Source organism: Mixophyes fleayi, chromosome 3 (assembly GCF_038048845.1).
Source record: "Mixophyes fleayi isolate aMixFle1 chromosome 3, aMixFle1.hap1, whole genome shotgun sequence".
NCBI classification, from domain to species: domain Eukaryota; kingdom Metazoa; phylum Chordata; class Amphibia; order Anura; family Limnodynastidae; genus Mixophyes; species Mixophyes fleayi.
In genome coordinates, this window is record NC_134404.1 from 302,292,125 (window position 1) to 302,364,213 (window position 72,089).

The 72,089-nt window shown below is 38.8% G+C and overlaps 2 protein-coding genes across 2 annotated transcripts; one reads left to right on the forward strand and one right to left on the reverse strand.

Annotated features, from left to right (window-relative positions):
• Window positions 1–8,255: 8,255 nt before the first annotated feature.
• MRPL14 (mitochondrial ribosomal protein L14) lies at window positions 8,256–21,841 on the reverse strand. The gene is made up of 3 exons (XM_075200732.1): window positions 21,659–21,841; window positions 10,111–10,192; window positions 8,256–9,007 (listed from the first exon to the last, which is right to left on the reverse strand). Exons 2-3 carry the CDS (start codon window positions 10,182–10,184, stop codon window positions 8,641–8,643), a joined length of 441 nt encoding a protein of 146 aa, XP_075056833.1. The 5' UTR covers window positions 10,185–10,192; window positions 21,659–21,841; the 3' UTR covers window positions 8,256–8,640.
• Window positions 21,842–22,380: 539 nt separating this feature from the next.
• On the forward strand, window positions 22,381–59,450 carry ACTR2 (actin related protein 2). Its single transcript, XM_075203913.1, has 9 exons — window positions 22,381–22,577; window positions 35,731–35,841; window positions 45,435–45,650; window positions 46,935–47,007; window positions 48,504–48,640; window positions 53,845–53,994; window positions 54,566–54,711; window positions 56,005–56,137; window positions 57,553–59,450. Exons 1-9 carry the CDS (start codon window positions 22,530–22,532, stop codon window positions 57,721–57,723), a joined length of 1,185 nt encoding a protein of 394 aa, XP_075060014.1. The 5' UTR covers window positions 22,381–22,529; the 3' UTR covers window positions 57,724–59,450.
• Window positions 59,451–72,089: the final 12,639 nt, after the last annotated feature.

Below are 72,089 nucleotides of genomic sequence, written 5' to 3' on the forward strand. Positions count from 1 at the left end.
ATCCACTAGTTCCTTGTGCAGAATTTTCATGTATAGCCTCAATCTGATAATGCACAGTGCTTTTTAATCTAGCCTTTCCCATAGATTTCATACCTGCAGAAAGTAAACATTTCCTTGCAAAGAAAAATAACATCTCATATTCACCATAAAAAATTCATGATACAGGTATCAATAATATCCATTCAGCTAAAGTTTGATGATTTAACCAATTTCCCACCTCTCAGAAAGGCCCTGATTAACAGCGTAGATCTGTCAAACCAAGCACAGTGCATCCGATCACTTTGATATGCTGACTGTGCTAGAAGAGGAAGTTTGAAAATTGATTTTCTTCACTAAGTGACCTGAAGCCCTTCTTGTCTTTGCGCAATAAGCTATTGCATTTTGTTTTTGGGAATAGTGGCATTACATGTAAGACACTTGGCATGGATAAGGAAAATTTTGAGCGGAGTTCACCCATGTGCAAGCACATGAGGGAGGCAAATTTAAATACTAAAAAGAAAATATTCATCAAACCTTTCCACCACTGTTGTGTACCAGCATGCTGCAAAGTTGTTTCCAATGTTTAATTCCACTTATACATGTTAATAGATATTCTCTACCATGAGACATCATCAACATCATCCCCATTTATTGATATAGCGCCACTAATTCCGCAGCGCTGTACAGAGAACTCACTCACATCAGTCCCTGCCCCATTAGAACTTACAGTCTAAAATCCCTAACACACACACACACACAGACAGAGAGACACGCAGACAGACACCGACTAGGGTCAATTTGTTAGCAGCCAATTAATCTACCAGTATGTTTTTGGAGTGTGGGAGGAAACCAGAGCACCCGGAGGAAACCCACGCAAACACGGGGAGAACATACAAACTCCTCACAGATAAGGCCATGGACGGGAGTTGAACCCATGACCCCAGTGATGTAAGGCAGAAGTGCTAACCACTATGCCACTGTGCTGCCCCCACTGAATACAACAAGCGCAACAGATTGATGGTGGAAAACTATCTGCAGAATTACTTTGTGCCTTTTAAAAGCTGGTGGAAAATCTAGTCACCCAGACCTCACATTGAGTTGTCAGATTTGTTTGTGATAACTTAGGACACTTATTTATCTTACATTAAAATGTGTGACAATACGTCATTACAGATTGGTGTCTCTTTCATTAAAGGTACTCACTTAAAAAAATTACTAAAATTGAAAGATACATGTACAAAATGATACACTTCAAAGGCCACATCCCTGTTATACATTGTGGGCCTCATTTAAATTTAAGAGAAAATCCAGTTAAATTGTGTGAATCTGCACCTGCACAAAGCGTGTCTTTTGCATGCAGGGGAATTACTAGTTTTGTCTGTAGCACACGAATACTGGGCAGCTTTATTTTTATACTGCAATTTAGAGTTACGGTAAGCTAAATCTGTCCGACAATTTAAATGCATGTGCAAAATGGTACCATCTAGCTGCTTCGAACTCTAAGGCCCTGTATGCGTATTTATGTGTAGTTACCACTAGAGGTCTTCAGCAGGCAACTTAGATCACATGACCAAGTAACGTTGAAAATTCCATTTAATTCATTACAGATGCTTTTGAGTTATTAAAGCTGTTTTCACCCAAGAAACTTGGAAATTGGTGACGCACAATAAACAATATTAGCAAGGCATGTGCTACAGACAAAAGGTTATGTCAATTAGTTTATGCAACTTTTACGTAAGACATTAATTTATGGTTAACTGAATATTAATGCAACCATTTGCTCCATGACTAAGTTGGATTGTACTATATTTGGGTTACACAAGTCGCTTCTAGATATGCCGCATTACACTGTCTGACATCCGTGCAATATGGAACAGCTGTCTTTAAAGAAATTTATAAAACTTTTAGATTTCAACTCATTGAATGTATTTTACAAAACGCACCCTAAATGATTTGGTTTTGCACTGCTGCACCTCTATAGTCCACCCACAACAACGTGAATGCTTACTCTCCTTCCCTGGGAATGATCTTTACAAGGTAATAGTGCTCCCCCCAATGTGAAGAGAGAAATTCTAAAGAGATACACTGTGCAAAAGTGTAAACACACCAAAGGCAAAGTCCCTTTAGTATAACCCATTTTATATAGTGCAGTGTGGGGACATGGGGATTGCCTTTATTAATGGTGGAAAATAAAATTTGAGGTTTTGTGTTTTTTTTGTATTTCTCAGAGTGCACCAGGAATGTTCTTATACACTGATGAGCAAGATGGAGGAAATCTCCACTGTGTACAAAGAAATTGGCTTTAAGTAGTTTTAGGGTAAACACTGCATCAAACTTTTCTTATAACCCCTTTCATGAAAATATTTGTTTTTCTACTAAAAGAGTGCTCCGTTTAGTCTAATGTATGGCAAACTTAATTAGACATAAGGAAATTGGTTTGGTCGATTCTAGAAAACTTACCTCTGGCCCCAGCACCAGTCCTGATTTCACAGGGTTGGCTCTGTTTAACCAGGCAGCATCCCCTAATCCTTTTATATATATAATTTTTTTCACATGCAGGATAACTGATAACCATCAAAGCCTGTGTAGTATTGAGCTAATTAATGTACCTGAAATAACTAAAGTGTTTAACTCTACATGATAGCTAAACTCAGTGGTTGCACTACGTTTTTTTCCTGTGCAGTAAAATGACTCCTCATTTTAAAGGGATATTTATATCCCAATAGTATGGTATTATACTGCCAAATTCATATGATGTTAAGTTGGCTAGGTGGCCAGTGGGCATTATAGGGGGTGGAACCAAAACCTGGGGATAACAATCAAGAGGCAAGATAGTCAGTAAGTCCAAAAACATACTGGTAGGTTAACTGGCTTCTGACAGAAATGGACCCTAATTGTGTGTCTGTGTAGTAGGGAGTGTAGACTGTAAGCTCCAACGGGGCAGGGACTGCTGTGAATAGTGTGATAGAATACTCATCCTCTGCAGCAAAGTAAAATGCTTTTGAGTCCTATTGGGGAGAAAGGCACTATAGAAATAAAGAATTATTATTATTATTATTATTATTATTAAGCGCCGGCCCATAGAAAGTGAGCACAGCACTCGTTTTAAGGGGCAGAAGGATATACGGTTTTTTGCCCTGGACTAGGACACAAAAAGAAAACCTGGTCTCTGGTTGAAACTATACCCTATGCTGAGAGCACTATGTATTACATCTAGGGTCAATGAAAATAATCAACTTTCCCAATCATACAAACACATGATTAGAAAGTGCAGAAGGAAGCCAGAAATAGAGCACTGTACAGTATTTTAGTAAATGTTGCAGGAAGACATACAAACCTTGCAAATGATTGTTTCATAGATACTCATAAAGTTAATAAGATTTCTGACATGTGGGGGCAAATGTATCGAACTGCGAGTTTCCAGTGGGTTTGAAAAGTGGAGATGTTGCCTATAGCAACCAATCAGATTCTAGTTATTTATTTAGTACACTTTACAAAATGATAGCTAGTATCTGATTGGTTGCTATAGGCATCATCTCCACTTTTCAAACCCGCCGGAAACTCGCAGTTTGATACATTTACCCCGTAGACTTATGAAAACTTATTCTGTGATACGGAATGATTTTAAATTGAACAATCCATAAAGGAAAGCAGCTGAATGGATCTGGAACATGTATTCCGAATGTGTTGAACTGGATACATGCTTGATCTCTGATTAAAGCCTAAGGTGTAGTAATTAGGATTTACCAATGGTTATACAGGTGTAATAAAATGCAACAATCTGAAATCAAACATAAGGGGATCAGATTCACATATAAATAATATTATTGCATAATTATAGTTAGGATTTGATCCAATGGTACCAGTACACACACTTTGATAATGAAACAGTGTCTGTTTATAGTAGGGATGTGCACCGGCCACTTTTGGTGTCTCGTGTTTTGGATACGGATTTGCTTGAGGTTTTGGGTTCGGATTTGTTTCGCAAAACACCTGACGAAAGGTTTTGGTTCGGATTTAAGGTTTTGGATTCGGATTTATTTTGAAAAAAACATAAAAAGTGTTAAAATCAAGTTTTTTTTGGTTTATTTTCACTCCTACGCTATTATTAACCTCAATAACATTCATTAACAATCATTTCCACTAATTCCCAGTCTATTCTGAACACCTCACACCTCACAATATTGTTTTTAGTCCAAAACGTTTCACCGAGGTAGCTTTCTGGACTGCATAGTGCAGTGGTCCCAGTACACAATTTGGTACCGGGGCCACAATATATCACCCTCAACTGGACTCAATTCCACCAAAAAAGTATCTGGACTGCGTAGTGGAGTGGTCCCCACAATATAATAAAAAAAAACCTCAACTGGTCTGAATTCCACCAAACAGGTATCTGGACTGCGTAGTGGAGTGGCCCCGGTACCCAATTTGATACCGGGGCCACAATATAATAAAAAAGCCCTCAACTGGTCTGAATTCCACCAAAAAAGTATCTGGACTGCGTAGTGGAGTGGTCCCCACAATATAATAAAAAAACCCTCAACTGGTCTGAATTCCACCAAACAAGTATCTGGACTGCGTAGTGGAGTGGCCCCCATACCCAATTTGATACCGGGGCCACAATATAATAAAAAAAAACCTCAACTGGTCTGAATTCCAGGGAACAGATGGCAGACACCGGATGGACGTCTAAAACCAACATAGCAGTTAAGGGCGCAGTTCCTCTTTTTTGTGACTGCACAAACAATTAACGTAGTAATAGAAATTACAGGTTTTTTTTGTTTTAAATATAGAAAGAAAGAAGTTAGTACTAGAAATGGCAGTTATTTAGTTTCTTTTAAATATAGAAAGAAAGAAGGTAGTAATAGAAATGGCAGTTATTCGAATCCCCAGGAGAGTCTAAGTGGGGTGAGCCACAGAGAGATTATTTCCCTCAGTTTCTCTAACAGGTTGTCAGTGTTGTGCCTCTTCTTAAAACCTGTGATACATAACTACACACACTCGGCAAAGCTTTTACAAATTATCTGTGGCACAGGAGAGTACCACTGGACTGTACTTTAATAGCAGTACCCGTTATTTTTGGGTACAGCAACAGTGAATGATCGTAGTTAGATTTTTAAATAGCAGTACAAGCTAGATTTTTTAAAATTTTGTAATATTTTTTTCCAATTATTTTTGGAAATTTTTTTTTTTTTTTTTTTAAAATAAATTTTTTATAATTTTTTTTATAAAAATAAATTAGTTTTTTTTGAACTTTTGGATAACTTGGAAATAACAATGCCCTTAGCAGAACAGACCACAGGACACAGGAAATACAGAAAGAAAGAAGGTAGCAATAGAAATGGCAGTTCCTCTTTTTTGGAACTGTACAAACAGTGATGAAAATGAAGGTGGAGCTGGTGGCATGTCACGGTCCTCTTCAGAGGACAATCTCCTGACCAGCAGGTCTTTGCACCGCTGTAGACTTTTGTCCGCCGGAAACAGAGACACAACATACGCTTTAAACCGAGGATCGAGAACAGTGGGCAGAATGTATTCCTCTGACTTTAAAAGACTGACCACCCTCGGATCCTGGCAAAGCGTACGAAGGGCTTCATCCACAAGAGCTACATGCTTGGTGGAATCGCAATGGTGTACCAGCTCCTCCCTCACTGTCTCCAGCTGCTTCTGCAAAAGCCTGATCAGGGGAATCACCTGACTCAAGCTGGCAGTGTCGGAACTGACTTCTCGTGTGGCAAGTTCAAATGGCTGCAGAACCTTGCACAACACGGAAATCATTCTCCAGTGCGCTTGACTCAGGTGCATCCCCACTCCTTTTCCTATGTCGTAGGTGGCTGTGTAGGCTTGAATGGTCTTTTATTGCTCCTCCATCCTCTGCAGCATATAGAGGATGGAGTTCTAGCACGTCACTACCTCTTGTTAATTTAGATTGCAAGGCTTGTAAATACTTTGAATATAAAAAAAGCAGCCTGCATAGACTGTAGAACTAGAAATTCAAATATACAAAGAAATAGACAAAGGCAGTTTGGTATCTGTCTGCATCAGATCCCCTCTCCACTAGGAGTAAAATAGAAAACTATTCAGCCGTTATATAATCTAGAATATAAATAGAAATTGAGAAAGGCAATTTGGTATCTGTCTGCATCATAATCATCAACATCCTCCTCAGCGCCAGCTACATCAATATCCTCCTCCCGGTGTACAACATTCACACCTTCATTAGCCAAATCTGTAACTGGACTGTGGGTGATCCTTCCAGCATATGCAGAGGGCGTGCTGCAAATGGTGGAAGGAGCCACCTCTTCCCGTACAGTGATGGGAAGGTCAGGCTTCTCAACCACCAACACCCTTGGACTCGCCTTGGGGATTTGTGATAATTTCTCTTTAGAAGGCAGAGTTGTTTGCTGTGTTGTTGCTGACAGCATAACACTCTTAAATTTTTTGTAGGGGGGGGGGGAGGAGGGCTTAGTTCCTTGGGTGAAGCTGAACCACTAGTCATGAACACGGGCCAGGGCATAATCCGTTCCTTGCCACTGCGTGTCGTAAATGACATATTGGCAACTTTATGTTTCTCCTCAGATGATTTTAAGTTTCTCTTTTTGCTACTTTTACTGAACTTGGGCTTTTTGGATTTTACATGCCCTGTACTAGGAGATTGGGCATCGGGCTTGCCAGACGACATTGATGGCATTTCATCGTCTATGTCATGACTAGTGGCAGCAGCTTCAGCATTAGGAGGAAGTGGGTCTTGATCTTTCCCTACTTTATCTTCCAGATTTTTGTTCTGCATTATATGTAGCACAAGAGAGTGTACCCCGAAGACACACACACTCGGCACAGCCTTTAAAAATGATATGCGGCACAGGAGAGTACCACTGGACTTATACTGCTGAATCAGTGAACTTTGTAATATAGCAGTACCACTGAACTTATACTGCTGAATAAGTGAACTTTGTAATATTGCAGTACCACTGGACTTATACTGCTGAATCAGTGAACTTTGTAATATAGCAGTACCACTGGAATTATACTGCAGAATCAGTGAACTTTGTAATATTGCAGTACCAATGGACTTATACTGCAGGATTGTTTTTGGCAAATTTTTTTTTTTATAATTACTTTTTTTTTTTTTTATAATTTTTTTTTAACTTGGGAATAATGGGTAAATTACAATGCCCTTAGAAGGACAGAGCACAGGACACAGCACCACTGGACTGAACAGGACACAGCACAGGACCCAGCAGCACCACTGAACTCAGAAGGACAGAGCACAGGACACAGCACCACTGGACTGAGCAGAACACAGCACAGCACAGCACAGAACTGAACAGCACAGCACAGCACGAGATATAGCAGGACAGAGGACCACCTAATACAACCTCCCTCTACCCTGATCAATGCCCGAGTGAAGATGGCGGCAACTAGCGGGGAATTTATAGGATCCGAGTATCGCGAGATTCGACAGCGGGATTATGACTCAGAGCCTCGGTTTTAGTTTTGCAATTGGCGGGAATACCCGGATCTGTCTCGGATCCGGCTCGGATCGGCAACGTTCGGGTGGGCTCGGATTTCAGATATCCGAGCCCGCTCATCTCTAGTTTATAGTAGGATCATAATATATGTGTTGTAGAAAAAAATGAACATACTACTTCCTTTGCTGGGCATAATTAAATAATGAATTATTAAGTAGTTCCGAGGAATAGAGACCTCATGCAAAAAAATAACATAGATAAAATAGTCAACTATATCAAGTTATCTAGAATTTGGGCAGAATGGTGGCATTCCTTGCAAAATATGAGTAATTGCAGCTGTTTGACTATTTTTATTTTGAAAGCGAGACAGAGAGGGTGCATTTTTTAAGGAGTGTTCCTTGACATGAGGAAGGGCATAGGACCATATCCACTACATAAAATGACGCATTTTTGAAGAGCATTTCTAGGAGCACTTTGCCCAATGTATTAAAATCCTTCAAACACAAAAACACATTGTAAACAGTCATAAAGACAGTCATAGGGGCATATTCAATTGTCGGCGGAAACGCCGAAAATCTCGCGTTATTACGGTAACAGTGCACGGAAAAAACGTTATTACGGTATTTTTCTCGCTGGATTTCAGCTCGCACCTCCCTGAGCCGCCAGCTGAAATCCAGCTAACTATTACCGTAATAACGGTAATAGTTTTAACGCGGCGGGAAAAATAAAGAATTGAATATGCCCCATATAGTCCACACACTCTCATTATTAATGTAAGAAATAAATTAGGCTAAACCGAAAAAAAAATGTTTATTTGTTTTTATTTAAAGAGGTGCAACTAAAGTGGTAGGCGGATAGATTTGGGTTGGTAGTGGTAGGCGGTTAGACACAAGCTTGTGCGCCTGTTTTCACATTTATGCCCAGCCCCACAAACCTAAGTGAGTACCCAAGAGAGAGGGAACCTTGATATGTGCCGCAGACAGTTGAGGCAACTTGGTGCAAAGTTATGGTGTTTTGCGCTGAGGATCCTTGAGTATTATAAAAGAGGTCCAGAGATGGGTGACAAAAAATAGACTTGGAAACCAATGGTCTACAATGAAGCATCAGACATTAGTTTGTATTTACTGAAATAAAGGCCTATAGATTTATACATGTTTTATTGAAGGGAACAGATACCTACAAGTCATTATCATACTAATGTCTGTGCTATAGCCAGCACCTTGGAGTACTTTCCGCCTTCCTTTCTCAGGCTGGAAGAAATTGGGGTTTTTATTCTGGTACCCACTGGATTCCCATTGTCCTCTATAAGTACCACATTGTTGGAGTCAAATCGTGCTGTCATGTTGGGCCCAGGCATCCTATGACCCACGATGAGGGCTTTCTTCTTCTGCCCCTTGATGGCCAAGAGGATTTCGTCTCCGACCTTCCCTACACCTGACTTGTTGTATACATGGATACAGCGGGGGGGCTTGTGATACGGTGTATTCCCCAGTGCACTGTTATCCACCACTCGAACTCGAGTCAATTTCTGGATAGCTCCAAGTGATGCAGACCGGCTGGGAAACAGAAAACACCCCATGTCACTGAGTGGGGAGACAGAGCCTAATGTCTGTGCATTATAAAGAGGGGGATAGGCCAGTGTCCTTATGTCTGTGTAATAGCAGTAGAGGACAAGGATGTCTGTGTATAAGGAGGAGTGGAGACGGCAGTGCCCTGATGTCTGTGTATTAGGAGGAGAGGAAACGGCAGTGCCCTGATGTCTGTGTATAAGGAGGGGAGAAAGCAGTGCCCCGATATCTGTATATTAGGAGGGAGAGAGCTGAATATCCTGATGTCTAGGTATAAGGAAGAGGGGAGAAGGCAAAGTCCTGATATCTGTATATTAGTAGGGGAGAGCACAATGTCCTGATGTCTATGTTTTATGAAGCAAGGAGAGGCGAGTACCCTGATGTCTGTGTATTAGGAAGAGTGGAGAAGTCTGTGCTCTGATATCAGTATCAGTATATTAGGAGGGAGAGAGCACAATGTCCTGATGTCTATGTATTAGGAAGCGGGGAGAGGTCAGTACCCTGATGTCTATGTATTAGGAAGCAGGGAGAGGTCAGTACCCTGATGTCTGTGTATTAGGAAGAGTGGAGAAGTCTGTGCTCTGATATCAGTATCAGTGTATTAGGAGGGAGAGAGCACAATGTCCTGATGTCTATGTATTAGGAAGCAAGGAGAGGTGAGTACCCTGATGTCTGTGTATTAGGAGGAGTGGATAAGTCTGTGCTCTGATATCAGTATCAGTGTATTAGGAGGGAGAGAGCACAATGTCCTGATGTCTATGTATTAGGAAGCAAGGAGAGGTGAGTACCCTGATGTCTGTGTATTAGGAGGAGTGGAGAAGTCTGTGCTCTGATATCAGTATCAGTGTATTAGGAGGGAGAGAGCACAATGTCCTGATGTCTATGTATTAGGAAGCGGGGAGAGGTCAGTACCCTGATGTCTGTGTATTAGGAAGAGGGGAGAAGGCAGTATCCTGATGTCCATATATAAGATGTCTGTGTATTAGGAGGAAGGGAGAAGTCAGTGCCCTGGTGGCTGTGTATTAAGAAGAGGTGAGAGGTTTGGTGTATTTATTAATAAGTAAATGTGCTGCAGAAGGCTTTTTACTTACCAGAAGGTCTGTTTGTGGACAGCCTGCCAGGACTGGGAAATTAGAAGTCTCACTGCTCTGTCTAACAGGGCCATACTTCGCTCTGCAGAAAGACACACAAAATGATTATCAGTGAACAGCTGGACCTTAAGGTTATACCTAGAAATACAGATGGAGGTTGGGGATGGAGGCAAGGGCTGAAAGTCAAAACAAGTTGCCATATACTTCCTCTACTGCTCCCATTAGAGCCCAATGTATATTTCTGTGTGGCTACATTTACCTATTCCAGGCATCCAGCACTGACTGCGTAATGAAAACAACTCAGCTCACCTGATCAGTTTCTCTGTAGCTAAAAAGACTGACAGGAAAGCATAGTGACACCATAATAATGTCATCCAATAAGTATAGCTGGAGGCACCATTTTTTGTAGAAAGACATTAATTACACTTTTAAATCCAGATAATACATCTGAGATCACCAGATTCCACATTCCCATAGACGGCCTCAATACTGATCCAGCTGACACGCAGTCAGCCCTTCTTGTGAGGGGCAGGGCCACTGCTAGAGCCTCAGCAATGCAGTGGTCCTGCCCCATACCCAACAGACATGCTGCTGGGCTCTATGACATCATGCTTAAGAGCACACTGCTAATATTTACCAAAACCCTACTGGGGTTTTCAGGGCATCAGGTTATTTTTATGATTTATTATGTTTTTGTGTTCTGGGGGGAAGTTGAGGGTTTTCTTTTGGAAGCATACTGAAGAGGTAGCTTCTTTTTTTTTAATAAAAATTATGAAAAATCACAAAAAACACACATTTTATTATCATGTAGTTACGTTTACATATTTAGAGCAAAGCCTGAAAATGACCTAGGAATGCATGTCTTCTGCTCCTAAATTTAGTCGCAAATAAAACACATACTTTACTCAATGTCTGGGGCAGTTACAAGGGGAAAAACAGAGGTATTCTTTTTTTTTTTTTTTTTTAAATCGTATGGTTCTATTTTTCCTATTTTCCTAGCCAGGAGATATCTGTAGGGTTATCAGAGAATCAAATATGCCTACCATATTTTTATCACTAATCTATCTAATGCAAACTACTGATTAATCTACAAGTAACTAAAATAGTAGTTACAGTGGAAAAAAAACTCAGTAAGTATAAATTAGTAAAGCCTTATACAGTATAGCCGGTTTCTCTTTCCTATGCAATGACCCAGGCATGGCTACTAAGAGCAAGTCCCTGGAGATTATTTATTTTAGCCAAGAAATAAACAGTTCCTGCCCAGCTGGGGTATGTAGAAGGCAGGTTGTGCAGGAGCACTATCCCCAATTCTCAATCTGCGCTGTGACTGCATCATCATATTGCAGTAACTCGCCATAAGGTGAAGTTTAACAAAGTAGCACGAATAAGTTCCACCGCAGACAGTTGTAGCCACGCCCCACACCTTTATGGTGTGGTCTTAATGACATATGATACAGCTTGAAAAAGATCAAATTTCAGCTGCTGTGACATCACTGGTCCGGGTGATGTGTATGAATCCACCAATCCCTACAATGCATTTCAGCAAAGCAAGCACCACCTCCTAATATGAAGAGCATTATATACATATGTAAAGTAACAGATATGCTCTATGCAGAGTAGGTTGGTGGATTCATACAAAACGTATTTCCAGAGCTTAATACAATCCACTAGAATTTCTCCATTGTCTAAGGGTTGTGGATTCTGCTCCCTGTATATAATGATTAAATTAATAAAAGCTGGAGTGTTCGATTAAACAGGATTCCCTTTCTCTATAGTATACATTCCAGCACAGACTCACAATCTCACTGCAAGAACTCTGTAGAGTCTCTTATGCCTGTTTGTGCACCACATGGGTTGGCTGTGAGAATGGATGTCACCTATAGAGAAGGTCTATACACCGTAAGTACTATTTATACAACATGGCCTTGTAACAAGAGTATGATATAATAAGCATAGGACTTACCCGGCCTCATGTTTTTAGATCAAGAACCTACCAATGCAACAAAAATGGGCAGCACTGTGGCACAGTGGTAAGCATTGCCACATTACAGAGCTGGGGACATTTATTTTATTCTAACCAGGGCCATATCTGTGCAGGGTTTGTAGGTTCTGCATGTTTGTGTGGGTTTCCTCTGGGTGTCCCAGTTTCCTCCCAGTATAAAATAAGCATACTGATATGATTGATATGTGTGTGTAAACATTCTCTGTACAGCACTGCATAATATGTATCATTTTATAAATAAACAATAATAAAACAGCTGCTAGTTGGCTAAGTAAACAACAGTTAGATATTTAAAATTTATGTATAAAGGTAAAATACAATATTAGTGTAAACGTTCAACTACAGCACTGTGAAAAAGTAAAGTTTAATACAGTATTTATTCCCTAGTCCACTACAGAAAGCTAAAGCCACATACCACCACGGAGCAATGGAAGAAGGTGGCCTGGTCAGATGAATTACGTTTTGTTTTACATCATGTGGACGGCCAGGTGCGTGAGTGTCGTTTACCTGGGGAAGAAGGCAAGCCGGTGGTGGCAGTGTGATAATCTGGCCAATGTTCATCCTGGAAACCTGGCCTATATATATATTTTAAAGAAATGAATTCCTACAAAGAGTAAGCCCTGTGCAGTGATGCATATACAAACCAATAAATTAATAATTTGAAGGTGTGATAATAATTTATTTTAGGCTCCCTTTTAAAGGAGCTGGCATCGAGGTATTCTGCATTCTTCACACAGGGAATTTTATAAGACATGAGTTATTTATTAACCAGCTATACCATCTACAAAATTTCTTATGTACACAGATCAGACACACAGATTGTATGAGAGTGAGTGGTTAGCACAGTAATTCTGCTCTGATAACCACTTAGTATACACATACGTTTCCCCCCATCTTTACACAAATGTTTTCCCTATGAATATTGTCTTTCTTATATCTGCACATGTCTCCTCCTAAATGTTTGATAGCCACAGCAGTGGCATACATCTGTGTACACAACAAATAAGACATATTTTATACAAGTGAATCCCTCTAATACATAATGCATGTGTGTGTTAGGGAATTTAGACTGTAAGCTCCAATGGGGCAGGAACAGATGTGAGTGAGATCTCTGTACAGCGCTGCGGAATTAATGACGCTATATAGACGATTATGAGGTATAATATAAACAATATATATATATATATATATATATATATATATATATATATATATATATGACAAATAAATATGAAGTAGGCGCCTTCTTTGTATGGATGTATTCAAAAATATGCGTACCAGAATGCCGCTAATAGAAGACACTTCAAAGATATAGATGGTTCTTCCAGATGTCCTTTCAGAGATATCTTGGGAGATCAGGTGTTCACAGAGAATAAGGGAGAAAAACACAACATTGTGTGATATTCCTTCATAAGACACTATAATAAATATGCGTACCAAACAGATATAACTTTATATATTATATCTTTTTCGTACACATATTTATTCTCTGTGAGCACCTGATCTCCCAAGATATCTCCGAAAGGACATCTAGAAGAACCATCTATATCTTTGAAGTGCCTTTTATTATCAGCATTCTGGTACGCATATTTTTGAATACATCCATACAAAGAAGGAGCCTACTTCATATTTATTTGTCATACCCATTTTTTATTCCGGACTGACCTACCAGTTCTTTGAAGTGGTACCACCACACGTACATATGGGACTTTCTTTCATTGCATTTGTTTATATCAGATATACAGTGAAGCGCCAATAGGTTTCATATCTATACTGTTTACAATATATATATATATATATATATAAATATACACACATACATACATACATACACACACATGGACAAAAAGCGGGGATACTCTGCACTCAACCAAACACATAATTCATGCTGTACGAATTATTAGTTCCACGTATTGCGATATATGTTAAGCTGACCAACTCACGACAAAGTCTTCCCTTTATGGTCAGTCCTAACATGATCAAATGCTATGCTTTTTAATCTGGGCTAAAGGCTTATCTGCACTTATCTTTAAAGGCAAGTCTTTCCCAAGAACTAGCAGCCATGGGAGACCTGGGACTCACCTGACACAAGTTGGAATTAATTAATGTAAAGAATGGGGTGCAAGAGTCATGGTACATACATTGTATAAACAAAAACATTGGATAGACAAAAAGCAGGGATACCCTGCACTCAACCGGACACATATTTAATGCTGTACTAACTAGTTTCCTTTATTGAAACAGGGAATGTTAGTTCCACATATTGCAATACATGTTAAGCTGACTAACTCACGCCAAAGTCATTTGTTTATACAGTGTAAGCATAGCATTTGATCATGTTAGGACTGATCAGATCACTTTGGCGTGAGTTGGTCAGCTTAACATATATTGCAATATGTGGAACGAACATTCCCTGTTTTAATATAGAAAAGTAGTTAGTGCAGCATTAAATATGTATCTGGTTGAGTGCAGAGTATCCCTGCTTTTTGTCTATACAATGTGGGCAACCCCCTCTTGCACCTCAGTCTGTACTTAGAGAGTGCAGAGGATCTATGTCTGTTTTTGTTTATATTTATTTTCAAACAGATCCAGTTTAGTGTCAAAATAACATTAAATCTCTACTTTTTTCAGGTGCATCTTTTATTAACCCATTGATGACCAGTGGTACCACTGACCACTTTGAGTTTTCATGTATTCTGAAAGGTATTTCTTCAAATATTAAGGCTGCCATGGAGTATTTCAAGGAAATGTAATTATTGGTGAGTACAATTTGCTTATTTCCTTTTTCCTACTTTACGGCCCCTTACTGATGGGATGCAGCCCAGCAATACCTTGGGGTGTATTGTGAAAATAATAAAACGGTCACAACAATTTAGATTCTGCATATAAAAGTATTTATTGTTCAACAGTTTGAAGGATCTTATTTACAAATTGTGTGTCTGCAGTTCCCGGCACATCTAGGAGATCATGTCTGGACAAGGTATGTAGCCTGCAGCTCTGCATAAGTCAATTGCTGAAGCCTGAGCTCTATGTGTGTACGAGGTCACCACTGCCCTTGTTCAATGTGCCTTCAATATCTATGGATCCACATTGCTAGTGTGTCTTTTGTCCTCGGTGTGGACCTTCAGGGATTACAAATAGATCATCAGTTTTCCTAAATTTCTCTGTCCTTGAAATATACACAGAGATCTATTCTGTATATGTTGAAGAATGGTTCTTTAAAGCACAATCGGTGAAGTTCTCCCACTCTCCTGACAGATATGATTGCCACCATAATTAAACAATTTGAGTTGACTCTTCTGCAGAGGTTGAATGGGTTCCCATACTAGATAATTCTAGGAGCAAATTAAGGTCCCATGGTCCAACAAAGGATTTAATGAAGGAGCAGATTATTATGGCTGCTTGGATAAATGTTGCTACTAAATCCTCTACCACCAATCCTTTGTCCAAAAACGCATTGAGTGCTGAAATCCGCACCTTTAATGTACTGCATTTCCGTCTTCAATCCCTTCTTGGGGCCTATTTGCATCCACATGTTTAATTATGGTGACCCTGTAAGTTACAAATGTACTCCAAACTCTGTACTACACTCTTCCCAAATTTTCCCTTCTTGATTGTATTAATACTCCTGCTACCTTGTCTGAGATTACCTAGATCGTTCAATTTCCAGGCCCTCAAGGAAGGAGTTTAAGGGTTTGGTTGACAATATATGGCACTTCTTGTAGCAGATCTGGACAATGAGGCAGCAGCAATGGTTGTTCTAGGCAAATTTGACACTTGCTTACAAGATATTTGTGTATAACCTCTTTTCTTTTTTTGACCATACCCACGCTACTACTTCTGTTTGTAGATGAACTGTCCATCCTCTGGAGGGTGAATCCATGGTCATCACTCTCTATTTGGGCTACGACAGTGAAATTTCCAGTGTTGGTCTTAACTACCAATTAAGAAATTTCCTGGTCTTGCTTGTAATTGTGCATCTTGTAGGTCTATCGATGTCAGAAAGTCCCCTTTCCTGATGGTATTTAGAATGTATTTGTTTTGCAATGTGTCCTCTCTATGTGTAATACAATCTATAATTAAGGCTTCTTTATAATCAATGTTAGTTAGAATTTCTAAACTAACTAACTCTGTTATAGGCAGGGCCACCTTAACTACTTTATGGGCCCCCGGGCAATGCAGTGTACCGTGCCCCTAAAAAAATAAATATATATATATATATATATATATATATATATATATATATATATAGTGTTTGTGTGTAAAAAAAATATATATGTATGTAAAAAAAACCATGATTATATATATATATATATATATATATATATATATATATATATATATATATATATATATATATATATATATATATAATCACTTTTTTTTTTACATATATATATATATATATATATATATATATATATATATATATATATATATATATATATATATATATATATATATATATATATATATGGGCCCCCTTAACTTACCTTAAGTCTGATCCTCTTCTTTTTTCCGCGCCGCTGAGTCTCTTCTGCCCTCTTCCGTGCTGTGGTTGCAGTGAATGCTGGCCAAGCATTGACTGCGAGCACAGCACAGAAGAGGGGACCAGGGAGGGAGCCGGATCACCGCTGATGTGACCGCAAGGTAAGTATTTTAAAAAAAATGGAAGAGACGGCCCTGGTTATAGGTGGAAGAAAAACAAGAAAACCAAAAACAAAACGAAAACAGCCCTAGCTAGTGGCTTACCTAAAGCAGGTGTTTTTAGGCTTCTTTGGGGCGGGTTCCGGATCCATGAAGCAGACTGTGTGCTTAAACTCAGCGATGCTGTGCATCCGAAAATAAGTGGACTGATGTAGTTCCACAAATGTTACTGCCATTATACTGCTGACCTGTGACACTGGATGTCACATCAGCCTCTTAAGTCACACTGCCCATGACGCACAGGGCCGGATTAAGGGAATGGAGGCCCCTGGGCTAAGGGCGCCTCCATTCCCCCGTGAGGCCCCCATTGTGAGCCGCCCGCCGCCCCCCCGTGAGAGCCCCCCCCCAAAGCGCTTACCTGTCAGTCCAGTCCTCCATCCCCAGCGCACTGTAAGCTCCTTACTGAGGAGATCTCGCGAGAGTTCACTCGCGAGATCTCCTCAGTAAGCAGAGTACTGAGTGCCGGGGACGGAGGACTGGACTGACAGTGCTCAGCAGCATTGATCGGGCTGGGGGCGCCCCCGCCCCCGGACCGATCAATAATGCCGCTGCGGACTTTAAAGGGCCCCCTGGATGCCCGAGGCCCCTGGGCTATAGCCCAGTTAGACCTCGGGTTAATCCGGCCCTGATGACGCAGCATCACAGTGTGCTCTTGGTGGCAGAACCCATCCACCGCTTCCACTCCATAGATGGTGGGATTGTGGTACAGGGAGCCACCCCTGTCCTGGTGGTGTGTGAAATCATGTGACCATGAGACCCTCCTGTTTGACCTGGAAAGCAAAGGTAAGTCGCCAAGAGAAAAAACACTTCCTACACTACCCCTACCTTACTCAGCTATGAAGAGACAGGAAAAAGAAAAGCTAGGAGTGACATTATATATCTTCCGGGGTGGCAACCTTTTTCCTGTCTCTAGTCAGCTAAATAAGCGATAACCTATCAGTAATGGCTGCCATGTAGTAGAAAAGGACATAAAGTCAAGATCCATAGAGTTAAAGCACTTTGCAATTTGTTCCATACACTGAAACTGTACCTAATGTCAGAACAGACTTTAATGCCGTTACTGATTAAGCATATTGGACTGTAACATGGCATGTAATGTTATTCTTCCACATTGGGAAATGCGTGAAGGGTACGGCATTAGTGCTATTGTTCTTTAGGTGCTGAAAGACAAAATGTCACAAACAGCTAATACATCCCATACACTATGTTGCAGGTGTCAGTTAGTTGCACAAAGATTTCATCACATTCTCCGATAACTGCACTTGTACAGTATTCTCCTTTCCTTTACAGGAACTGAACACATTTGAAGTTTGATCTGAGGTTTGCTAATTTACATTAAACAATAAATGTGATTTATGAACAGCAAGGAAGAGTTTCTAATCAAATGCTTTGCATAACCATTTGTGGTCTTGCGGGCCAGATGGCAATGCACATTGTGGCAACAGTAAAAATGCCACTTTAGTGTCTTACCTACTCTAACTTTTGGAACATTCTCGCAAATAATTATAATGTTTACATTTTTTCCCAAAAACACTGCTCATCGAAGCCTTATTCATGTCTGTAATAAGTCATTGGAGAAGAGTGTGTCACATTTGTACTTTTTAATGCATTTGTTACATTGGTAGAATTGCACTTGTAAATGCTCCTTCCCTATAAAGTGTGCCTAGTTGACCCAAAGGAGTCAAGTATAGGATAACAGATAATGAGCAGCTCTTCAAACTACATGTGTAAATCAAGTTGTTTAGATTGAGGAAAGAGGCTCTGCAACCTGCTGCTGAACTGTACATAGCCCCAAAATATGCAAATTCCACCCCTTAATCTCATTTAAATATCTAATTTCTGCTCTTAGCCAGCATTCAGCAAGGAACAATCAGCTACACCAATAGAAGGAGCAAGATTTTGCACCCCTGCATCTTGACACCGTCATCAGCTATATATAGCGCCACTAATTGCGCAGCGCTGTACAGAGAACTCACTCACATCAGTCCCTGCTCCATGAGGGAGAGGGAGAGAGAAACACACACACACACTAGGGTCACTTTGATAGCAGCCAATTAACCTACTAGTATGTGCTAATCATGACGCGCTAGTACAAATACATGGGTAAGACAGCACAAAAATAAGAGCAAAATGTCACAAAATGACATTAACGTTTTACAGCTTTATAAATGACACTTAACGACCTTCTGGTTCTGAGACGTAATCTCATTAGAATTAGTATTGTACTCCTAGCTGGGTAGGATTTACATCTTAAATGGTGTTAACAATGTCCTATTAAAGGGATAGTCCAGTTGAAATAATAAGTTCCCACCCACCACTTGATTTTTATATTTTACTTGTCCGACAGTGTAGAACTGTAGATTGAGCGCTTAACCCCCTGCTTGGTAATGAATTTGTTGGGTTTGCAGCCAGGTCTGGATTTATGCCCTACTAAGTATCTTTTTCTGGGTCACTCCACGCCCTAATCTCTGTAGATTTTCATCAGCCAAAACCCATTCCATAAAATAAATACATGGAAAAAATTTGACTCTAAAGCTGGGTACACACTACAGAATTTTCCACCAACTTTTTATGCCGATCGATTTTACATGCGATCGATGGTCCGATCGCTCGGTCCATGGACTGCATACACACTAGCCTTGTTTTAGACGGTAAAGGGAAGAGCGGACGTCCCTTTAGCGACTGTTTACAGCCAGGTTGTCGTGAGCAATGATTGTAATTTTGTACTCACTGTCGTGGATCAGTCGGAAACTTATACACACTACACAACGAAAGGAGATTGGAACGAAAATATTCAACGGTACGACCAACCAAATGAGGCTACAATCGTCTATTTGGGCAGATTTTCGACCATCGTGTCACTACACACACTGACCCGACTTTCAAACGAGTGGTCATATGTCGGCTGGTTGAGCCGATTATTGGACAAAAACCCTGTAGTGTGTACCCAGCTTTACTGAGTGAATGGCTTAAAGATTATAATATGTAAATAATACATAATTAAGGTCCATGTGTTTGCACACTGCTCAAAACACTGCTGGATCAACGGACAGGGAAGCACAAATAGAAAAAAAAGGGACTATGGTAGGAGGCGGGTGTGGTAAAGGGGTGGTGGGTACATTAATTTTTTAACTAACTAGAGAACCCCTTTAAAGGAAGAAGTAAAGCCACATTTGAAGTTTCATATGTAGCAATTGTGTTATGCAAAGACTGTTCAAGCATGCACTGATGACCAGTGACTATTTATGCATGCTGGTGATATAGTAGTGCAAGTGCCAATGTGCACTGACAGCCAATCACTGGTAATGCAAATCCCTATTGATCAAATGAAGGAGCACCCAACCCCAACCGAGTCAAACAACTGTAAACCCAATTAGTAAATACAAAAGTGGTTTCTCATGCCACTCAGTCAATTACAGAGCTAGGCCATCAATGAAAAGCTGAGCGGAGTGAGAAACAACTTCCCATAAATGATGCGCTTTGTTTCCCAGCAAGGGCACCAAATCACAATTGCGGATTGAGATCATGCGGTTTAGAAATTGCAAATCAAAAAGCACGAAAACCTACCTGTTTTGTCAAACTGCCCTTTAGTAAATACTGGCCCTAGCAAAGGCAGCCTGTAATAACATTGCAGTTCGGTGTGCAAGGATTGTGACAATACACTGAAACTTTCAATCAGTTATTACCGATTGGAAGTGTCTGATACCCAAAGCAACCAAACGAAATAATATTGCACCACAGAAGACCAGAAACACCCGTTTCTTCTAAACTGAAGGTCACAGGAAAAGATTTAGGCTTAGGCTTAATATATTTAATAAAAGCCATTTGTTTGAAAGAGGACATATCCTTTAATATACACTGCTCCGCTAAGTAGTAAATACAAGTGTCCTCATCCTACTTGAAGCCAGGGCACTGATCATGTGACGGTTCAATCAGCTGAAAGAGTCCACTTCAATACAGCTATACTGAAGATGGCTGGATGGACTGCAATATGCAATGTGAGCTACAGTTCCACTGATGGTTACCAGGGCAAGTGGGTGTTTCATTATATTAGGGGGATAGTCCAAATGTGGGCTACATGTTTCACAAAGCTCAAGTAGATAGATAGTCATTATGATATTGGACCATGTATTTATACCTTCAAGGTTCATATGTGAAAATTTCAATGTTTGGCTTTAGTTGTTCTTTAAATTGGTCATTTCATCAAATGTGAAACTGTTTAAAAAGTATTTTTTTGTCACTGATCTTTTGTGTTTTATTAATAAATCAATTACATTGTAACTATCAATGTAACCTCCTGGCTTAACTGACATAGGGGGGGATATATGAAGGTCAGTATAAGTCTAGTGCTTCACTGAATTACCACATCAGTATGCTACAGATATCATTCCTGCTCTCATCTGTAGGTTTTGGACATTTGTGAAGTCCTGCAATCTTACAATATAGCATCAGGCACAATTATTGTTTCTGCAAATAGATTAGAGTTCAGCTTCCTTTTGAGTTTTCAGCTTTATTAACAGAGAGTAGACAAAAATACATATTATATTAATAATAATAGCTAAATAAGGCTTAAGAATTGATTATGCTGATACTTTTATTTGCCTAGCAGCTGTGTGTGAAGTACATGCATTCATCTGCCCAGCAGCATAGTATACCTAGAAGTAATATTCTACTATTTTAGCATTTATGTATTACACATCATTCGTGTTATGAAGTGACAGGTAACAACGCTATTTGATGCTTTCTCTATCAGAAACGCTTCCTCGCTTGTCTGATTACACGTGTGAAACCTTGTAACAAAACGAAGAACTGGGAGGAAATATCTACACATAATCTTACTTTTGACGCTCTGATTCTGTTCAGCTTCTAAGATGGTAGCTGTGAATTGTCACCTTGTGTTCTTACTAAGACACAAAAATCCCAACGATTTGTCTCCAGTTTCACTCCATTAACTTTACTGCAGCATTGTACAATCACGTTGAAGAATACACAATTGGCTCCAACAAAATGTCTCCTGCAAAGAACTGTCACCCTCCTCAAACAACATCACTTCCTCGTTATAACTGTCAGTCCTTAGTGAGAGGAGCACATGACAGGTCCACTTGCTGCCATATTTGATTCTGGAAAGATATTTTTTGCTTCCCGGAACCAGCCCAGAAACTGCCTGATATCCAATTAACCCCCCTGGTTTATGGATATATATTACAGTATAGATTGTCTCACTATAGACATAGCAACGATAAAGACATACACGGTTACATTCGATCATATTGTGTTGTGGTAGCACATTAAACCGAAGTGCACGCAGTACCAGATTTACGAGTCTCTATAGAGAATATGCTTATGGTTGATGGTTATTTTATTGTATGATATGGGAATGTGTTTGTTATACAGTCATCGGCATTTATTAATACGATACATAAACGCCAACAAGAAAGATGGAGTCGCCTGTGCCAGGTCTGTATGAATGAGCAGCCGGTTCCCTCCCTGCTCTCCAACCACTGTTTCCGCTCGCCCACTCTTTCTCTGCAAGTATCCTCTGCGACGTACTGATTGGCTGGTTGGGCGAAGGCTGCAGGTGACGCGTCAGATCACGTGTCCGCACCTACCGGAGGAGAAGAAGAAGTAGTAGTGGTGTCGGGCGGGGGACACACTTCCGGTCTAGTCACTGATTGAGAGCTTGGCGGCTCTGGCGGAGGGAGGCACCGACATGGACAGCCAAGGCAGGAAGGTGGTGGTGTGCGACAACGGGACAGGGGTGAGTCCTGCAGCCCGGCTACATACTGGGCGTTGGTTGTCACCACCCCCACAGGCTCATACATACATAGACAGTGGCCGTCTGTAGCACACCCTGTGCCAGCATCGCCGACATACCCGGCTGCTGCCCCTGGGATTGCTGTCACCATTGTGATCCTAGATCCTTCCGCCTACACCACACAGGGCTTTTATCTGGGATGTGCCCCAGTGTCAGTGGAACACTGTTCTCACTCAAACCGGGGTTTCTATCTTTCTATCTATTGAGATAGATATTAGTGCATCTCTACTTGTCATACATATGTGCCCTTTGCTCTCATACATATTGCTTGATATGACTGTGGTTGTCTACCTTTACCTCTCATGCAGAACATTTTAAACATGTGCGTCCTTAGCTCACATACAAGTATTTTCATACCTGCTTTACCCACCTCTCACACATGACATTGCATTAGTGTCTGAAATGTCTCTTTATGCACTAAAGGGCTCTGGCAGGGTAAGGGTTACCGTCTTCCTGCTTGTCCCCGCCTGCTGGGGTGGAAGGGGAGCTGCAGGCCCCAGCCTGATCAAAGGATATGTACACTTTAACATGTTGAGGTGGCAGGGATATCCTTCATGTTTTATTATGTATCCCAGCAATAAAAGAGTTTGGAGAATAAAATATACAGATTGTCAGTTTGAATGACATCTCATCTTAAGCCACATAGGTATTCTTTTGCACTGTCAGTTTCAATGCATGATCCTTAATTCATGAGATCATTGTGTGTGTTAATTAATTATTATAGATGTTGGTTATATTGCAGCGTGTGGTGAGCAGGCATATAGTGCTTAGCTGTGGGTTTATGTCCTACAATGACAGGAAGGGGCTAGATAGGGTTCTTTAGATAACCGCACACTACATGCTTTGTAACTTGATTCCAAGCTACTTTCTAAGTTTTCAAAATGTAGAAACCCTGATGCTTATTTTATTGCTTTGCTCAACAAAGCTTTATAGGTAATCAGTGTTTAATGCAAACTATTTAAACCAGTCTCTTATAGTGCATAATTTGTGATGGTTGCTAACTTTTCATTCGATCACAAATAAACCCTAGTATTGCATACATAATATAGTACAACCTATATGGCTGAGATGATAAGGCAGGACCTGCCCTTTTCTTATCAGGTATTCCTGGGCAGGGTGTATTTAAATTAGAGGAAAGGTGTCCATTTTGTGTTTCTGTCAAGTAGGGAAGTTGCTAATAAATTTGCTGTTATGACTGTAACTACATAAACCTGAGGCAATAATTTTGTTCCTTGTTTTTATCTACTTTTATTATGAGGGTCAAACTCCTTTTGTGTAAAGTATTTTTTATTTTTCTAACTTTGTCCTAGTGTAACACTTTTTTTTTATGATTTCTTAAGCGAGTTGATAACTTTTTCTCAAGACTCCCACTTTTGTTCGTATACGAAATTTTGTCTATGCAAGCTTATTTTTTTTTTATTTTTTTTATAGTAAAGACTTCCCTTTTAAGACCTATGCCAACTCTTGTTCCTTGTCTTCAGTTAGAGGAAGCACTAGTGACTAAGAGGAACTAAACTTGTCAAAAAAAAAAAAGCCTTTTGAAAGTTTAAGCAACTTATTCTGACATTCATATAATATTTACATAAGGTGCCTTAAATTATTTATCATTTTGTCTAATGTATATGGAAGCCTAGGCAACAGTAAATGTGTGTGTATAAATACTCCTGTATTTTAGCAGCATGCTTTCTCACAGTTGTCTTTTAACAGAAGCACATTCACATTTATTAGAAATGTTATGGTCGGATCCCCAGACAAAAAAAATGTTCAAACACAATGGTAGAGAAAAATGGAACACATATGCCTTTTCCATGGATAATAGTATCAATACAGTTCATTACTAATCTACCTGCCAGTGAGAGTACATAAGTGTTTGTTACATTTGTCTACTGACTTAAAAATGTTTTGGGTTTTCTAAGTTTTTACCTACTTAATTATTTAACTTCTTACTGTAACTGCTAGAACTGGATTCCTTCCAAACACATTTTGCTTTATTGTTTCTTTAAATTATAAATTGTATTCTACTAATGTGTTATTGCCCTCTTTTATGTATTATTGATATAATTTGACATGACACCCTTTTTCCAAACTAGAAAGAGCAAATATCTGTTTTGTGCCAGCATTTTTTTTTTTTAGCTCTGTTGTGATTAAACAATGGTAAATAGATGTTAGGATTTATGTTGGTTTTTAAGTGCATTTTATGTTTAAAGAGAAACTATCCTTAATTTCATGCTTTATTGTCAAAATTATTATTTTTTTTTCTGTGTTACCGGTGCAGGTTTGCTGTGTCCTTGCGAGAGACTTGCACAGCAATCAAGCTATTGATCTTACCCCATTCACTCAAGGGATTTGCTGCATACTGTGAACTATAGACAGTGTGAACTGTTAATAAAGGATCGTGCAGCTACCTGTTTTACAGCACTGTACCAGCAGGTTTTTATTGAAAGGGTATTTATTGCATCAAGAGCATGGACCATACCTTGTGTGTTTATAGATAACCAACTGCACAAAGAACTTAGCTTTGGTTGGAATTAGGTTACAGATGTTAAATAAGAAAATGTCACTTGCTTTCCTTCCTCTGATCCATTGGGTCACGAGAAGCCTCTAATGGGCTGACGTTTCACTGTTTGACAACGCTGTTGGCAAGTTCAGTAAAACCAGGGAGGGCAGGTAAGGGACATTTTCTTCTTTAACATCGCTTGTCTAATGCTTACCAAAGCTAATATTTTTAGTTGGGGTGATTTTTCCTTTTTAAAATTATTCAGTAGTGAAAAACAAAGTGCACTGCTTAAAATCTGTGTCCTCCTTACAGCGCTGCTTCAGTTCATTGATGCTTGAGGGCGTAGCATGTCAGTGGTGTTGAGGTCTGGACTTTGAGTCGGCCATTTGAAAGCATTGATTCTTATCATTTTTTTTTTTTTATTTTTTTTTAGCCATTTAGTTGTAGATTAGAATCCATGTACATTATACAATGTCAGTTTTTTTTAGTTGGCAGACAAATAGTCTCACATTTCCCTCTAGATTACTGTGGTATAAAAGGAGTTGGTGGTGGACTCGGTGCTTGCAAAGCATCCAGGGTCCTGTGGCCGCTAAACGAACCCGAATCGTTACCCCTCCAACACCAGCCTTGGTTTTAGCCAAGTATGGTGTTGTACATTAAAACCAAACAACTTCACTTTGGTCTTGTTCTGTCCAAAGGACAGAAGTCTTGGTTTGCTAAGGTTTATATTTGCAAATCTAAGCCATAATGTGATTTGTGTGTGTTTTGGCAAGAAGTTGCTTCCTGGTGGTTACCATTCCATTAAAGCCATACTTGTTCAGTCTTCTGATACTAAAGTCATGAACGTCAACATTTACAATGTTGATAGACCTATACGTATCTGGATGCAGGTGTTGGGTTTTGTGATTTCGCAAAGCATCATGCAGTCTGAACCATGGGATAATCTGCTGGGACCATCCACTCCCAGGAAGAACAGCAATTATCTTCAATGTTCTCCTTTTGTGAATATTTCTTGTTGTAAAGTGATGGACTTCAAATTGTGTAAAACTTTGTAACCTGTTGAGCAGCAACAACTGCCCTTCTGAGATCATCAGTGAAATCTTTCTAATTGGCACAAACCTTAATGCTCCAGACTAAACTGCCAAAAGTTTGCCTTTCATACAAGGATGGTAACGTCCTGATGATCACATGAGCTTGATTAACAGCCCCTGGCTCAAATGTTATTACCTGTAACTTAAAGATAAATACAAACTTCTTCACAGTGAACTTCATTTGTGCATACTTAATTTAACTTTAGAAGGTTTCTACTAATAACCTTCATAGGCCTCAATAGAACAGTGTCATCTACTGGTTAAATGATCAAAGTGCTTGTTCAGTATTGCCAAGCTATACATTTTGTTTCATGCAGACCCTAACACTTAGTACTGAAAGGTTTGATACTAAACGTGTTTTAAAAAATAAAATAAATGGCCCTTTAAGATGCCTGAACAGTCGGTAATAGCTTCAACCTATTGTCTGTACTGTGGATAAAAGTAGAGTGTGCTTTTGTTTTTTTTAACTGATGGAAAAGGTTGACTCATCTTTCCTGTCCTGAACTTCAGCAGATTTGCAATTTCCCTAAGGATTTGTTGTACTGCTTGGTTTAGTAGTTGATGGTCCCTTGCCAGCATAGAGTATGTAACCCGTTCTGGTTCAGTTTGGGATAAAGTCCATATTTTCCAAATAGCCTGCAAACCACAAGTATTTTACTGCTGTAAGATGTGCACATCTGGCCACACAGATCTGATGTCTGCTGAGCTAGACTGATTTCACTTTCTCCTGCACATGTGTAGTGCATAAAACCTACCATGCTAGTGGAAACTATTTTTTTCACCTCAATATGTACTTTAGATATTCTTTTGTGAGGATTTCAGTCTAGGCTTCTCAGCATTCATTATGTTCTGAACATAGAATTATTGGAGCTCAGCCTAAGGATCATTGAGTTCTACTCAAAGTAGACCTTCAGTGCACAGGATTGCTACCGGAAATGACCCATGGAAATCTGCATACATTATTATTTTTATGTAGCTTAGTTTTTTTTTGTTATGTTTTTCCATCCTGGTCTGCCATTATGTTCCAGTGACACTCTAGTGCATTGATTATGTATTCTACACAGTGATCACTTTATATTTATGCCGGGCTATATCAGAGCTGCGTTCATTGCTTACTCAACACTGTTCAGCTTGGGTAGATGCCATGTCTCTTGGGTGCACTTAGCATTCTCTTTAATGGTAGGAATAATCTTTTCTGCTTGTGAACGCCAATATTTTACTTTATTTAAGTAGATTAATGTTTCTGCTTCTCTTACTTTAGACAGGGTTGTAAACGGTGAGTAAATGAGAAGCAACATTTTTACCCAGCAATATAATTGATATACGTTGCCATGACTATAATACACACAAGTTTTGAATTATTTTTGTGTCCTTTTTATAAGCTGTTGTGTAATAGTCACTTTTGTGCAAAAGATAATTATTGCCTTTTACTCTTATCATTGCAACTGTAAACCAATTTACACAGCTTGTGAAACGAGCAGTTATGATTTATCCCTTAGTTAAAGTTGGTGTCACATTGGAGCAATTTTTTAAGTTTGTAAAAAGCTGTGTACATATATTACTAAATATTGTGTTCTGCTCTTTGGTGGTGCAGTAACATCTGAGGCCCTTGTCACACTGGCATTTTACTACTCTTTCCGCAGGTGTAAAGTTCTTTTTAGTGTGACATCATTGAATGTGAAATACAGTGTTCCCTGTCACACTAGTGCCCCAGCTGTCCGAAAACCACGGGGTATATTTACTAAAATGCGGGTTTGAAAAAGTAGAGATTTTGCCTGTAGCAACCAATCAGATTCTAGCTGTCATTTATTTAGTGCACTCTACAAAATGACAGCTAGACTCAGGTTGTTATAGGCAACATTTCCACTTTTTCAAACCCACAGTTTAGCAAATATACCCCTTATGGCTTTCTACAAAGGACATTAAAAGGAGTTTTGAAGCTTTCTCCTGCTGCACACAGTGTACAATTTATTAAACACAGCATTCTAAAAGCTTAGAAAACCTTGAGAACTAAGTGTAAAAACATTCCTGATTAATCTTCCTAAACTCTTTCTGGATGTTTGTAAGTGGCAAATGTGAAGCTAGCCACGGACTTAACTTTGCTGTACTATCACACAGTAGTAATTGACTTGTGTCCATATGTGCAAAAATACTCTGTCCACTAATAGCCTTTAACCACTAAAGCCTTTCACATGGTTAGTGTCTGAGTTTAGATATGGGACCTTTTGTACAGATCCACCTGAGGACACCGGAAAGCAGGAATGCAAGGAAGAAGACCAATAAATCTTTGTGCCTTTGTCATTTTGTAAACGTGCCCCTTGGTGAACAGGTTATTCTCCTCCAGATATTGTAGCCAGTTACTTAGCGCACCTATTCATTCATCTCAAACACAAAAACCAGGCAGTCTTGCACAGTGACGCAAATTGAAAACTAGTTAACTTCCTCTAGAGGTAAGTATGATATGCAATTTAGAAGGGAAAACATCTATTTGAGGGTTTATTTTTCATTTACATATCCAGGAAGACTATTTTTGCGTTGTGGTTTATTTTGTATTTTCCTTTAAAGCCACATATACAGTTATTTTACACTGTACACAGTTGTTTAGAAAAAGGTGGCTGATTAAGACGGCAGCAAGCTTCCATTATTGCTGTTTCTGATCTTCCAAACAATGTCCATTCCCTTCAGTATCCACATTGCATTAGGGATCAGTCATCCCCATGATTAGAGAAGAAAATACCGCTGCACTAGGTATCGCTACCAGTTTAATAATATCTATAACTTCTAAGATTGAAAATTGTATCTTTACTGGTGGGTGCACTCCTACACCATCATTAATGTAGAGACAAAAAGGAGAAGGATAGGGAAGAATTGTGTAATTGGAGGCACTCAGCGATCATAGTTACTAAAATAGCTATGTCTTTATTAATATACATTAAAATAATCCCTCCTAGTTCAGATAGCGAAATATTAAAATAATTGTGACTATAAATGTGAGTTAAAATAGCAAAATTTGCTATTTTAACTCACATTTATAGTCACAATTATTTTAATATTTTGCTATCTGAACTAGGAGGGATTATTTTAATGTATATTAATAAAGACATAGCTATTTTAGTAACTATGATCGCTGAGTGCCTCCAATTACACAATTCTTCCCTATCCTTCTCCTTTTTATCCCCATGATTAGGTCAGTTGACTCTGGTCACTGGAATATCGAAGAGTCGCCAAGACATAAATATTTGTACATAGCTGTTTAGAATTTATACAAAAATGTGGTGGAAAAGTAGTGAATCTATATCTGGAGGCACACCAGTTTTAGGTTCCTTTTTATTAAAATATATATATATATATATATATATATATATATATATATATATATATATCAGGATCTCCATAGAGTTTAGAGGTCATGTTCTTTTAAGCTGATGGTTATGACAGATGAAGAGCACAGGTCTGGGGGTAAATCTTTTATAACCTGAATAGTCTGTAGTGTGTACCCAGCCTTATGCAGAGCAGCAGAATAGACCAGTACTTGGTCTTCCTGGGGACCACAACTGCTGCACCTCCCCCATTGTGAGCCATTTTGCTTCACTGTCATATAGCTTGGTAATTTCCTCTTCTTTCAAACCCCTTCTTCCTCTTTATGTTCAGACTTCTCAATTCTCAATCAAAACGTCTTTTTCAGTCACATTACTGTTGTATCTTTTTGCAGTCAGTGATGAGATGTTTAGTAAAAATACCTCTTCCTTGAAGAGGAGACGGGACAAAAAAAAGCTAAATTTGAGTTGTGGTGTGTCAGAGGGTGGGTATGTCTGCCTGTGGATGGTTTAAGTCACTTATGTTTTAAATTAGGAGGTAGAGTGGGGTTTGGGGCTTTTCTGTCTGCTCGGGTTCTATTTTACTAAAATATACATTCATTCTAGCATTAAAAGTGCAACAATATGGCTTAAAGTTAAGCTGGGTACTTACTACAGTAATTTCATGCATGTCATCGTGCAGATCACACGATAAACAGCGTTTGGTCAGATATTGCATTATTGTGTACTCTCCCACGATCATATTTTATCGTACCCAACACATTGTCATTTGATTTTTATTTGTTTAACTTCCTAAAGATCACAATCGGCAATGGCACGATGAGCAGGCAAATGTGGATGTGTGTATGTACTCACGACCAGCAGTGTAGGTGGATATCTGTAGTGTGCTTTGATGCAATCTTTTCAGCAGATGTTTGAGAGATGAAGAGCACAGATCTAAAGGTAAATTGTTTAGGTGTGTACATAAATCTGTATGCTGATCTGGACTTTGTCGTTTGTAAAATCGTTGCAGAAATCGCATCTGTAGTGTGTACCCAGCTTCAGTCTTTCCTCTAGACATCACTGCATCAGACTTTAGACTAAGTTTATTACACTTTAGCCGTGTACTTTCTTTGCACCGAATGGTGCAGCATCGTCAACAAAACGTTTTATAGTTCGGCACTCCACAATCAATGTATGCTTGGCAAATAGTTCCCACAAAGGAGGGCTTCTCTGTAAAGCTTCTATGTATAGTTTAGTGCCCCTGCCGTTCTGCTAGCTGGTTTACTGTTTTAAGATTAAGAACTACACACAACTATGATTTTTTTTTTTAAGTCTCAAGTTATGAACTAACAGCTATATGGGTTGTTTACAAAAAATAAAACCATACATCCTTTCCCTTCCTTTCTGAATAATAAAATACTTTTTGCGCTGGTGTTTGTTTTTCTTCAGATTAGTGTTTAATTTTGCAGCTTTGATTTTACACCAGCAAGCATTTAAACTCTTGTAAAAATTGATAACCAGCACAAATACATCTCATATGCTTGTTAGTCAGCCCACACCTTTCTGTTCTGTTTACTTTTACCTGAGAGCTTATATTTCAGTACTTTGACCTGTGAAAGATGATATCATAACTTTCTGTACAAACTGACTGAGGTGTTCTATTAAAGCGAACTAAAGGTGTTCTCTGCAGATGTTTAGGAAACTGGCATAGAAAAATTAAATGTATCGTATAAAAACCATCAACGGACCCACAGAGAAGCGTAGATGAAACCTGCTGTTCTAGGCACAGTAGTTGGTAGTAAGATGATCATGTTTGGGACATGTTACCTTTTAGCTTGTGTTATGTGACCTCAGTATTTTGCAAATGCAAAAGAAATTGCAGTTTTCCATGAAACAAAATGTTACTGTAATAAGAACAGTGATACCATGAAAGTAGTATTAGTGTTTGTCAGTGTAGCAGTACAGCCCCGTCGCAGGTCTCTAATTACCTAGCTGAGACATGTTCAGATAAGACTTGTGGAATGTATGTATACCCTCCCTTGTGACCTCACATAGCCGCGTCTCCTCTGCATTGTTTTCCATATAAAACCTGTACATTAGTTTACTAGTACCTGGGTGTATGTGTTTCTCTGATACGACGAGAAACTTGTGTTACAACACAAAGACTTATTCTTTTTATAGTGTATGACCATTTAATATAATGGGAAATGACTGTATCAATACGAGGACAACGCATTCAAACTACTAAAATGTGTATTTCATGTATGGCTTATTGATCCGTGTAATTCACACTTTCTGTCCATATGAGTGAATTGGGAAGTGGATCACAGAGCTGAAGAGAGCGCAATAATGTTACTTGTTACTGCCATACATTTGTCGTGCAAGGAGTGGTCAAATAGCGGATAACAATAACACAAGTTGTCCATGCTAATGGTCATTTTAAAATTATATCCCTAGACAGGACACAGTTAAACATAGCTTCTTCCATTGTAGAGAAGGGTTTTCTACGTTTTCACCACATACTCCTGTGTGATGGTAAAAGAATTTGTTTACACCAGATACCCCTAAATGAAGCAAATTTATACCAACCACTGTTTATGCATTGAAATACTAAATGATTAGTTTTTGTATGTTTTATTCTTTGCTAGTAAACTGATAGTTATAATTAACAGACTGGATTATGCTTTGAACCTGTCTAGGTACCTCTTGGAGTATACGTACCACAGTTTGAGTGTTGAGATCTAAATTTCTTTTTCTATTTTTAACCTGATCGTCCAATCTGAGTAAATCTGAGCTCTAAATGGATGCTTTATTGTATACAAGACAACAGGAGACTACAAGTTTTAGTTGTATGTGGGTTTCTTGTTTTTTTTTGTTTGTTTTTTGTCCTGGCTTGGAACCATATATAATTGTGAGAGTTGTCTGGGCTTACCAATGATTTTCAGAGATCTTCATTGCAGTGGCTCAGTGCTTTATTTCCACCCTTACTGATCACTACACCCATTAACTTTTTGCATACTTGCATTTTCCCCATTGCCAGAATATTACAACCTTTGTTATCTATAATGTCTGATATAAAATCACTTGAAGTGTTTTTACTATACTAATTCATAGTTGTGCAAAGTGTATCCACATCTTTTTATATCCTTCCCTTTAACTATATTTTTAAATAATCTTTTCAAGGATTTGCTTTGAATGTAACTTGATCTTCATGATGAAGCTCTTATTCAGGCAGATTTTAAATCAATAAAACACTTTAGCTGTACATAGTTGAATGTGTGACCCTTGAACAGGTCTATGCATGCACCAGGGTTGTTTTCAGGTGTATTTTAGCTTACCCTTTTAGGGGTGAATACTTACAAACAAAAAGACAATAGTTGATTGTGTAATTAAGAAAAAGCTTTATAGTTTATTTCACATTGGTGTATGTTGTGGTTATCAGTGGTAAGAACTCCAATATACATATATTTTATACCATAATGGAAAAACATAAAATGTAAAACAAATGCCAGAAGGTGGTGATTTAGAAATTTTAATTTGACTTAGAAATGTAATTTCTAATTACATTCGAAGCAAATCCTTGAAAAGATTCTTTAAAAACACAGTTAAAGGGAAGGATATAAAAAGATGTGGATACACTTTGCACAACTATGAATTAGTATAGTAAAAACACTTCCCAAGTAGGGCACATGTTTATGGAGGTCACCAAGAAGCCTGTAGCAACATTGACTGACAGTTGGTTTTCTGTGGCAGAAATTGTCCATGGAACAACAAAAGCCTGGGCAGGTCACAAATCTGCGCTTTATGGAACAATGAGACGAAGAAAACAGTCATCGGGTGTAAAAACACGTGGGTTTTTGCAGAGTGAAGGAAGGTTGCACTTTTTGACAAGTCAATAACTTTGTTTCTAAAATATATCCTTTTTTTATTTTATTTTTTATTTCTACTGGCAGTATTCAAAAGCCGCAACACTACTGGCAATCCATTCCAACTAGTTCTCTTAAAGTAGATGTTTCAGAAGTCTCATTTAAAAGTAAAACATGAACCTTTATTTTATGTTTAATTTTTTAGTAAATGTTTCCTACATTGTCATTGGATCTTGGAAGCCCTGTCCACATGCCAGTATTAATAATGTGACCACACGTAGTAAACAGTAACTTGTACTGATGTGGATAATAATTGAGGACTTCTTACCTGGAGATTTGATGCGTTATTATCATTAATGGCTCATGTTGTGGGAGCTAGGCTTATTGTCACATGTACTGAATGATTTAATGCTTGTCATGAAAAGCTCCATCACCCACTCCATGCTATCCAGGGCAGGCATTTCCTGCTGCCCACACCTCCTGACCACATTGTAATAAATGTCATGATGCGGCTGGGGGTCCATATAATTACAATACTAATGCTTGTGCCCACATTGTACGATTTTTGTTTTGCTATTGCTGCATCATATTGACACAATTTAGTGGAGGTGTATGTGTGCATCCAGGAGAGAGATGTCATTGTACCAGCACTTAGGACGTATGTGTGTGTGTTGTGTGCTACTGCGAGAGGCAAACTGAACAATACAAGGCACACTGCCAGTTGATAAAGAACAGTCCGCATGATCTTAGATTGAAAATGTGCAATCTGCTTTTTTTTTTTTTTTTTTTTGTGTTACTTTGCATGACTCAATAGGAAGTTAACCCACACATTTCTATATATGGTATGTAAGCTGCTACATGCAGTTTGTGCTCTCTCTCTGCACTCTATATAAACGGATCATCTACCTCCCTTTTAAAATAGAATACTCTATTAATAAAAAAAACAAAAACTGGTTCACTTCTTGGATCAGGTAATGTGCTTTGAAATGTGATTTAGGGCAGGTACTTTCTGTACATTTTTAGACAAAGACAAATAGTGTCATTTAGATTTAATTTTTTAACATTTTATCTTGTATAGAATCCAATTGGTACATCTTGCATGTTTTCTTCTGGTGAAAAAAATGTATCACAACAACCCCCTGTTAAGGCCTGTTTAATCTATATTAGTGTATAACACACTAAGACCCCCTGGTGGCATAGCACATTAAATCTTGTGCACCGCACTAGCAGCAGGCTGATGTCCTCTTGGAAAGGTAAATGTTAATAGATGTCAGATTAACTCTCCGTGATCTTAGTGGCTTCATCCAGTGTTTGACATCTCCCTTATACCTTACTAATAAAGGACCTGGACATTGCTCTTCATATACAAACCACTAAACTGTTATGCCACAGGCAATGTATCACAGAGCAGTAAATGGGGGAGTGATATATCCATATTTATTTTAAATTGTTAGTGGCGTGTTGGTGTTGATGCAGTGTCTGTATTAGTGTGTCTGTGTGTTGGGTAGCGATCACTTACCATACAGGAAGTGACTCATTTGCAGAGTGCTCTCTGGCTGGATATACTGAGGCCATCAGCCCCTTGTGCTAATGTAATGTAATCAGTATCATTTCCTGACCAGTTCTCATTGGTTCTAGCTCCCATTTTGGTTTCATTCAGCAAAGCCTCACTTGCTACATTTCAGGTATATTAATATAGATGTGGCGCAACTATATTTTTCAGTTGTTTATAGTGAAGATGACTACATGCACATTTGTATTTCTAAGTAAAAGTGCGGCCCACAAATCAGTCGGGTGGGGCTGAAGTTCCTGCAGTCTGTGCTCATTAGAGATGGGCGTGAGAAAAATAGGTGACTCTTATAAGGACGTTCAAAGGAGGTGTACAAACATATATTGGTTTATTATATTACAAGGAATCTCTATGTTTGAAATACTTCCAAATAATTGGATCTGGGTTAAATAGTTGCTTTCTGCTCCAGCCCCTGTATACTTGCAATGATAATGATCATCTCTCTTCATACTGTCCTTGGACCTGCATTTTCAGTGTATCTTAATGCTTTGCGGGTGTTAAAATGAGTAGTTTAGTGTCCGTGTTTTTCAGAACGGTAACTGTACCCACCAGAAGCTTTACTGTTTAAAGAGTGATTCACAAATAATGCAATTGCAGGAAAATGTTAATGTATTGTACATGCGTTCTCGCTCATTGGTAGGGTGTCACTTTTTAATGCTTATTTTTTTTTATAGTTGCCCTATGCTTCCATTTGCATGATTGTCATTACAATACCTTGTGCAAGTATTGAGTAGTATTGAAAATAAATATTTGTGTTTTTGTCTGTATTTTAGTTTGTGAAATGTGGATATGCCGGCTCCAACTTCCCAGAGCATATCTTCCCGGCTCTGGTCGGACGACCTGTTATCCGTTCTACGGCCAAAGTGGGGAACATCGAAATCAAGGTAAATGAATAATGCAGACTTGCAGCGATTGATATTGAGCCGTGGCTGGTAATTATGTACAGAAAGTCTTGGCTCGCAGTTATAAAAGATCATCCTTGGTTCTAATATATGTATGTAATAGAAACACATTTATGTCTTCCCTTTCTGCTGTTCCTTAACTTTTTTAACTTTTTTTTTTCTTGTGTACATTATGTGGATCTGCTGTGCAGTTCAGAAAGCTAACGTCACATGTAATTGAATACAGAAAGTTGGAGATAATGCAGTTTTGTTGTTGTAGAATACACTTTCAGATCCCAATCAGTGGGTGCCTGGTTGTTTCTAACAACAATGAAATCCCTAAAGCAGTAAAGTATGCATCCTTAATACCTGTCCTTGCATGATACAGTTACAGTTCACTGTGCAAAACCCTTCCTAAAAGCTTATTTAATACAATGCCTTCAAGGTCTGTGAAATAATTGAATAAATATTAATGAAGTAATGCAGTTGATTTGGGTTTTGTGAACGCATTTGATACTGTTCCACATAACCTATTGGTAAAATGCACCGAGACTAGGGGGAAAGTGTGTACGTGGGTAGGTACCTGTCTGAAAAATGGGAAGCAGAAGTTGGGCTAAACTTACTATCGGGGTGGTTTAGAGGGTCAGTTTCCTTTTCCTTGTTGTTATTCATCTTGTAGAAGGTCTAGGAATGTAGGTGTCCATATGGCAGGTAACACTAATATTTATAAGCATATTAAAACAGAAAATAACATTGTCACTATAGAAACTCTTGGGCCACCCAATTTGAACAATTAAATGATCTGAAAGGTTCCACGTAGAAAGGTGGATGGTACTGATGTAATAAATGTGTTTCTTATACAGGAAACTGGATGGACACGGGGAGTTCTTAGATGGGAATTGACTTGGGTGTGCTAGTAGACCGTAAGCTGAGTACCAGCACTCAGTGTGAGGTGCTCGGTACATGAGAAGAAAATGTAATTTTGCCATTGTATAAATTATCACAGCATTGAATATGGGCGTACAGTTTTGGGTCACTAAGACACAGGAGAACGTGAAAAGGTACAGAGGCAGGCTTCCTGATTAACAAAGGATTCAGTTTCTGACCTAAATAATGTCTACAAATATATTCTAGGACAAGTCCTTTATCTGTCCGCCAAGATTTTTCACGAATTACTGTACAGGCAACAAGGGGGCACCTGCTGCGACTGAAGGGAAATGTTTTCACTTCCATTTATAAAAGCTGATTGTTCATGGTAAGGGTAGTTAGCCTGTGACATTCACATGCAGGGAGGTAGTAATTCCAGAGTTGCTGGATACAAAGTTGCTACAAATTGATAGTTATGATGAACAAATTAAGCAGGAGGGGTAATTGATCCAGGGAATTAATCTGATCGCCACATACAGGGTCAGGAAGGAAATGTTTTGTTTTTATTTTTTCCCATGTGAGGTAACATTGGCAGCTACATCTGGGGATTAAAACACGTTGTGGGTAGCGTTTTTTTGTTTTCTCCATAACTATGGAAACCTGTATTAGAGTGGTAAATGTAAATTTTGTCGTCATCAATGGTATACTTTTTTTGCTTCTAGCACAAGACTGAGATTAAGATCCATTATTAGATAATCCTGGCTCGTTAACTATGCTCTTATCTTAGTCACCTCTGCCTTTTCTCTCCCTTCTTTCTACTGAAATCTCCAAGTAGAATAAGAAAAAAATGGTAAGTTAGGTACTTGAGACCTTTGGCTTCTAATGCTTGATGAGATTGCTGGACTTTGTTTGTGCATCTTTCTTACTGATGCATAGTCTGACATCTAACCATAATTCAGGAATTGTTTTGGTTTCCATCAGATCCTAGTAGCTTCTGCATGTTTTGTCAAGTGATATATAGCATGTCTATGTAATACTTGCACTATAAACATATGTGGTGCCCTGACCATGAAGAAATACTACGTATTATGCAAATTATTTTTTTTAAAAATTATTCTTATAGCCAATCTGTTATATAGAAAACACCTTTTAACTAGGAATTTCTAAAGACGAAGGCTTGGGTAGTACTTTTCTAAATAGGGCATATGGCAGTTATAACATGGATTTTTCATAATCTCATATTTACAGCATGCCAAATTAACAGGATGTTTTTGTGTTGAAAAATGAAAGGTTCTTTCTGAAGATAAAACACATTACTGCACACGTTAGTGGTAAGTGCATGCATCATCAATGTTATCCCAGGTGGAGTGTCGCACTAGGCTGTCGAGATCTGTGAAGTACTGGCTAATAGACCATGCAAAGTAGGAGTTGGATACAGTCACTCCACACTAGTGATTGGAGAAAAACAGTTTCCGGAGATGTGCACACTTTCATAATTGTGGAGAACATGTTTTTATAATGGTGATATCTGTGCGCTGCTGCCTTGGCAACTTCAGACTCTTGAGGTGTTGTAGAACTAAAAGTCCCAGTGTTCTGAACAGTATTGTAAAGAGAATTCCAGCTGTCATGGCCATATGGGCCCCTTGTCCATTGTGCATATGAGTGTCAAAGTTTCTGCTTAGTGGTTCCATTCATTAGTTATCCAGAAAGTAGATAAGTTAAAATAAACACATACTGACTGCTTTTAACCCACTAAAACCAGTGGAGAGGAAAGAAAATTCTGATAAAGGAAAAACAAATATGCCGCTGGGTCCAAACCTCAGAACTGTCGGATAACTGATTAGATTGGTCTAATCTGTGGTCACAGGAATTACAGCAGGTAAGTAGGTGCCAAAGCAGGTTCCTTAAGCAGTGATGTTAGCTCAGGAAGTCCTGAAAAGGACAGTTACATACACTAGTTTAAGGTACTAGTGATCTCCAGAAGTACAGATGGTATCATGATACATGGTCAAACAGTACTCGTTTTTATACAGTTTTATACACAGCCTGGCATGGGTTAAATCAGCCACTTTTTCTGACCAGGCCCTAAGAAGTCTGAAATATTTAATTCAGAAGTAAACATCAGGATATGAGATGTTCTTTAAATTTGGATTTTAAATGCAATTTATATTTTACAAAATTTACACTAATCTGTGGGTTCCCACATCACGTGCTGTTTACATTGTTCTGTCAGGTTCTAACAAACAGGACAAAAGGCCACTTGGGAAAGAAAAGTAACATCCTGCTGTGAAAGAGGACTAATTACTCATAATGAGGATTTCTTCTATACACGTTACAAAACCAAATTGTGACATATGTCTCAGAAGTTACAATGTCAAATTTCCTCCAACATTTATGCCTATTGTATCAGAAATCAGTACATTTTTTTTACAGAAATATAATACCATAACAAAAATCAATATATTTGCAATAATATAAATTGGCGCCTATGCCACAAATTGAAATACATTTCTACAATAAATTATTTCTACGTGATCCAGCCACAGAATCTATACTGGGAAATAGGATTTGGGAGTGCTCGTAGACTTAGCAATAGTGCTCAATGTCAAGCAGCATCTGCAAGGGCCAGTAAAGTATCGGTATGCATAAAATGGGGAATAGATGCAAAGACAGGCAGTGTAATTTTGACATTATATAAATCATTAAGACATTTTGAATATGAAGTGCAGTTCTGGGCACCACTTTATATAAAAAAAAAAAAAAATACATTTTGGAATTAGAAAGGGTACAGAGAAGGCGACAAAATTGATAAAGCATATGGAGTCGTTAAGCTATGAGAAATGACTGGCCAGTTTAGGCATGTGTACGGAAACTGTCTAGGATATCATTAATAAGGGTCAATACAGAGAACTTTCATGATAACTTTTTACCCCAAGGACTATAACCTTAAGGGGTGACCGCGTGTCCTGTGTAGAGGAGAGGAAGTTTTACCAACATCAAAGGAAGGCGTTCTTTACAGTAAGGGTAGTCAAGTTATGGAATTCACTGTCATGGGAGGTTGTGATTGCAGACTCAATTGATATGTTTAAGAAAGGTTTAGGGAGAAATAGGACTGCAATATTGGGCAAGGAGGAATTTTACAAGATTGAAATTGATCCAGATAAAGCAACCGCCAATCTGTTTCAAATATAAGTGAGGGATTGCAGGAGATCCAAATAGGTTGAACTTGATGGACTGGTATCATAATTTGTTTTGTTTGTTTTCCCAACCCCATCAACTGTTACTATGTGAATGTTGGAGCACATGTAGATTCTGAGGGGATTTTGTGATAAGTGGTTTTCTTCCTTTTGATGTAGTTTTAAGTTACTACTAAGATGAAGGATAGTTTTTGAAGGGTTGATGTCCACGCTTGGTGTATCGGGTTGCCTATCACTGATCAAAACGCGCAGGGTTTATACTTCATTCTTGAAAGCTGCTTATTGTTCCTGTTGACACCTGTTATAACCTAAAATAAACATGGTGGTCTTATTCTAATTGTTTTACAGCAGGACTGAAATGAGGGCTTGCCCCCTGGACATTACCGTGAAAATATGATAGTGTCCTGTAAGAATTTAGGTAACTTGGCTTTACCTTGAAATAGCACATTTCTTTCTTCATTCCAGACTAGCAATTTCATGTCGCTGCATTCCTGTAGCACCGGGTTTGGCTAGTTCTGGAATGTAAACAGTTGTATTCTTTTACACAATGTATGTTGTATGGAAAAACCTAGAACTTAAAGGATGAGTCAAACTATGTGGCATTGTTTTCCAGTAATCCAGATTTCATAAACCAGTGTTATAAATGTAGCTCCAATTCTGTCCTCAAGAATGCAGACTGGTAAATGTTTTCTCAGTTATACTGAGGTCCGGAGTGTTGCACCATTTTTGAATGTATATTGCAATTTAGGTAGTGGTCATTTTAAGTCCTCTGCCCAGCACAATAAGTCCTGTCTCCATATGAACATTTCAAAACCTCTGTCTTTACAGGATCCACAGTTGACCACTGTAATCATGGTCTTAACTGCTTGATGTTCCAGCATTTGTTTACATTTTGGCACAAAGAAATACTCTGCAGAAGTGTCGCCTCACCTCTCCCTGTCAAAATAAAGCAGCACACAACAGACACACTTCTCCGGATTCATGTGCAGGCTGTGATCAAATCTATGGTCATTATGTACTAATGTATGTAAAGCTGCAATGCTCTTTTTGGATCCGAATAACGGCAGTTGTTATGTTTGGTTATTACATACAACACAGTTCTGTCCAAAATGCGAAACAGAGTTGGGTATTGAATATGGTGCATGGAGGAAGGGCGAGAGCGACACACGTATGTTATTGATCTCCTTACCAGCTTACTCGTCGTCTGTTATGACTCTTCATCCGGGCATGCCCTCCCAGCATAGAGCTGCGCAGAGCGACAGAGGATACATTACAAATATGGTGTATATTTATTGCTCTTTCCTCTATTTTCCTTGGTACATAGATCCCTATGTATCTGTTCTTTTATCCCAGGAGGGTTAGAGAGCTCAGAGGTGAGATCAAGGGGAAGGAGCGCTACATTTATTTGTTTCCCCATAGTTTGTTTTTGGGGATTCTTATAAAGGTTGATTTGTGATAAACATCGCTATTTTTTTCTGTGTGTGTTATTTACAGGTCGATTTTTCTAATCGCCTAATCCATCAAAGACTAATTGACCTATAAACTTCCCAGCTCCCCATCACAGGGGGATCTGTGATGGATTGGTTCAGTAATCTGCTGTGGAGATCACTAAATGCTTTCACTTCTTTAAGACACCCAAGATTGCTTCACAACCAGTAGGATGGGGGAGGGGGGGGCGTCTTTTTCAAGCTTTTCACATTCATTTTAATGGCACATTCATTTCAATTAGTTTTTATATCTATTATGCATATCCTGCTGAAATGAAGACCATTGAATAAAATGGGGTAAGCTCCAGTAAACTAACTTTAAAAAATAAATATGCATAGCACTCCCTTCTAAATTCTCAACTAGCCCCAATGGCAAACAATTGGGCTCCAAGTTTACCTATTCCTTTGACTTCAGTTTTCTACAAATATCACATGCTGGAAACCCTATTGAGGTTTTTTTTTTGGTTTTTTTTTATTTTATTCAAAATTGGATGGATTTGGAAGAAAATTGCTGTTTGATCGATTACATAGCTGGGATAAAGCATTCCCTTTTGGTCTTTTGTAAAAAGAATATACCTTTACAAGCCCCCACCGTTATTATGTGCAGGCTGCAGAATTACCTTAAGCAAGATCCTGTAAATATTTAAGCTCTGGAACATGCTTCTATGCAGCTATACACTAGAGGAAGAGCTTCTAGTGTTGGGTTGGTCATTTGAAAGGAATTACCCACCAGTAATCAAATTGTCATATTGTAGTTGCACCATAGTTTGACCTGTACCTCTCCAGCCACAACTTGAGCCTGGTTATCTGGCCTCCCTGCAGCGATCAGGGCTATCTTCTGCAGTGGGTCCCTACCCACTGATGTTGGGTTTTAGCACTAGTAAAAACAGGAGTGAAAGCCCATGTCACACACAATTATTTTTCAAAATACTCTCGCATTTACTAGCTATTTGTGTTCATTGTTAGGTCACTGTTGGCTTCCCCAATGCATATAACTTTTTGTCAACAGAATAGATCAAGATGCGTTCAGAAAAACGTTATGCACACTAGTGCTAGTAAAACACATCTGGATATGGTGTCCTTGAAAACAATGGTTTTCATTCTCAGAAGTGTTTACATGCGCTGTACTAGAGTTAAAAATACTTGTAAAATGCATGAATACAACACAAGTGGGCACAAGGCCTTAGAATGTAGAACACTGTGAATTCCAGGATGTTACATATAAGACTCCATCGAATGCATGAAATAATTCTTACCTCTTCAAAATGTACACTTTAATCCTACTGAAGTATTAATGTACAGAACTGAAATCTATCTGGATTAATACCATAGATTGTAAGCTTGCGAGCAGGGCCTTCTTACTTCTACATATGTATGTATTACCCAGTATTGTTTTGACTGTTCCCAATTGTAAAGTGCTATAGATTTTGCTCGCACTTTATAGATAAATGTTGATGATGAATCATACCTTCATTATAGCCTTTCAACCCTGTTACTCAGATACTGGCTAACCTGTGGGGGCCCAAACATAGTAACCATGTGGTTCTATCAGTTGGTGGTGAAAGGAGGGATTTACGTGTTCTACAGCCCAAACAGTAGGTTATGATCTCATGCCCACTCAAATGTGTTACTAGGTTTTTGGAGCTTACTGTAAATTTCCCCTGGAAATAGAACAAGCTATGTTCTGAAAACTTGAAAACAAAAAAACGCTCCTGCAACCATAGTAAATATGCAGATATGGTGACACTAGAGATAGTGGATTCTATTGTCAGACCAGTTTACATGCATTTTTGTTAGTACTGAAAACACATGTAAAACGCCAGTGGGTGTAACAATCACTAACCTGCCTCATGGACTGTGTGATGCCCTGTGCTCATTCTGTGAGATTGGAATTACTAGAAAGCGAATCATACAAGGAAATTACTGTAATCCGGCGGGCTGCCTGTTGGTGTTTCCTGTAGGAGTACACGCCAACACATCCACACAGCTGCTTATGTCTTCTAGTGTGTAATAAATAGGCCATTTTGGGGAGTGTGCTTTTGTGAATTCTCCAAATAGAGCATACTATGTGCATGACTTAATTTCTTGAAGTGTTCCTTAATATTACGTTTTAATCTATAATACATGTTTATGAATGTGCATGGTGTTGGGATGTTGTAGCTCTTCCCCACTAACCTGTTGTGCAGGACTCTTACACTGGTAACCAATCCTCTTCTCGGTGTAATCATTCAGGCATAACCAGCAGTGACTGTTCAGCCACTTAAGGTTTAAATTTAAGCATCTCCCCTGATTTTTTTTATTTTTTATTTTTTTTAAAACTTCATTAATATAGTGTCACTCACAAAACATAGTTTATTTGTGGTGTATCCATTTCATGAAAATTAGTTTGGAGATGTAAGGATAGCTCAATACTATGACTGCTATGTGGTCAGTGAGTGAACATTTTAGTCTAATGCAAGTTTAAATTTAAACTACCTGCATTGTCCACATCAATAGGTAACTATTTATGGTACATCAATGTCTACAAAACATAGTTCTTGGGCAGTTCACACACCAACTGGATTTTTGACAAAATATATTTCACATAAAAGATGGGAATGTAGAATGGATAAGGGCAGGGACTGATGTGAGTTCTCTGTACATCGCTGCGGAATCGGTGGTGCTATTTAAATTGATGATGATGGATATCCTGCATTACCCCTAGGATAGACTACATGAGCTGTGCAGAAGTTTGTACATGCAAAATTTATCAACAGCTACAATGTTGTAGCAATTCAATATGTATTGTAATCAATAGCAACAGCTATTAACTCCGCCCAGTTAGTGCGAGGCAGCACCTATGAAATGCGCAGCCACTTTCGGGCACAGTAGGAATTTCTCTGGTTTAATTCTATAAGCCCCTCGAGGAATCTACCATAGCTGTTGTAAGAAGCCGTTTAAGCGATCACTGTGGAGGTACTGGAGGACTGTTAGCTGAGAGATGTACGTGCATTGGCACCTTAGGTGATATCTGGTAATTAGAACGATCACCATGTTTGTGGCTCTAAAGGAATGGTGATCAGTAGGATCATTATTAGGCATTTTAGTACGGTTGAAAAGATGACCAAGCATATTTTACCAACGGCCCCCACCCCCAGAAGTGGCATGACTACTTTTATTTAAGTACAGAACTGTAGAACCCTATCTTGTAGCTCGGTCTGTCATTGAACACTGCTGCGTGGCTGAACGGCGGTCGAGCGCAGTGTGTGTGTGGCTAGCTTAAGTATCTTGACTTAACCTCTAAAACACAAATTGCATTTTCTAGTAAGCGTTTAGTAACATTCAATAAAACATGCAAAATCTAGACCTGAAACTACTTGAGAAGATGGATTTCTCCAAGTACAGCAGGCTTGCATATGTATACACTCGCCAATTATTGTGGTTAAGTGCGGTCTGCCTGTAACGACACACAATGTTGGTAAGTACACTTGAGATGTAATGTAACTTGCACTGCTATGAGCTGTATAGTAAATACTATATCAAACATCTTAGTATTTGAGAGGATATGAAATGTTTATATATTTGACAGTTACAAGGTGTTTCTAAATCTACTGATTCTCTTAAAGTGGGTATGTAATAACACTTTTTTGTATACATTTTCAGCACCATAATAGAGCTGCTGTAAGTTCGCTAATTCACCTGCTCTTTTGGCAGGAGTGTCTCTAGGTCGGCTCCCCTCTTTCTGCTCTGTGATATTGCATGTCTCAGAACTGGGTCTTGCTCAACTTACAGTTGAGACATTTTTCTGTGCACTTTATTAATACTCGTATATCCAGAGAACACTGCTCACTGATGACTGAAAACGGTTGGTTACAAGACTGACTTTCATGAATTATTATCAGTGTACTTTTTCATGTCTAAGGTTTTTCTATTTTGATGCAATTGTACATAAGCTTTTTTCTCTTTCTCTGGTTTACTGTGTATATTATAGGTGTATCTCAGTGCAGTAACTACATAATGTTCTATTACTCACTATACATGTCTGAGCGCTGTCTGTACATTTCAGGACCTTATGGTTGGTGATGAAGCCAGCGAGTTGCGTTCGATGCTGGAAGTGAACTATCCCATGGAGAATGGCATAGTGCGGAATTGGGACGATATGAAGCACTTGTGGGACTACACATTTGGGCCTGAGAAACTGAATATCGACACCAGAGACTGTAAAATCCTTCTAACAGAGCCCCCTATGAACCCAACCAAGAACAGAGAGAAAATTGTTGAGGTAAATTGGTTTCATGTTGGATGACGGCAATGTTATAATCCATGTACACCACTATATCAGATGTTGAAAAATCTCTTACTTAATATTGACTTTAACGTAAAGTATAATTTCTTACCAGCAGACTGTAGTAGTATTGTCATTGACAAGGGAATCCATGTGCTGTAGTGCCAACATCTCTCATGGTAGACTTCCCTCTTGCCCCATCTGCAAGTATTATAACCCATATTACATAACCTGTGTTTGATTGTGTTAGTCCTTGTATAGTATTATATTCATGGATAGTCATAGTGACTTGCAGCATTATCATTTCAGACAGTGGGAGTCTCTGGTGCTTTCCAATTGAGATGTTAAGTATAAAGTACCGAATATAAGTACCACCTTTGTTTTAATCAATGGTTTGAAATATGGTGAGATCACCAGTTTGATGTCACACTCAATTGTTGCTCTGACTATTACACTCAGAAGTGCTGTTGGACCATAAGCAACATAACTATGATGGCTAAACTTGAACTTTTTTCATTTATTTTTTTTAGTCTGTTTTATATAATTTTAAAACTGAAGAATTATTACAATACCAGGTACATTCTAATGCACTGCTCTCTAAAACGAAGGCAGTGAAATGACAAAAATACATGAGCAGTGTGAATATTTACATAAACGGCAATTACTGTTGGTGATATCAGAAAGTGAAAGATAGAAAATTTACACTTTTAACAATACCTACAGCTTCTCTGCCTTACTGTTCCTCAATCTTGAGCCATAACTTACCCTAGTCGCCATAAATTCATGGAGTGTCCTAATAAGTAGATCATCACTACCTGCAGCTGGGCCAGTCTGGCTTCTCATGCAAGAGCGGTCTCGGAAGAATAATTCTGTTGTCCATCGCAGCTTTGTGACAGCTCCCGTATCTCGCATGTAAAAGAAAAAATAGACAAAAATCTAAAAGAGAGCAAACAATCCAATAAGATGATAATAAAACATACTGATTTTCATCTTTGTGTTAAAGGTCTGCTCATGTATTATACCTAATTAACTCTCCCACTCCTATTGGATTAAGGTTATTAGTGAGGACTTCTGCCTTTTTATATGGTTGTGATTGAACTCTTCTTTAAATTATATTTTATTGTCCTGTGTGACCTATGTTAGAATATGTACTTGTATGTTTAAGAATTTTCTTAGTGTACTGCTCCTCCTTTAGGACTATATTAGGACTTCCTATATGCTAAATGTTATACTGTCTAATATTTTTTTTTTTATTTACTTTCAATCTATTTTTGTTTACAGGTTATGTTTGAGACATACCAATTTTCAGGTGTTTATGTTGCTATCCAGGCTGTTCTTACATTGTATGCACAAGGTGGGTAATCAGTCAAAAGAAATGAGAGCGGTACACCTCCTATTTGACACAAATCTGTACTAAGCAGAGCTAAATAATGCCTCTGAATCAAGACGTGTCTATGCTTGCTTAGAAATGTCCAACATTTTATCTATCCCTCGACGTTTGTAAGACCTTGCGTGTTCAAAAAGGGGGTAGGAAGAGGGCTTCTCTGTCCTTATCAATTTGGAATGGAAAAGGAACACCAGTACACAACAGTCTAAAGTTTTAAAGAGTAACTGGCTTGCAGGCTGGACTGGGGGCCCGGGGTATCTGGTCCCATAGGGGGCTACCTTGGGCTAGGTCACTGGGCCACCTGCATTTTTTTTTCCTTTTAAAATAGACCACTGAGTCGAGTCTTGTCCCCCGGGCTAAAATTTGCCAGCCCTCTCCTGCTTGCAGTCACCTCGGTATCACACTTAGAAATGCTGAACTTTTGTTTAGGCTTTTGACCCACCCCAACAAGTGTTGGGTAATTGTAAACTGTTGGTTTTGTTTTTTGCTTTGTTTTTTAATTTACTTGGAATATTGTATTTTCTCTTCATTCTTTAAATATAAATGTATGGCTATAGCAGTCCTTTAAAAGCCATTCACTGTTAAAGTGCATAATTTATATGTATAATAAAGGGGGGTTACTCTGCACACCCAAATTTGTGAATTGTATGAAAAGGTGCATCTCCACTGTGACTGACTATATATAATAGAATGCAGGAGCAGACTTTAGACACTTAACCTGTTGTAGGCAATAAACCTAATTTACAATATTTCAAGATATGTTGAAGCTATGTGAAGAAATTGTTGGCATTTTCACTTGTCACTATGGTACATGGGAGCATGACAGTATGTAATTACCTCTCGTCCTACGCAGTTAACTAGTCCTTTTCAAGAAATAAGTGCACAGGAAATCTATCCAGTTTCCATGGTAACTGCAATTTACTCCATTACCCCACTGATAGTATATTTAGTCACAAAGTGTACAGCACATATCACACTTGATTGGGCAGCTTGATAGTGGAGCCTTGGCCTTTCATAATGTCCTGTCTCTAACACTGTTCACATCACGGAGTGGATTGTTACCTTCGTTCCATGATATACCAGCTGCAAATGTGTCTGATGAACCAGCTGTGCCCTTATTTCTCTTTATAAAGGAATGTAAAAATACAGAGTATAATAATGAGCCCTGGACAGATCAGGAATAAGGCAATTGATGTATATGATTTGTAGGGAACATTTATCAATATCCTCATTTGCTTGTTTTGTTTTTTGTTTCTTTATTTCATTTTAATAATGCACGCACTGTTACTGTATGCTAAACTGCCTGGATGATGTAGTTGTTTCTATATTGAACAACTTTATCATGTTTGTTCTTTATTGAAACATAAGTCACAGTCCTGTGTAATGTGTAACCAAGTAATGTGTGCCTTGCTCAGGCTAACGTGACCTTTAACTCTTTCTTTTATATACCTGTTTCTGTTTAGGTTTGTTGACTGGCGTAGTGGTGGACTCTGGTGATGGGGTTACTCATATTTGCCCAGTTTACGAAGGTTTCTCTCTGCCTCACCTCACCAGGAGACTAGATATCGCTGGCAGGGATATCACCCGCTACCTTATTAAGGTAAGATCTAAATAGGGAGGGTACTCAATAACCAAAAAATTCCTTTCCTTGTGTGTGTATAATATATATATTTTATCTTATTTGCTTTTTAAATAGAACTGCTCTATTGTTGTTACCGCTTGTAGAGTTCACAACCAGGTAGGTCTGCGTGTCGGAATCACTGCGCCCAATTAGACAGATGCTCAGACAAACTGTATTGACACCTTTTAAAATCTTTAGATAGTATGCTGAGGAAACAAACTGCTGTATATCTGTAATAGTAGTGGGGAGGATAAAGTTAAGAGGGGAGCAGGTGTATAATTGTAGGTGCACCCTCTGCCTGGGCTGCATACCGAGAAATAGAAGAAATGCCAGAGCTTGAAGGTAGTTGTTTCTGTAGTACTGCAGGAGAACCACAGGTAACCTACATCTGCTCTCTAGGGCTGACATTGAAGGAGCTGCTTATTGCACACCAGGCATTAATAAATGGATCATATAACTTCAATCAGTCACATGTTCACTGTACTGGTAACATACCGCAAATGCATTACAGCCATTAAACTGTACTAGCTAACGTTTGATTCATTTTCCCAGATATTTTCTGTGCCATCCATTTAGAGTTTGTCCTGAGTTGGACCTAGTATACAGTACGGTTGAAGTTCTCCTGTTTCCATAGTTTATGGGATAAGAGAAATGTGTCTATACCCATGTATTGTCAGCACAGTAGCTTAGTGGTTAGCACTTCAGCCTCACAGCACTGGGGTCATGAGTTCAATTCCCGACCATGGCTTATCTGTGTGGAGTTGTATGTTCTCCCCATGTTTGCGTGGGTTTCCTCCCACACTCCAAAACATACTAGTAGGTTAATTGGCTGCTATGAAATTGACCCTAGTGTCTCGCTCTCGCTCCAATGAGGCAGGGACTGATGTGAGTGAGTTCTCTATACAGTGCTGCGGAATTCATGGAGCTATATCTGATAGCTGATTGTAGAAAAGTCAATGAGCACCATAATGCTTTGTCACATTGTGTAATTAGTGTCCCACAGCACGTAGCACTTACTTTTACTATCTTATGAAAGTGTTCAGTAGATACAGGCACATTTACAGAGGAAAAGGTCCTAACCAAACTCTCAAAACTGAAAGGCGCAGGTCAGAGGTAGGTCTAAGAGTGCAAGAGGAAGAGTATTTTGAAATTAGGTTGAGATGTATGAAGGGGTGGTTGTGTTGAGGCCTTTGTAGGTAAGGGTGATTAATTTGCATTGGATTCTGGAGGACACGGAGCTAGTGCAGGGTGCAAAGTGGGGTAACAGATGTGCAGCATTGAGAGAGGAAGAACAGTCTTGCTGCAGCATTTATGACTGATTGACCTGGAGTTACATAGGTGTGTGGGGAATACCAGATAGCAGGAGGTTGCAGTGGTCAAGACTAAAATTGAGAGAATAGATAAGAGTTTTGGTAACATGTTTGGAAAGAAAAGGGTGTATTCTGAAAATATTTCTAAGGTGGAGCCGACAGAACTGGGAGAGAGTCTGGGTGAAAGGAATAGTACAGAGATTGGGTCGAGTGTGACCCCAGGGCAGTGGGCTTGGGGCCTGAGGAAACTGTGTTACTGACAGTGATTGAGATTTGAGAGGTAAGTATGACTCTGGGAGGAGCGAAGAGGATAAGTTCTGTTTTGGCTTAGGTAGCTCAACATGAAGAAAGGCAGTTGGTTACAAGAGAGTTCAGAAGGGGAAAGGTCGGGGGTAGAGATATTTGGATGTCATCACTGTAGAGGTGGTACTGGAGGCCGAATGAACCCATTAGTAGCTCAAGAAAAGAGGGTGTACAGTGGGAAAATTAAAGATCCAAGAACAGATAGTGGGAGTGGAGTATGTGCCAAAAGTAGAAACACTAAAGGAGCGGTTCGATAGGTATTAAGTGGACCAGGAAAGAACGGTCATGAAGGCCAGTGGAATGAAGGGTGTGTAGTAGAAGAGGGTGATCAACATTGTCAAAAGCAGCGAAAGGTCCAGAAGGAGTCATGTATAGAAACGATCCTTAGGGGCATATTCAATTCTTCTGAATCCCCGCAGCGTTAAAACTATTACCGTTATTACGGTAATAGTAAGCTGGATTTCAGCTCGCGGCTCAGGGAGCTGCGAGCTGAAATCCAGTGAGAAAACTACCGTAATAACAGTAATAGTGCGCGAAGCGAGAGAATTTTGGCATTTACGCCAAGAATTGAACATGCCCCTTAGGGTTACATTACTAAGCGGCATTTCTGACAGTTTGCCGTCTTTCTCTAGAATGTAAGGTCTCCGATCACCTTATCCTCACTCACACTCATCTGTGCTACTTACACCAATTGCTCAAGTAGTTAAATGTACACTATGTGGAATAACACCAAATGTGTCATAGGCACAAGGACAAAATCCACATCCGCTTAAGGAGCCGCTCTAAAATAACGTTTATATACCTATACAATGCAGTTTTTCTTATTATGAATGTGCGCAACCAGCCCACAGATTTAGTTCTTTTGCTTCAATAACTTCCAACTTCTCCCATAATCCTTTTTTCCAATCAGTGATTTCTAGCTCTGATTTGCTCGATCAACAACCAGTTTAACCTTGATATCCCTAGACCATTAATGGCAGAGACAGTCAGAAAAGCAAATCCAAAAGAATGAAAATGATCATTCTCTGGTATGCTGTATGTTCACATGAACCTGCATCATGTAACAGACCGTATTTGATATTTGCGTTGACCTGCCCCATTGGGCCACAGGTGTTCAACAAAATATATCCAGTCAGCTAATTATACAGAATATTTTTGTGGGTTTTTTTTTTTTCAAATCTGTTACAGATCCTGACAAACTTTACAACAGAATTCAGAATATATTGTTGCACTAGGTAGACACACAAACTACACATCTTTATACATTTTATCGGTATCATGTTCTCCACATTTCTAGGTATATGTAGCAATCATTCTTTTATTGGTGCGGTAATCCGATTCTGTGGATAACTACATCCAGTTTATCTACCCAAAAAAATACTAATAGATTAAGAACAATCTATTCAAATCATTAAAATGTACCCTTAAAAGCGACGGGGGAGATTACCGAATGTAGTGTTGTGTACGAGCGCTGCTAAATCTCAAGATGCTGCATGGCGGCGGCTGATTTTGACGTTGCGTAAGTTCCCGAAGAACCATCACCGCCAAGCTTAAGCTACCTGTTTAAATAGATGTCGGCGTCTTCAGTGATGTCCGAATCAGACTGCGGCATCCAGCAGCTTCGGATATAGCAGCGGTCACATACCACTACTTTCGGTAATCTTCGCCGTTGCTGTAAAGTTAAGGGTGGTTTTTAATTATATCGTTGTTAATGTGTGTTTGGTTTGTTTTTTTGTAGTTATACTTGGCATCTGTATCCCGAGCATTGCGATACTGATTACCACCACTTTTATTGAGGTGCTACCATCCAGTAACCAAATAATCAGCAGTAAACAAAAAGAAGAAAAAATAACTGGATATTAAAGGTGCTCTGTGTAGTATTGGGTCTCTTATTTGAAATGCACATGTGCCAAGTAATTGGAATAAAACATAACTTTTATTAATAAAAGATAAAATTGGTATTGTCCCATATCGGTAACTACTGATTTGGGACAATATTACTGGAATCTCAACATATTTATGTAAATTATTTCTTGTTTGGGGGTTGACTCCACTTAAGCTGATCATTTAAGATACGGTGTTCTCTTATAATATATAAGTAAGGAATAAGAGTCATGCGCAGCAAGTTTTAGAACGCCTTATTTTCACTTTTTCACATTTATATTTTGCTGCTTTTTAGAATCAAACCTTTTATCTTTTATTAATAAGTTATGTTTTATTCCAATTACTTGGTACATGTGCATTTCAAATTAGAGACCCAATACTACACAGTGCACCTTTTAAGATCCAGTTCTGATATTTCTTTTTGTTTACTTCAGAAACTTTACAACAGATGCAGGATAAAATGATGTAGCGCCATCTTGTGACTATTTAAAATTAAACTGTGAGCAACACAAACAGAATTGTTATCATGGCTGCGGCACAACTTATATAAGGAGCATTTGTATTCTAAGAATATCATACTTTAATATTAATAACCTAGTGAAACTATAAATGAACATCATTATTGTGTAATATAAGACTGTTGCTGAGCTTTATGTAATGCTACTGCATTTCTTTCTTCAAGCTAATTTAATTCACATAGTTACTTATACCAGTATTAAATCTAGAAGATTAATTTGCACACCTGTCAAACTCTGATCATATTATGCATTTGCATAAGAGCAGTGTTTGTACTATTTTGGTGTAAAAAGTGGCTTTCTGCTATATATTGCTATAAATATGCACAATAAGATGTTGTTCCATATAAATGGAAGGCAGGTGTGTGCTGTCTTGCAGTATTGCAGGTGTTAAAAACAACTGCTGACATCAATGTTTTGCTCATACAACTAAATGGAAAACTGATATTTCTGAAAGATGCCTTTAAGTCATGCTTGGTAATGCCAAGAAAGCATTCATAGGGGCAGATTCAGTTCTGCCCAATGTGTCTCCGGAACGGTCCACGGAGGCGATGTCCGGCCTGAAATCTTTGCTTATTTTTGCTCTCACCTCATTTGAGGTACAAGTGAAGATTTCAGTACCACAATAACCGAGCTGCATGCAGCCGGACATTGCAGTGATGTTCGTGTATCGCACAGACTTGAATCTGTGCCTCAGTTCTCTATTGGTTTTGCCCAATGCGCTAATGTCCGAGTACTATAGAATTTGGAACATGGCTTGTTTTCCTGCATCGCAAAACTATATAAAATATTAGGGAAATAAAATTAGATTTAACATTGCTGTTCATTTGTTGAAAACGTTCTTAAAGATCTTAAAGGATATTTAAAGGTGTATTCTAAATCCTTTCATAGGCTGCTTTAAGACACAGTAAATTGTAGAAAGGACCTAACCAAAATGGTATTGCATAAAATAAACTGTCAGGGCCAGTGTTTCGAAAACTGGAACAATATAATGCAATGTGAAAATTTTCTTGCGCTCAAGTACATTGTTAAGGCACTTGTTAGAGGAAGTAGCTTTGGATTTTTTTGACAAAACTTAATGAAAGATTTCAGATTAATTTCTATGCTATATACACAAGAGTGAACTCCTCAATAGAAGTTAATTGGAAACCTTGTATAATGTTTCTTCCAGTTGCTTCTGCTGCGCGGCTACGCTTTCAATCACTCTGCAGATTTCGAGACGGTTCGCATGATCAAGGAGAAGCTGTGCTACGTCGGGTACAATATAGAGCAGGAGCAGAAATTGGCGTTAGAGACCACAGTCCTTGTGGAATCCTACACAGTGAGTATCCTGCAGTTGGCGGAAACCCCTTTGTCCTTGTATCTCGGCTCTGGTGGGGGTCTGCATCTCCCTACATTGCCAAAACAAACAGATATATGTACACTACTTCAGAGAATAGGTCTACTTAAAATGTGTAAGAAAATGGTATTATTGAGGCAGCAGCATTTTGGTGTGTTTTTGTTTATGGGTGCTGGAGGGGTTTGGTGTAATCTAACCCATGTATATATTTGATGTCCTGGCATAACACAAGATTACCCTGTGTAAAACACAATAGTCTATGGGGCAGATTCAACTCTGTCTCCTTTGGAGACGTGTGTTGCATACAGTGTGCCTATTTTACAGGTATTATGGTACTCGGAACATCGCTGATTTTCCTGTTCACCTAGGGGAATATGAGAGCAGATACGTTCCTGCGGAGTGTCATCACAGACCATTCTAGAGGCACTTTGCTGTACATCAGAAAGTTTAGTCTATTACCCCCCTTTGTGTGTCTTTTTGCTTGATTGCTTCACAGCAAGAGGAATAAGAGGTGACATTGTAAATATTCCATGTTTCTCCTCTTATTACACAGCTTCCAGATGGCAGAGTTATTAAAGTAGGTGGAGAGCGTTTTGAAGCGCCAGAAGCTCTGTTCCAGCCTCATCTGATCAACGTAGAAGGTGTTGGAGTTGCTGAGTTGCTGTTCAACACCATCCAGGCAGCTGACATTGATACTCGGTGAGATATTCTGTACTTTATCGTACTGAATGGCTACATTGCTGCCACAGGGAACACTGATGTACAGTCACATGCAGAACATTAAATATATATGTATTTTCTCAGCACACGTCTCGCATCTTGTTCCACGTAGATCGGAATTAAAAAAGCATTTAGAAACCAAACGTCTGAACATTCCCTTATTAGGAGGTACATTGGGTACATGCAGTAGCCGTTCAGACATAATTTCTTTTCTGGCCGACAAATTCTCTAGGCACATCAAAAAATAAATACATTGAGTTATTTTAGGAGGGCTAGTTATATTGAAATTGAAGGCATGGAAAGTATGTGCTCTGTTTAGGCATTGACAAAGTCTCTTGTGCTCCTACTTGCATGAAATCCATTGGTAGCATGGTTTGGTGGAATGCTCCATTTCCAAGTGGCCAGTGTGTAACCTTCCTCACCACATCCATGGAACCCTAGGTAGTCAGCGGTTCGTTTATGAATCAGAATAAAAATGAGCCCCCCACAGTGCTTTTCATTTTGCAAAGATATTCATATTCTCTCCCTCTTTCCTTTATTAAAAGTCCTCGTTGTTTTTGTTTTTTTTTTTCTCTCCACAAGACTGTTTAGTAAAGCCTTATTAATATTTTCAATTAATGATTAAGAGCTCATCAAGTAATGTCACCCTACATTTCAATGTGTATTTTATATTGTTATGCCTTTGCAAAGAAAAAGAAAAACCTCTTTCCTGCATTAAAAGGAGTCTGGCAAGCACCATTTAAAGTATAGGTCTGATTGCCAGGACTTCTGTGAGGGGAAAAGGACTCTGTGGCTCCCCGCTATGTAAGGAGCACATATTCTGCATGGGGTGCCCTAATACACACATCTCCCCCTAGCAGAGGTTTCTACATTATGTACTCCACATCTTGTTACACAGATCCATGTACTTCCTGAGTATGTGAGCAAATTCATTCAAAAACATCATTAATGCTGACATTTAATTGACTTGCAGTTATGCAGCTTGGTAAATACATTAAATTAAATATTTAAATGTAGTTCTTAAAGTACTTTTTAATGTGGTAAGTTGTTACAACACTTGTATAATTTCATATATATGCTTCTTTTTTTATTCACTTATTTTGCATCTTTGTTTATACGGAGTCATCACACGAGATACATTTCGACTTCTTCTCTAGGTTTCTAGCCTTTTCACTTTTTTTTTTTAAATTAAATATATAAATATGGTTTGTTTTTTGTGTTTTGGTTTTCCATTCTTTGTAGCTGACTTTGTTAATTTACTGCTGTCTGCAGGCCAGAGTTCTATAAGCACATTGTGCTGTCTGGTGGTTCCACCATGTACCCAGGGCTGCCATCTCGCCTGGAGAGAGAACTTAAACAGCTCTACTTAGAACGAGTCCTTAAAGGGGATGTCGAGAAACTATCGGTAAGAATTTAAAATGTGTTGATCTCCACTTGCCCTCTTTTCTGGCTTATGTTGTGTGGTAGCTTTATAATTGTTCTGGGCATACCCAGCAGAGTCTATAAAGTATGTGTGCTTGGGGGGGGGTTCTGGGCATACCCAGCAGAGTCTATAAAGTATGTGTGCTTGGGGAGGGGTTCTGGGCATACCCAGCAGAGTCTATAAGTATGTGTGCTTGGGGGGGGGGTTCTGGGCATACCCAGCAGAGTCTATAAAGTATGTGTGCTTGAGGAGGGAGGGGGGGGGGGGGGTTATAATGTACTTTTAATACAATTAACTGCAGCTGAAAGGTCCAGTAATCTGCCTTGTCCATTGTAAAGTAAGTCTTTTAAAGCTGTGTGCAGAGCGGTTATGTAAATTCATCCAAAAAATAAATAAACTCCAGTATACTGAATTTATATCCTGAAGTCTGCCTGCGGTTGACCTGTAATGGACTTCATGTACCAACTTCTATTTGTGAAGAATTGATGCTGTTTTGAAGGCAAAGTGTGCTCACGCCAAATATTGATTTGACTTTCTTATGTTCATTCAGTTTTTAATTAATAAAAAATAAACTATGAACACTTCTATTTTTGAAAGCATTCTTACTTTGGAGCACTTTTTCCACAGCTGCCCAAAACTTTTGCACAGTTGTGTGTGTATATTAATAAATTATTTTGTATTTTATGTAACATATGCAGTGTGTTCCTATATGTATACATTTCATTCTTGTTCTAGCAGTCTGGCTACTAAATGATTGGTATAGATGTGTACGTACTTTGCTTTCTAACTAAACGTATAGAAGCACTTTGTGAAGGCAGGGGAGAAAACATCCCCAACAACTGCAGAGCCTGATATTGGCACAAGCCTCTTTTTTGTATGAGGGGAAAAAAGCATTCATAAATTCAAACTTTTGCCACTAGAGGGAGCACGTTAACATCGACACAATTTATTTCTTTTTTTTGGTCTTGCTACAGTGTGTAACTATCTACATCTCACATTTAGGTGAGCAGTTGTCTTTGCGTGTGCACAGAACTCTTTCTATATAAGCATATAGGGTGCACCTTTTGTTTATAAATGTTTGGTTTCTATTGAAACTAGTTTCTAGTGAATTTACTCTTTTGAAAAACAATAAGATTCAAATTGGGGAGCATTCTTCGTAAACCAGTTTGTTTTTACTTTGCATCAACATTTGTCTGCTAGGATGCATTATATAGGATTTGATGGTGACGTGTTTGTTTAGCTAAGAGAGTAGTTTATGTAAGATGGGGAGTTGTACTGTAAATGCCACAAGGCATTGTTATTTCCTTCGCTTACTATTTTCAATATTCATTGCAATATTGTTTTCTAACAAATATTTCTAGGCATATGTACATAACGTACGTTTCCTCTTGTTCCAGAAATTTAAGATCCGCATTGAAGATCCTCCCCGTCGTAAGCACATGGTATTCCTAGGGGGCGCAGTGTTAGCAGACATTATGAAAGACAAAGACAATTTCTGGATGACCCGACAGGAGTACCAGGAGAAAGGCGTGCGTGTGCTGGAGAAACTCGGTGTGACTGTTCGATAAACTCCACTGCCAGCTCCAGTTGCTTCTCTAAAGCTTTCCTCTTTTCCTTTTATTGCCAATCTTTGAACTCATTGAGCTACATGACTTGGAAAGGCCTGTCTGTGCCCTCTTGACCTAAAAGGTCAGGTTTTGTTGGGGGGTTTTTGTCCCAATTTCTTGGGGGAGGTGGGGGACTTTGTTCAATGTTTGTTAATGTGGCTAAATTTTCACTCATTTGCCCATTTCTGTACAAATACAAAGCTTTAGCTACAGAGCCTATCTGCTCCATTGTTCATTCCCAGTAGGCGTTTGGCTAAACACAGTAGGCTTTCTTCCCCCACATAGTATGCTTGCTTTATCTTCTGCTCACTGGGTGGTTTGGCTTTAGTACAGTACAGCTCTCTCCAATAGCACTGCATCCTTGGAGTGGGTAACTTTGCACCCCATTCTGCAATTACACACTGCCCTGGTCTCCGCAATATGATAAAATTATCTTTTTACTATACTACGTACTCAGCTGGGAATTTGCCAATCCAGTTCTTTAAATTTTCTTTTTCGAATTATTCGGTTGGGGGATATTTATGGTACAGTTCCATATATTATACTGTAAACTGGATAGAGGTCCTAACTCTCTCCTTTGTGACCTAACAACAAAGCACTTGTCCAGGGAATATTGTCAGCTGTGAATTACGTTCTTATGATTCATTCCCAGGAACGGAAGAAAAAAAAAAAAATACAGTTAAGTTACAAACTTGTATGTGCTGATTTCTAAATATAGAGTATTGTATCTATAGATAAAAAAAACAACTTGTAAGTGTTCGGTTTTTTTCTCCCTAAACTCCTCCTCACGGTGGTCGTCATCATGACACCCATGTGTCTATTGGAAGCACAGTGACTAAAATGCCTATCAGCCAGTGCCAATTATGTTTTCAGTGACTGAATATACTTTATTAGATCATTAAAGCAATGCCAGGAGAGCACAGGGTAAGGCCGTTTCTTAAAATAAAACATTTTGCTGTAAAGAGTACAGCATTATATATAAATATATATATATGTACAAGTCTATCTGGTAAGGTGGTAGTTTACAAAGTGTTCCTAAATCGCAACTAGTGTTACACTTTTAAGTAGTGATGGCGTAGACTTAATTTTGTTTCTGTGGTCAGTGCTTTTTGCTTGCGGTAATGTGTAATTCCTTGCAATCAGGTATTGAGTTTTTATTGCCATTGGGGCATAGAAATTGATATAATAAAGACCTGCATAAACATTTGGAACATACATTAAGGCCTAGTAAACTGTTGCAAAAAGTTACTAGTCCATACGGGGACAGTTTTCTATTACCCATTTCAGCATTTTTAGTGGTCACATTATGGTAGAAGTTACCAGTTCTATATGTATAAAGGCACGGTAGATTTCATCTGCGGCAAATGGTTATATTGCTTTGATCTATACAATATAATGCTGATCCTTTCCAGCCTTACTATGCAGATATGTAACCCCAGGCTTCCATGATACCGGATTTGTTGTATTTAATAAACCAGTTGAAGGGAAATGTGGATTATACAAATCTTTCTAGCTGTTCTCTCACATTACATTTACAGCTTTTAGAAATCAGGGCCAACAATTTGCTTATAGGTTAGTGGTATTTCATTTTTCTTTTATTTTTATTTTTTAATTCCATGATTTCTATGTCATTTAAATTTAAAGGTAATTTTTAAAATAATTTGGAATAAATTGGTCATTCTCTCTGAGCGACTTGTCATCTTCTTTCTAGTTCATGTAATAACAAACATCAATACACTGGTATGGTAACATGGAAAAATATATACTTAATTGAGAATCTAATTTTGTCAACAGGGATTGCAGCATTAAGCGAGTCAAAACTGCTTGTGGCTGAAATTTAAGTTGGGTTACATTATTGGAAAAAAACATAAGTATAACAAAGCATAGACTGTTTACATACATGGGATATATACATTTAATCTCCAATTGTGACTGACAGGGAACCTTTTTTTTAAGAATGTTTTTGAAAATTGAGATTTAATGTAAGTGGTTCAAGAACTCCTAAATGGAAAAGAAAAACAAATTTTAATTTGAGATCCAGTCATGTACAGGCGGCAGGAAGCCTGGGACATCCTGGTGAAGGTGCCCAGCTATAGCAATTCCGACGGCCAGTTAGGTCATTTGAAGGGCTGCCTATTCTAGTAAAAATCTCAATGGAACGGGACTGGTATAAAAGTCTGACTGTATGAACAGCCATCACAAACAGCACTGTGCCCCAAGGCATCGTAGTGCTGAACTTGTGGCCAATCTGCCCATGTATTGGAATCTGTATATGTCTAAACGGAGTATTAGCCTTGATGATATTAACCAGGGCCGTAACTAGGGCTGTGCGACAGGGGCGACTGCCCAGGGCGCAAGGCTGAAGGGGAGCGCAATTTAGGTGATTTGGTTAAAGTTGAGGGCTAGGGGGGACGGCATTTGTCTTTCTTGCCCCTGGCGCTAGAATTCTAAGTTACGGCTCTGATATTGACAAAGGGGGTTTTGGGTAGTAAACGTTACTTCCCATGTAAAGGACCACTAAATGTAAAATTCAAGGTGTTTTTACATAAAATTGTTACTTGTCATCACAAATGATATAAATGTAAATATAAACAACCATTAGATGTTTGACTTTTTAGTAAATGATGTGCAAGCTGTTTGTTTCGGCCATTTCATACTTTAAGGCCCTTTGCTTTGTGCTTCGATAGACCTCAGGGCTACTGCTGCTACAGAATATGCCCTAAAGCTTTATTGTTAGTCCTGTAACCACCATACACTGGATGTGAGGGAATGTCTGCAAATACACGTTTAGAATTACCTCATAGTGGGCACGGTCTTAAGGGCCTTCATGAATATTGCTGTCCTGGAGCATCCTAGACCTAAATGTATAACTGACTGTCAATTATATATAAAGAGATCACACAAACGCCTGGCGATAAGATCGATCAATCCTATGGATTACTGCTGCTCTACAGGTCGCATAAATGAACTAAGAATAACAAATTACTGTTCAGTAGGGTGTAAAGGGAGTGATAAGAGTACATAATTGGTGCAGTGTAAAGATCTGTAAAGAGCAGAGCGTATCTGTTTTATTTCTTAATCCCCTCTCGCTGCAGAATTTTCCACAGCAAGTTCTATATTCCTTTTTTGGGAGGAAGTATTTATTGTTTGGCAAACTGCTTTGACTTAAAAACTGTCTTGACCTTCCTCTGGCAAGATCCATAATATTTCAGGTAGATGACCGTTATATGATGTGTCCACTCATTTGTGCAGACCTCAGTAGTACCATTTTGTCTAGAGATGGGCGGGCTCGGTTTCTTGAAAACCGAACCCACCAGAACTTCGGGGGTTCCGATAGCCGAATTGGCTCGGTACTTTTGCGCTAATCAGATTCCAAAATGAGGCAAAACATTGTCGGATCTCGCGATTTTTTTAATCTATAAATACCGCCCTCCACGGCGATCTAGCGCCATTTGAGAGAGTGATACAGAAGTGGTAGGATAGAGTGGCAAAGAAAAGAGTTCCATTGCTGAAATACTAATCTACAAGTCCTTGCAGGCTTTTTTTCTGAATTTGCACGAAGTGTAAAAATTGAATGTAAATCACTGGAATTTAGTGTTATTAAGGTTGATTTATATCTGTATTTTGTACTTACATTATGTGATTTTTAGGCCAAAAAATGGAATTTTGTAAAAAAATAAAAAAATAGCTAAACAAAACCAAAACACGCAAGGGCGGTTTTAGCAAAACTAAAACCTGAAGGTAATCCAGATCCAAAACACGGGGATCAGTGGGCATCTCTAGTTTTGTCACCTATGACCCCTATTCCTGTCCCTTTATGAATCATCTGGGAGTTGTTTTTAAAAACACATTTAACTTCTCTAATCTAGTATCTACTTTAGCTGCTTCATATAACTTTCTACAGTATATGGTTTTGAACACAGTGACTGCATTAATGTGCCCAATTTGTTTTTCAGTGTTCTATGACATGCTTGCCTATTTCAATCAAGCATTGCGTGAGTTTATTTCTGTACATCTTCCATAATCTTTTTCCATACGCCCACTGCATTCTGCTGCACTATCTTCTCTAGTCTGCATGCGGAAACAGATATGATTCTTGTTTAGAAGTGCAAGTACCTTACATGCAAGTCTACAATTTATAATACAATTTTTTTTTTTGTTCTTTTATTCATATTTTCATTTAGTGTGCATGTCACGTACACACACACACGCCTTGTAATTCAATATAGATGTTATATTTATTTTGCCAGAGCTTTCTTCTGAATTCACAGAGCCAACTGTTTTTGAGCAAGTAAAAATATTCACAAGTACTATCAAATGTACATAGCATGTACTGGTAGGAGCATGCTCACTGTGCTCTAAAGAGACTTCTTGTGACATTATGAAGCTAGGATGTTGTCTTCAGGTTGGCTCTGAATGATCACTTAGGACTAGCATTTGTGGAACTGTGGTCCACGGCTACAGATGCAATGATGACAGGTGATTTGGGTGGTTGAGACCAAATTGGAAAGAATTTGGAGCATGTTTGGTCTTGATCAAAATCTGACAAATATGTAAATCCTATTAATTTTTCCCAGTATAATGCACAAAAATGTAAATCTAGAGTTCCATAATTCTTTTCATAGTTACTTTCACATAATAAAGTCAACAAATTGCTGTGAGTGGTTTTATAGTGCTTTATAAATGGCAGTGCTACAGTGCTTTTGTTTTTTTTTTTTTGTTTGGTATTCTGTTCTATTGGAAAAATATGGTTTAAAAAAAACAAGCACTTGTCTATGCCCACATTCAAATCTCTACTATATATCAATTTGTAAGCAATGCAAAATGTCTATGTATCCAATACGGGTAGGGTACACAATTTTGACACTTAAGTGTCGACATTTAACCTGCTGACATAAAAATGTCAGCAGGCTAAATGCCGACACTTAGTGTGTAGACAGCTGGACAATGTCGCCAATGCCAACATTAAAAGACCAATGCGGCCGGGTCCGGCAGCTACACCACGGACCAGCCGGCATTGGTCTTTTAATTTCTTAATTGTTATTGACGACATTGTGAATGTTGCCAATCGCACTGACGACATTGTCCACCTGTCTACACACTAAGTGTTGGCATTTACAGTGTCTGAATAGTGACCGCCACCAATTAAACTACAAGTGAAATGAAGTTTAGAATGAAACCGCAACTAAACCACATAGAATGCAAGTCAGAATCTGTTGTCTATCTTGGGGATAGATGAATGATGGTGGGGTGAACTGGTCGTTATAACTAAGCTAGATGTTTTGTTATCTGAAATATACATTCAAATATGCTGAACAATGTAGTTCACAAAAGAAAAAATCTCAAAATTCCCTCCAAAATTAAGTAGATTTTATGGGCAATTTTATTGGGAAAATGTTACAATTTCAGTTATTAACTTCACAACACTGCCTTACCATCACCAAATATTTGCCATGTTGTGTGCATCAGAGATCCCACCTACCTGTTGTAAGTGCTCATTCAGACAAACTTTGCCCCGAATCAAACAGAATGTGTCATCAACAACAAACATCTCTGGTCACCGTGCAAGCATGACCGTTTATACTGTTGCTCATACGAACGACAGGCATGTAGACACCTGGATCAATGATCCTAATGTGTCTATGGTTTTCAGAGTAGTTTGTCCCTGTTACTTTTCACATAAAATACAGCTTCTGTAAAAGCAGTTGTCTGAGTGCTTACTGAAAAGACAATCCACCATGTCTAAGCTTGATTGGTGGTTGTAGCTAATTTAGCAAGCATTTGGAATTAATATAATTGCTAGTTAGTAGATTTATCTGAACAGTGAGCAATATATGGAGTCTCGTGGGATTTTTTTTTTAAAAGATGAAAATGTTTTTATTTGTAAATGCAGATGAAAAAAAGCTGTAAGTAAATAAAAACTGCGTTACACTTGTAAAGAAGTCTATAATTTATTTAAAGGAGTAACATCAGAAAGAATACAAAGATCATATTAAAAGAATGTTAATTTACAAGATGTCTCCTCTTAGTTGTATGTGTTATAACAAAGGGAAGGAAAAGTAAATAAGACAAGCACGGATACCACCAGTAACATTGCAAATTAAAGTACATGGAGCAGGGCTCAGAATAATTAAACCATGTCGTTGAAAGTCCGACATCAACAAGAACAAGGGCCTAACCCACAGAGCACCGCACGCAGTCCAGGGGATCCAGAAGCGCTCTAAGAACTATGTTCCAATAGCGGGTGGAGGGGCAGCGAAGTGTATAGGCAACTACGGCTTTCTAGGAAGTACCATGGGACCCACACCTTGTCAAATTTATGTGATTTATCATGGAGGTAGTTACATAATACTCCATATTTTCTACATGCTTAATGTAAGTTCATAGTTCCTGCATAGATGGATGAGAAGGGTCTTTCCAATGGCGATTTGAGATTAAGCAGCTGCCAGTATATGAGAAAGAAGCTTATTAGAAGGGGTGCTCTCATCAGGTATAGGGCTAGAGAGAGAGAGAGACCTTATTAACCTGTTTTTCTGACACAAAGTTTAATAGTGTAAGGATCCCGATTTTTTTTTTTTTTTTTTTTTTTTTTTTTTTTTTTTTTAACTGTTCTGAATGTGATCAGGCTTCAGCTACACAACAGACCTTTTGCTTGTATCCACTGTAAGCGTTAACCTTGCAAGCAATCGTGCAGTGACCAAAATGCTGCCTGCCAACATTTGATTTGTATATGTTCCACTTGTGTCTTTTTAGGCAGTAGACAGATCTTAAGAGGAATGTAGAGATGGCAGAATTACTACTTTTACCTAGGAGAAGGGTGGAATCGTGGAGAGATAATTCAGTGGGGTACATTTGGCACCAAACCACTGTCAAAAGAATGACATTGGTCAGAATGGGAAGCATGAGCAAGAAAAGAATTACTCAAAAGCCTTTCTAAATCCTAGAAATGTAAAGCTAATGTAACAATACAAAAACAGGGAGACATTTAACTAGAGATGTTCTTGTCTTTTCACTGCTATAGTCCAATACATTCTCAGCTGCGCTAATCTCTTCTCAGGACTTCCTGTTAGTTTGATGCCACCTGTTTGGAGGTTTAGTGAAGTGGGAGTCTGCATGATTTGTGAATCTGGCACTACTATGTCTTGGTGCCTACAAGTAAAATGCATATAAAATTATTCTGAGCCAAGTGCTTGAATGTTTGTTCCATTGACGTGATTCTCTCTTCTGCGTTACCAAGGTAACGTTGGAAATTTTAAAGGGAAACATTTTACAATGTTCAGTGGTTAGTTAATGCATATACCCTAAAATAACTTCATGGCATCAGTGTAACAGAGAAACATAGAATTTGATGGCAGATAAGAACCGCTTGGCACATCTAGTCTGCCCGATTCATAACCTATGGTAATCTCAAACCCTATTATGACCATTTATTTTTTAGTAAGGATATCCTTATGTCTAAGCATGTTTAAATTTTTCTACTGTATTATCCTCAACCACCTTTCATTGGAGGCTATTTCACTTATCCACTAACTTTTCTGTGAAGTAGTTTTTCCTCAAATTTCCTCTGAACCTACTTCCACCAGTTTCAGTGCATGTCCTCGTATTCTAGTACTAATCTTCCTTTCAAGAATGTTTCCCTCCTGTACCTTGTTAAAACCCTTGATATATTTGAAAGTTTCTATCATGTCCCCCTCGTTCCCTTCTCTGCTCCAAACTATACATATTAAGATCTTTTAGTCTATCCAAGTAAGTTTTGTGCTGTAAGCCATGGAGCATTTTAGTTACCCTTCTTTGTAGTCTGTAATGTATTTATATCCTTCTATAGATATGGTCTCCAGAATTGAACACATTCTAGATGCCGCCGTACCAATGAGTGATACAGTGGCATTATTACTACTACTTTCTGCTACCGATTCCTCTCCCTATGCAACCAACCATCTGACGTGCCTTTCTCATTGCTTTGTTACATTACTTACCTGCCTTCAAGTCACCTGAAAAAGTAACTCCTAGATCCCTTTTCTGCTCAGGAGCTTCCCTTTTATAGTGCTGTTTAATACTATATTTAGCCTTTGGGTTTTTGAGACCCAAGTGCATGATTTTGCATTTTTTGGCATTAAACTGTAGCTGCCATTCTCCTGACCATTCCCCTAGTCTACCTTGATCATCAATCATTTCTTTTACCCCTCCTGGTGTGTCGACCCTGTTGTATATCTTTGTATCTGCAAAAAGGCACTTTCCCTTCTATTCCAATTGCAATGTCACCAGTAAAGATATTAAAAAGCACTGGTCCACGTATGGATCCCTGGGGTACTCCACTGGTAACCTTTCCCTCCTGTGAATGCATTCCATTTACTATAACTGTTTCTATCCTGCAACCAAGATCTCATCCATTCAGCCATCTTAGAATCCAATCCCAAGCTTTTGAGTTGAACAGTCTGTGATGTGGGACAGTGTAAAAAAGACTTACTAAAATCTAGATAAGATACATCTACAGCTCCATCTCTTATCTATTACTTTAGTCACCCAATAACAAAAGTCAATGAGATTGTGTAAAATCCATGCTGTTTAGGATCCTGTAAGTTACTGAATTTTAGATATTATCCTACAACTTTTAAGAGTGTTTCCATCAGTTTTCCTACTACTGATGTAAGGCTCACTGGCGGTAGTTGCTTCCCTCTTCATTGCTTCCACTTTTGTGGGACTACATTTGCTCTTTTCCAGCCCTCTGAAATAACTCCCATAGCTAGTGACTGGTTGAATGATTCTGATAATGATTTTACCAGCACCCCTTGTAAGCTCTTTTGGTATCCTTAGATGTATACCCTCTATTGATTTATTCGCTTTCAGTTTTGAGAGTTTGGTCAGGACCTTTTTCTCTGTAAATGTGCCTGTATCTACCTCATTTTATGAATCATCATCATCATCATCATTTATTTATATAGCGCCACTAATTCCGCAGCGCTGTACAGAGAACTCATTCACATCAGTCCCTGCCCCATTGGAGCTTACAGTCTAAATTCCCTACTATAGACACGCACTCACACACAGACAGACAGACAGACAGAGAGAGAGACTAGGGTCAATTTTTTTTTTTTTTTTATTGCAGCCAATTAACCTACCAGTATGTTTTTGGAGTGTGGGAGGAAACCGGAGCACCTGGAGGAAACCCACGCAAACACAGGGAGAACATACAAACTCCACACAGATATGGCCATGGTCGGGAATTGAACTCATGACCCCAGTGCTGTGAGGCAGACATGCTAACCACTACGCCACTGTGCTGCCCAATGTACCTGCAACTTCACTGTGACCCCCCTTCCCCTCTCTTTCTGCATAGCCGCAGACTGGTCAGAGTGGCCATGCCCTCCACTGCCAAAGTGCCTACTATGTGAGTGCCAGAACTGGACCATGGAGCAATGGGAGAAGGTGATGAATCACATTTTTTTTCTACATCATGTGGATGGCCGGGTGCATGTGCGTCATTTACCTGGGAAGAGTTGGTACCAGGTTGCACTATGGGAAGAAGGCAAGCAGGTGGAGGCAGTGTGTTGCTCTGGGCAATATTCTGCTGGGAAACCTTGGGTCCTGGCATTCATGTAGATGTTACTTTGACACGTACCACCACCCTAAACATTGTATACCCCCTTCATGGCAATGGTGTTCCCTGGTGGCAGTGGCCTCTTTCGGCAGAATAATGTGCCCTGCCACACTGCAAAAATTGTTCAGGAATGGTTTGAGAAACATGACAAAGAGTTTAAGGTGTTGACTTGGCCTCCAAATTCCCCAGATCTCAGTCGGATTAAGCATGCTGGAAAACAAGCCCCACCTTGCAACTTGTAGGACTTAAACGATCTGCTGCTAACAACTTGGTGCCAGATACCACAGGACATCTTCAGAGGTCTTATGGAGTCCATGCCTCGACCTGTCGGTATGGTTTTGGTGGTACGAGGGGGACCTACATTATATTTGGCAGGTGGTTTTATTGTTGTGGCTGATGAGTGTCTATCAACACTAGATAAGCCCTTTTAGCAGTAAGTTGCAAAATCAGAATATAATACCATGCAAATGTTATAAAGATAATTACCAATATAACAGGAAAAGCTTCAGTATGCATAGTGACTAGTCTATAGTTTTGCTCTATAATCACAAACAAATGCTAGATCGATAAAATGGAAAATTAGAACACAAAATATGGAGAACATAAAAAAAATATGGAAAAGAACAAGCTGTCTTAATATATAGCATTAATAAATCTTCACTTCAACCCTAAGTAGACACTGTAGCAGTCATTTGGAAATTCAAAATACAAGCGAAATACAGAATGCTATATAAATAATTACAACAAGACTATATAGTCCATCTAAGAGAACGATGTGTAGTGTCAATAATATATAACAACAGTTTGCATACTGTGTGCCGTGGCGATCACACAAGGGTACTGTGGTCAGGGCCAGCGGTGATTAGGGTAGGCAAGGCGGGGGGGAGGGGGCACCATGCGCTCCCCTCTGCCTGCCACTCCCTGTTTTTCCGCTGCCCTGCCAAAAAAAAAAATACTTACATTTAAGCGCCCTCCCCTACTCCCTGCTCCGTTCACACTGAATGTCATCACGCCCAACATTTTCAATGAAGAGCGGCGCAGTCAGGAACCAGAAGAAAAGACAGAGGAGAACATAGAAGAAAACCGTAGAAGACAGAAGAAAGAAGGGCAAGTAATACATTGGTAAGAGAATGAAAGGGGCAGAGTGAGCAAGGAAAGCTGATTTCTTTGAAGGGACACATGGTGAAATTGTGAAGGGGCATAGTGTTATGATGATGGGGCAAATGTGATTATAAAGTGACATTGTGATGATGGAGGGACAAAAGTAACAATGTGGGGCACAGTGTGATTTTGTTATTTTTTCTATTAATGACTGTTGTAATTGTTCTTTGACAGAAATATAACTGGGAAAAAAAATATTTCTTTTTCTTTGGATTTATGTGTGTTATTTTTGCAAACAACTTAATAAGTATTCCTGTCCTGACCTAAATACTTATTACGTTATTTTGTCCCAACTACTTATAAAACAGGACTGCTCTGTAATTATTTTAGATTAGGGGTGCTGTGAAAAAATTATGGAGACCCTAAGGGTGCCTAGAACTGAGACAGTTTGGGATCCACTGGTCTTTAGCATTAATATTGGAACATATGATAAACAATGTATGAATTGCAAAAAAAAAAAGTGCTAGAAAAAGGCCATATTATAATTATGTATTAATGCTATCAAATATGAAAGATTAGGGTAAGTGAACAACATGGGGGATTAAACATTTGGGGACTACCATGTCAATAAACCTTTAGTCATAAATTCAGAATAGCCACTGAAGTAACAGCCAATGATCAGCTATTATAATCGAGGTAATGTAACATCCGACTAGAAGCTCACAAGAAGATACTGAAAAAGATATGGCAGGATGTGCAGAACCAGAAGAACTCACTGTTGCAACCAGTGTAGCCTTCATTAAACCAACTTAGTAATGGCATAACTAAGAAGAATATATCCTTATTGAAAGAAACAGTCTGAGTAAGCCACTATCTGGAGGCAAAACACATTTGTAACAAAATGTACACATTATTTACTTCTTTATCTACCTATTTATTTTATTATTCATTTTCATTATTTTGTTTGTTTTTTATTATACCTATTTCTCAAAGATAAAATTCCATTATATTGTGGCTAAGCCGTTTTAGCAGAATCTAACTAATAAACCTCTCATTACAATTTTATTATCCATTTATATCTCTCAATCACTATTTTTTTTTTATTACTTTTTCATTATTTTACTCATACACATTTATTCTTTATATACTTTGTGGGAACACTATTATTTTGAATATATCTATAATTAACATATTTAATGCTTTCATTTTTAATATTCTCATTGACCTCTTTTACTTTCATTATTACCATTTACTCTTATACCCCATTCATACTGCACCAAAATCCCAGGTTTTTCCTGGGTCGAGCTGAAACGACCCGGGTCTTGGTGCAGTATGAATGGTACAAGTGAAAAATCCTGGGTCTAAAAACCCGGGTCTTCAACCCGGGATTTATTGAGGGGTAATTCCTGGGTCGGACCCGGGTCCCCTGCACTATGAATGGTGCAACCCGGGTTGCACAGAAAACATGCTGATTGGCTGTCTGCCTGTCTCTGGAGGATGATGTCATCGTTGGAAGCCCATGGAACATTGTAGAAGCTTTTTAGGAGAGATGGTGGATGGTGTACTGAACATAAAGCTGAAGCAGAAACGTTGTTTTTTTTTTTAGGGAGAAAATTTCTTTTATTAGTTTACAAAAACAGTGTTTATTTACAGCAATAATGACACACTGGATGGAGGAAGAGGTGCGTGAGCTGCTGAATGTCAGAGTGGAGGAAGAAATTAGAAGGCAAGTGACTGGGACTGTGAAGGATGCCACAGTGTACTACAACATCGCCAAAATACTCACACAACGTGGCATAAAGAGGACACAGCAACAAGTCCTGAACAAATTGAAGTCTCTGAAGAAGCCGTACACTAAAGTCCATGAAACGCAGCCAGAACCAGTGCCGGTGTCAAAGTCTATGCCAGGTCCCAGTTTACGCTCCAACAGTAATATATACATACATATATATCTACATAATTGAAAAAAAAAAAAATGAACTGTATAAACAAAAGTCCCAAAAACAGAGAACTATATCAACCGAAATGCAAGCCAAATACCAATAAATATATCTACATAACTTTAAAAAAAAAATGTTTGAACATAACTGTCAAAAAAAGAGAAGTATATCAACATAAATGCAAACCAAACACCAATGTTTCTACATAACTTTAAAAAGAGAACTATATCAACAAAAAGCCCAAAAGACAAATATAATACACTCCAAAGTATTAAAACATTAACACGCATTTGTTGCAGTGCAAAACTACTGAGCAAGAGGGAGGAGGCCTCAAGCACATATCAGCTTACAACACTGCTTTTTTGTTCTGCCACATTATATATTCTAATGTATGTTTTACTGTGTTTTTTTCTACGTACAGTTTACAACGTTCCAAAAAAACGCAAAAGGCCCAACAAAATGGACCAAGCAACTAAAACAATGACAACTGTCATTATGGATCAACTGCGGGAGATGGACAACAACATGAGGGAACACGAGAATACACAACTGCAGCGTTTCATGGACAATGAGCGGGAACTGCAGGACTCTTTCCTCATGCAAATCATGAACATGCAGGAACGCGTGTTACGCGAAAATCGTTAGTGTATTATGGGATTCATGGACAGACTCCTCTCACGGGTGCAGGCACCTCCTCCAAGTCCTTACTATTATGACGGACATTATCCTATGTACCATCGGGGGCAACCCATGTTAGGCAACAATAACCCTCCAAACCCGGTACAGAATACACGACATGCTCAACCTATGGGTAACCCCAACATAGAATGCCCACCGGGTTATCCACTCCAAACCACTCCACCACCAGAAATACCACAATATAGGCAATTGTAATAATCATGTTTTATGGTCAAATGTTTCACTGTTAATTGTTATCATGTATGTTACGTGTGATCTGGAATCACACCGTTAGCTTATATATATATATATATATATATATATATATATATATATATATATATATATATATATATATATGTGTATATGTATGTATAACCTGAAAAGCAAATTTGCACTTACTGTTTGGGCACATTTGTGTCTTGGGTTTACTACTTATGTATATATTTTATTTTTTTCTACATGCAAGTAAGCACTTTTATATTGTGTCATTTTATATTTTGTTGTGAAGAGACATATGAGGAAATATGTACAAAACAAAATACATTATGTGAAATAAACATATATTTTTTATTTTTACATTTGTGTGGTACATTCAAACAAGTGAGGTCAAATTGGCAGTGAGGGTGGTCCTAATAAGTTCAGCAGAGGTATTAGTGCGCTCTCCTTCCAAAGTACTGGAGTCCACTGACCACTGGCATTTCAGATTCCTGCACATTCCTCTCAGGTAGAAATTGGTCTTTTTGAATTTCACAAATGTTATGTAAAATACAGCAAGCAGCAACCACGTGGGGCACAAGCTTGGTGTTAATGTCAATGCGCTTCAATAGACAGCGCCAACGTCCTTTCAAGCGCCCAAAAGCATTTTCCACCACCATCCGAGCAGAGCTGAGGGTATGTGTAAAACGGTTCTGTTCCTGAGACAGGTGATGTTGCTGAGTGAACCCCTTCATCAGCCAGCGCCTCAAAGGGTAAGCAGCATCCCCAATGATGTGTACCGGTATCTCCAC

Bases quoted from the DNA above. Each gene is read 5' to 3' on its own strand.
- ACTR2 (XM_075203913.1), top strand. From the start codon at position 22,530: ATGGACAGCCAAGGCAGGAAGGTGGTGGTGTGCGACAACGGGACAGGG. The intron at 54,712-56,004 runs GTGAGATATTCT...TGCTGTCTGCAG, and splicing joins GCAGCTGACATTGATACTCG to GCCAGAGTTCTATAAGCACA. The intron at 56,138-57,552 runs GTAAGAATTTAA...CTCTTGTTCCAG, and splicing joins GGGATGTCGAGAAACTATCG to AAATTTAAGATCCGCATTGA.
- MRPL14 (XM_075200732.1), bottom strand. From the start codon at position 10,184: ATGGCCCTGTTAGACAGAGCAGTGAGACTTCTAATTTCCCAGTCCTGG. The intron at 9,008-10,110 runs GTAAGTAAAAAG...TCTGTTTCCCAG, and splicing joins GTCCACAAACAGACCTTCTG to CCGGTCTGCATCACTTGGAG.